The 69,866-nt window shown below is 34.6% G+C and overlaps 9 protein-coding genes and 1 pseudogene across 14 annotated transcripts in view; 6 read left to right on the forward strand and 4 right to left on the reverse strand.

Moving 5' to 3' along the window:
- Nucleotides 1-58: 58 nt before the first annotated feature.
- LOC140828859 (uncharacterized) lies at nt 59-4,360 on the forward strand. Of its 4 annotated transcripts, none has more exons than XM_073191721.1 (2): nt 59-2,788; nt 3,653-4,360. In XM_073191721.1, exons 1-2 carry the CDS (start codon nt 348-350, stop codon nt 3,660-3,662), a joined length of 2,451 nt encoding a protein of 816 aa, XP_073047822.1. In that variant the 5' UTR covers nt 59-347; the 3' UTR covers nt 3,663-4,360. The 4 variants fall into 4 exon arrangements, with proteins under 4 accessions (XP_073047822.1, XP_073047823.1, XP_073047825.1 ...); XM_073191722.1 differs by having other exon boundaries at nt 3,656-4,360; XM_073191724.1 differs by having other exon boundaries at nt 59-2,742; nt 3,656-4,360.
- Nucleotides 4,361-13,357: 8,997 nt separating this feature from the next.
- LOC140828860 (deoxyribodipyrimidine photo-lyase) lies at nt 13,358-17,298 on the forward strand. The gene is made up of 9 exons (XM_073191725.1): nt 13,358-13,764; nt 14,343-14,683; nt 14,761-15,001; nt 15,245-15,402; nt 15,494-15,530; nt 15,661-15,719; nt 16,293-16,374; nt 16,471-16,542; nt 16,993-17,298. Exons 1-9 carry the CDS (start codon nt 13,459-13,461, stop codon nt 17,164-17,166), a joined length of 1,470 nt encoding a protein of 489 aa, XP_073047826.1. The 5' UTR covers nt 13,358-13,458; the 3' UTR covers nt 17,167-17,298.
- A 779-nt stretch (nt 17,299-18,077) lies between these two features.
- On the reverse strand, nt 18,078-20,151 carry LOC140828861 (IRK-interacting protein-like; annotated as a pseudogene).
- Nucleotides 20,152-29,136: 8,985 nt separating this feature from the next.
- LOC140828862 (uncharacterized) lies at nt 29,137-32,975 on the forward strand. Its single transcript, XM_073191726.1, has 7 exons — nt 29,137-29,206; nt 30,426-30,889; nt 30,991-31,157; nt 31,233-31,313; nt 31,409-31,484; nt 31,556-31,648; nt 32,412-32,975. Exons 2-7 carry the CDS (start codon nt 30,445-30,447, stop codon nt 32,597-32,599), a joined length of 1,050 nt encoding a protein of 349 aa, XP_073047827.1. The 5' UTR covers nt 29,137-29,206; nt 30,426-30,444; the 3' UTR covers nt 32,600-32,975.
- A 3,378-nt stretch (nt 32,976-36,353) lies between these two features.
- LOC140830291 (uncharacterized) lies at nt 36,354-38,752 on the forward strand. Its single transcript, XM_073193576.1, has 5 exons — nt 36,354-36,507; nt 36,706-36,829; nt 37,024-37,352; nt 37,415-37,764; nt 37,925-38,752. The coding sequence occupies exons 1-5, from the start codon at nt 36,354-36,356 to the stop codon at nt 38,750-38,752; spliced, it is 1,785 nt and encodes a 594-aa protein (XP_073049677.1).
- A 169-nt stretch (nt 38,753-38,921) lies between these two features.
- Nucleotides 38,922-43,048, forward strand: LOC140828863 (uncharacterized). Of its 2 annotated transcripts, none has more exons than XM_073191727.1 (7): nt 38,922-39,315; nt 40,642-40,701; nt 40,797-40,879; nt 41,573-41,637; nt 41,721-41,784; nt 41,945-42,015; nt 42,619-43,048. In XM_073191727.1, exons 1-7 carry the CDS (start codon nt 39,015-39,017, stop codon nt 42,707-42,709), a joined length of 735 nt encoding a protein of 244 aa, XP_073047828.1. In that variant the 5' UTR covers nt 38,922-39,014; the 3' UTR covers nt 42,710-43,048. The 2 variants fall into 2 exon arrangements, with proteins under 2 accessions (XP_073047828.1, XP_073047829.1); XM_073191728.1 differs by having other exon boundaries at nt 41,721-41,754.
- A 649-nt stretch (nt 43,049-43,697) lies between these two features.
- On the reverse strand, nt 43,698-44,681 carry LOC140829870 (uncharacterized). Its single transcript, XM_073193150.1, has 2 exons — nt 44,535-44,681; nt 43,698-44,413 (listed from the first exon to the last, which is right to left on the reverse strand). The coding sequence occupies exons 1-2, from the start codon at nt 44,592-44,594 to the stop codon at nt 43,826-43,828; spliced, it is 648 nt and encodes a 215-aa protein (XP_073049251.1). The 5' UTR covers nt 44,595-44,681; the 3' UTR covers nt 43,698-43,825.
- A 12,988-nt stretch (nt 44,682-57,669) lies between these two features.
- Nucleotides 57,670-59,831, forward strand: LOC140828864 (chloroplast envelope quinone oxidoreductase homolog). Its single transcript, XM_073191729.1, has 3 exons — nt 57,670-58,095; nt 58,664-58,755; nt 59,093-59,831. The coding sequence occupies exons 1-3, from the start codon at nt 57,990-57,992 to the stop codon at nt 59,789-59,791; spliced, it is 897 nt and encodes a 298-aa protein (XP_073047830.1). The 5' UTR covers nt 57,670-57,989; the 3' UTR covers nt 59,792-59,831.
- A 5,832-nt stretch (nt 59,832-65,663) lies between these two features.
- On the reverse strand, nt 65,664-68,400 carry LOC140828865 (THO complex subunit 7A-like). Of its 2 annotated transcripts, none has more exons than XM_073191730.1 (3): nt 68,289-68,400; nt 67,040-67,672; nt 65,664-66,376 (listed from the first exon to the last, which is right to left on the reverse strand). In XM_073191730.1, the coding sequence occupies exons 2-3, from the start codon at nt 67,628-67,630 to the stop codon at nt 66,245-66,247; spliced, it is 723 nt and encodes a 240-aa protein (XP_073047831.1). In that variant the 5' UTR covers nt 67,631-67,672; nt 68,289-68,400; the 3' UTR covers nt 65,664-66,244. The 2 variants fall into 2 exon arrangements, with proteins under 2 accessions (XP_073047831.1, XP_073047832.1); XM_073191731.1 differs by lacking the exon at nt 68,289-68,400 and adding an exon at nt 68,105-68,270.
- Nucleotides 68,401-68,669: 269 nt separating this feature from the next.
- Nucleotides 68,670-69,866, reverse strand: part of LOC140828866 (LRR receptor kinase SERK2-like) — a 3,387-nt gene continuing 2,190 nt past the window's right edge. The window contains exons 3-4 of the mRNA XM_073191732.1: nt 69,819-69,866; nt 68,670-69,440 (exon numbers count right to left, since the gene is read on the reverse strand). The exon at nt 69,819-69,866 is cut by the window's right edge and continues 798 nt beyond it. Coding sequence (XP_073047833.1) covers nt 68,938-69,440; nt 69,819-69,866 — 551 coding nt within the window. The 3' untranslated portion in view covers nt 68,670-68,937. The remainder of the gene's footprint in view (nt 69,441-69,818) is intronic.

Consider the following 69,866-nt stretch of genomic DNA (forward strand, 5'->3'; position numbering starts at 1 on the left):
ACTTGTTCCACTCGTGAATTTCAAATGCTATGATGTCCAAAACTTCTTCTATTCATGAAGAGGACAAGCGCGTCTTCCATTCATATTCTTCGAAAAACTCCTCTCTCTCTCTCTCTCTCTCTCTCTCTCTCTACACTAACTCCATTCTCTCTCCTGGCGGCGCCACTTCACTCAAAGATTCGCCGCCGTTAAGTCCTCAACCGGAATGCACCCGAAACCACCCATGTCACTCCATTACCATCAACAACTTAAAAGCCATAAAATTCTTTCAACATCAAAAGTTTGACTTGTCAAGAATAATCAGAGGACATTGACTTGTTGCACAGTGCTGCAACGTACCTTTCACCATGGCAGCACCGAGCGCCGGAACCTCCGCCGCAGTGGAATCTACTTCCGTCTCGTCTGAAGAATTATCTGCGAAGGCGGTGCACAAGAGATATGATGGGTTGGTGACTGTACGGACGAAGGCGATTAAGGGCAAAGGCGCGTGGTACTGGGCACACCTTGAGCCGATTCTTGTGCATAATCCTGATACGGGTTTTCCCAAGGCCGTGAAGCTGAGGTGTTCGTTGTGCGACGCCGTGTTCTCCGCTTCTAACCCGTCGAGAACTGCCTCCGAGCACTTAAAAAGGGGCACGTGCCCGAATTTTGCTTCGTCGCCAAACCCCATTTCTTCAGTGCCTCCGTCTTCTTCTGTTTCTGTTGCTAGCTTGCCGCATACTCCTAATGTTCCGTCGTCATCCCAGCCGTCCCACAACCAAAAGAAGCGTAGTTCTTCCGGAGGTAGTCGTGGCGTCGGTCTCGGCGGCGGAGGGGGTAGTGGGAATTCCGGTGGTGTAGCAACGACCTTTTCCGCGCACCAAGTAACTATTCCACCATTGGCTGTTGTTGACCCATCAAGATTTACAGTGGATTTAGCTTACCCACCTGCTGTTCCAATTGCTAGCACTAGTGCTGTCATCGTCTCCGCTAGTGCAAGTCCCGGCGGCGGGTTGTACAGTCATCAACAGCAACAACAGTTGGTTTTGTCAGGTGGGAAAGAGGATTTGGGAGCTTTAGCTATGTTGGAAGACAGCGTGAAACGGCTCAAGAGCCCTAAAGCATCGCGTGCACCGACTCTGAGCAAGGAACAGGTTGATTCTGCATTTGATCTTCTTGTTGATTGGGTTTATGATTGTTGCGGGTCAGTTACATTTTCAAGCCTCGAGCATCCAAAATTCAAGGCATTCCTGAATCACGTAGGATTGCCTGCAGTTTCAAGGAAAGAACTAGCTGGGTCTAGATTAGATGCCAAGTATGAGGAGGCTAAGGCCGAGTCTGAGGCCAAGATCCGCGATGCCATGTTCTTTCAGATTGCATCTGATGGCTGGAAGTCAAAGGATTATTATAGTCACCCAAGGGAGGAGAGTTTGGTGAATTTAGTAAATTTGGCTGTGAATCTTCCTAATGGAACTAGTGTGTTTAGGAGGGCAGTTTTTACAAGTGGTTACACGGTGTCGAAATATGCAGAGGAGGTTTTGTGGGATATTATAACTGAAATTTGTGGGAACAACGTGCAGCATTGTGTAGGTGTAGTTTCAGACAAGTTTAAGGCATTGAGGAATTTAGAGAATCAGCATCAATGGATGGTGAACCTTTGTTGTCAATATCAAGGTTTGAACGCACTGATTAAGGATTTTGGTAATGGGCTTCCATTATTCAAGAATGTGACTGAAAATTGCTTGAAACTGGCAAATTTTGTTAACAACAAGTCTCAGATTCGGCATAGTTTTCAGAAGTATCAGCTGCAGGAATACAGACATGCCAGTTTGTTAAGAGTACCACTGCAAAGTTATGAAAGATCAGATTTTGGTCCTGTATTGGCAATGGTAGAGGACATATTGAGCTCGGCTCGGGCTCTTGAGTTAGTGTTGCTGGATGAATCATACAAGATGGTTTTAATGGAGGAGCCAATTGCCAGAGAGATTGAAGAAACGATGAGGAATCGACATTTCTGGAATGAATTAGAAGCTGTGCATTCTCTAGTGAAATTAGTTAAGAGCATGGCTCAAGATATCGAGACTGAAAAACCTCGGATTGGACAATGCCTGTCCCTCTGGCAAGAGCTTAGGTTAAAACTGAAGGATTGGTGCTCTAAATTTCACATTCTTGAAGGGCCTGTGGAAAAAATAATCGAGAGAAGATTCAAAAAAAATTATCATCCTGCTTGGGCTGCTGCCTTCATTCTTGATCCACTTTATCTGATCAGGGACACTAGTGGTAAATACTTACCACCCTTTAAATTCTTGACACCTGAACAAGAGAAGGATGTTGATAAACTCATAACTCGTCTTGTATCGAGGGACGAAGCTCACATTGCACTGATGGAGCTTATGAAGTGGAGAACAGAAGGGCTTGATCCTGTTTATGCTCAAGCAGTGCAATTAAAGCAAAAGGATCCCAATACTGGTAAGATGAAGATTGCCAACCCCCAAAGCAGCAGGCTTGTGTGGGAAACACACTTGACTGAGTTCAAGTCATTAGGAAAGGTAGCAGTTCGGTTAATTTTCCTTCACGCGACTTCGTGCGGTTTTAAATGCAACTTGCCTTTAATGAGATGGATTAGTGCTAATTCCCATTCGAGAGTTGGAATGGATAGGGCTCAAAAGCTGGTTTTTATATATGCTCATTCGAAGATGGAGAAACGGGAAAATTCAGATGATGATGATAAGGAAACTGGCAGCCTTTTTACCTTGGAAAATGGTGAGGACGATGTGCTCAATGAGGTTTTTGTTGATACATCCTCTGCGTAAGATTTCCTTTGTTTTCTTCCTTTTGCATTTCAATTGGTAGGTCAGTTTATATTTCTTCCCTTTTTGTCTATGGAATACTTTGGAATTTAGAATGATTGTGGATTTAGAGAGTGAGTGCTTGTTTGTAACGTATGATTGTTGCTGTGAGTGAGAGCATTTAACGTTATTGTTCCTTTAGAGAAATGAAATGATAAAGCTCATTGAGAAGACTTCTTTTATTTTCTTATTTTATTCCAAATCATTTTGAACTAGTTAGATAGTTTCTATCAGTTCATGAAATCAAGTGTTTACGCTTTGATCAACGTTAATCTCTTTATATTGTTGCGTGCACCCCTATAGTATTTTGAGCTCTTATTTGATGAACGTCGTCTCTCTTTAAATAGTTGTCATGTGTATCTCTAGTACTTTGAGCTCTTCTCCGACTGTTCTCTGCTCGGTCTTTGGGGTGCATAACATTTAACATTTACTAATTTACTTGTTTTCTGGTGGCTCGACTCGGTTAGGTAAATTTTTTTTATGAACATTAATCATTATACCTACTTGTTCACAAGAATGGTGCTTTAGATATTTGCCAATCCGCGGACTGTCAATTTATTCTTAAACCTTGCCCTCTAAAAGTTAGCTATTAACCATTTGATGTATGTAGGAACTCAAAATGAAATATTTTTTATCGGATCCCTTATATATCAGACTATAGAATCTTGAAAAAGTGAACGAAACCATGTCTTTGGTAGATTGATCGAATACTTGTTGCGAATGATTTATGTTTCTTAGATAATCTTGGTTCTCTCCATTTTGATTGGCATCCAGTTCTAAATGCAGAATGATCCATAACATTAGTTTTTATTTTTTGATGGTAGAAGCATATGACACGGGGATTGTTAAATTGGCAAGACCTCCATGAGAAGATCGGAGTCCATCATATCAGGAGATAATAATGGATCAAGAAAACATCTTTGAGCTGAGGTTGTTTGGATATTTCGAAAGGTGGACCGAGAAACCAGAGCTTTGTCACCTTAATCAACAAGCTGGGAACTCAGACAACCTATGTTTAGAGCTGGAGCAGCAATTCAAGCTGGTGGCTGTCTCGTCCCTACCCCCAGATCACATGTTCTTGAAAAGTCTAGCCCCACGACGAACAAAGTGGAAGTCTATTTCCAAATTTCGGTAGTTCAATATGGCCCTCAAATTCAAATTATACTATAATTTATCGGGTCGCTTCTCCTTTAAACATTCAAAAGTTGGTGATGATATTGTTCATGCAAAGTCAGAGGAGCATCATTTCTGTGAAAAGTTTGCGAGAGGACCCATTTGATTTTGGGCACGCAGGACGCGATACAAGAAATGGATGAATCGATGACAGTTATGAACCGATCTTTTTTGGCTCCCCGGTAGCCATGTACAACCCCCGGGGTGATATTGTTACTCTCGGGGCGTTTTCATTGTGTTTGTATGTTGATCCTATTTTTGTATCAGAAGTTTCTTGATTTATTCCCTGAAAATTTGTAGAGCCGTGGAATTTACCAGTTGCTATAATTTTTCAATGGGTAATTTGCATGAACTTCTCTTACTTTTATGTTTGACAAAAACTTGTGTGAGACAGTTTCACAGTCATAATTGGTGAGACGGATCTTTTATTTGGATCATCCATGAAAAAATATTACTTTTTATTGTGAATATTGGTAAGGTTGATCCGTCTCACAGATAAAGATTCGTGCAGTGTCTCACAAAAGATCAACTCTTTATGTTTTTGTCATTTACCTCAATTGCATATTATAACTTTTACACTCGATAATAGAGACGAGTGTCAAGTGCATAAAATGTAGGTGAGGTAAATGCAAATGACTCATTTTTAAATTGGTATCGGCGTAACGAGAATTTGTAATTTTCTTTATCTTCACATTCTACTTTTTCCTTTAAAATTGTATTGTCGATTGAATTGATATCAACTTTCGCTCCCGAAGTTTCCCATCATGTCGTGTATGAAAAAGTTATTATCACATTATAATGGCCGACCAAGTAGTTTAATGATTCTTAGATCCAAATACCATTTGTGTGTGTAGTGTGGGTGAAATTCTTTGAAATAAACTCACAAATGTTTAACTTTAATGTATCCATGCCTACAAGTATTCACTAAAATATGCACAAATTGATGGAATCATTAGAAATTGAGCGATCATCATTTGACTTAAAGTAAAAGTCTTTTCTTACATGGTAGATTGCCATAGATTCACTATATTTCACCATACTACCCTTCATAGAAAATATGACACTTTCAATTATTAGGGTTTTCATGTAAACTTAGTGAAAGTTGTGATCTAACAAGTAACCTTGTCGCAAATTTATCTTATAATATAATGAGTATATCTCTTGTGAGACGATCTCACGAATCTTTATCTGTGAAACAGGTCAAATCTACCGATATTCACAATAAAAAGTAATACTCTTAACATAAAAAAGCAATAGTTTTTCATGGATGACCCAAATAAGAAGCATGTCTCACAAAATACGACATGTGAGACCGTCTCACACAAGTTTTTGACTAATATAATACGCGTAAGGAATGGTCCAAAAATCCCACAAATTCGGATAATAATAAAATTCGATTTTTTTCTAGATAGAAAAAGACGATAGTCATCCTCTTGCCCCTATTAGATTCACACCTTATTTAAACTATACTATATTAGTAATTAAAAATACCGATAGTAGCTAACATTGTCTCTAAAATATATGCAATTTGGAAAAATATTACTCATATTTTACCAAAAATAAATAAATAAAATAAAATTCAAATGTCAAATTAGATGAAAAAAGAAAAATAGTGACCAACTTTTTGGAGTAAAGCGACATAAAAATAGTAGTAGAGAGTATTATGATACCTTTAAATTTGGCTTTATGTCATATTGTAATTACCTATTTTAGTGGAGAGACAAAATGGTTGTCGGCAGGAAGAGGTTTGTCAAAACATAAAAAGCGTTATTTAACATTGACCCCTCACCAACTACTTTTTTATTTTTTTTAATACCGAATTATAAATTATTTTTTCTGTCAAAAATATAACTTTTCAGTTTAGATATGTATCAGTTCGACCTGCCTCGACATATTCTTTAACAAAAAATTGATGTTTCTAAAATATTTTGCCAAGGCAAGATTCAGCAGTATATTGTCTCCCAAGTAAATCTTGTATGATATGTTTTCTCTATTTTAATCAACCACACACGCACAAAAATTAAATATATGGAACTCACTCACATCAAATACAATTGAATTATAAATAAAAATTGATAAGTATAAGTAAGATTCCTTTGATTTGAGTCCACGTCGCGTTTATCGTGGTGGCCAAATGTATACATCAAATTTTGAATTCTAAACTTATTACAATTTTTTAATAATAATATTCTTATATATTTCCTGAATTAATTAATTTGCGAATCATTACATTATAATAATACGTAAAAAAAAGGCATAGAGTGTATTTTATTATATATTTGTGTATGCTTTTAGTGAATTATTTAATTTGGGTGCAAGGCCGATGTTACAAACTGTAGTTTCACGTGTTTTATTGCTTTATTTATCATTTCATTTCATATCTCTGGTAGGTAGTGGAGTAATGATCTTTTCATGCATATTATTATTACAAAAAAGTCTTCTTTCTTTATGTCATCTTTACCAAATTCTTTGCTTCGTATTTGCCTCCTACTCGAGTTTGAATGTCAAAAAGGACATCCTTTTTATTTCTGTAATTTTTTTGAATTTAATGATACGAGATAATGTTAAGATTAGAACCTAGACCTAACTCAACCCCAAAAACTAGCTCAAGGGGGGAGGATTGTCCAAGCTCATATATACAACTCTCAGATTATTTATCCAATCGATGTGAGACAATTAACACACCGCTCTCATGCTCCAGATCACACCCAGGAATGAACATCTGGAGCGTGGAGTTTACAAATGACCCAATTATGGGCAGAACGGGTGACTTAATTATAGACAGTCCTACATATAACGGTAGAACTCGGGCTCTGATAACATGTTAAGATTGGAACTTGAACTTAACTTAACTTCAAAAACTAGCTCCAGAAGTGGTCTTATGCAACACCTCACTATCTACCCCAGCAACATTGTGAGCCATAGCCTTCCTCTTAGGTTTGTCAAACTCTCGACTAAATCTTGTAGAGACCTACTCAACCCTAAAAGCTAGTGTTTGGGGTTGAATTAAGTCCAAGTTCCAATCTTAACAAATAATATATATACACATTTAATGTAAAATTTAAAATATAATTAATAACCAAATAAATCAATAGACTAACACAGAATTCTTAATTCCTATCAATATTCTATACATTTGTGAATATGATAATTGGAGTGTAATAATTGTCTTTGCTAGCAGAACGATTGAAATGTGACTATTTAGATATTGTACGTTTTAAAATATTTGAGTTGCATCGTTACTACCAACTATAATTTTTAGTAAAACAATATGAGTTTGGTGATATAATCATATAAATTCACCGTTATATAATATTCATGTTATTTTTTTAGCACAAAAATCTCTGTGAGACATATATATTCTATTTGGGTCACTTATGAAAAATATATTATTTTTATTGTAAATATCGAAATGATTGACTTGACTCATGGATAAAGATCTGTCAGACCGTCTCACAATGAGAAACATCAATGGGATATTTTTATTTTAGAACATGTCAGTGTGTACCCATCAATGCACCAAACTTGTTGAAAAAAGAACGATGCATGAGACTTGTGTCCTTATCGGTAATGTCAAGAAGATTAAGAGATTGAATTAGTAATTAATTTTGTGCAATATTTATGTGATGCTGAAATAGCGAAAAGAAGGTATGGTTGAAATGATTTGGTTCGTTGTTGGTGAAAGCTAAGTCGTAACTAAGCATGACACACCAAGCTGAACCCACGTTAATTTCTGATAAGTGCGGTGGTTAAATTTGTGAAGGATTCGATTTTTCCTTTTTTTTTCCCTTCTTCTTTTAAAAATAATTTTTTTAAAAAAAAATTTATGGCTTATTTTAAAGAGAGTAAAATAATTTAATATTTTTAAGTATGCACATAAAACAAAATAAGTATTTTCAGTCATGTTAACCTCGAATTTACATTTTAAATCGTGTAACTTACATATTTTTCTCAATTTTTTGTCATGTTAATGTTAAATTAGTATTTTTAGTCTTGTAACTTGCATGTTTTTTGTTTTTGTTTTTTTACTCGAGTTGGTCGTGTTTGCCGGAATTGCTTATGGATGCTGAAAAACGGAGTTTTTTGTCTAAATAAATGCGTTGAGAAAGGACAGATGTATAGAACCTTTCAATGAGATAGTGCTTTTTCCAACTATCTCAAAATGGAATCTATTATCCCTTTCCTGCAACAGATCCGGGGGAAAAAGTGCTGCTAAATTTATACCGTCCGTTATTTCATATGTGACGACAAGCCGAACTAAAACAAAAGACTTCTCAAAACGAAAACGAAGAAAACAGATACTCAAAATTCGGGGGTCAAAGAGATTTTTGAAATGAAAATTGCAAATGTGTCCTATTTTTTTCCACTTATTTTGAAAGAATTACGATCTATTCTGTTAAAAAGACCAAAAAAATATATAAATAAACATAGCTGCTAAATTTATACCGTCCTATTTTTTCACTTATTTTGAAGGAAACACGATCGACTCATCGTTAATGATGACCAAAAATGAAAAGAAGAAAAACAAAATACAAATTAAGTGACTAAAAATGCAAATTTATCGTTAACATAACCAAAATCACATGATTAAAAATTCAAATTCATTATAGGACTGAAATTATAATTTTTCAATAAATAATTAAAAATAAAATATTTATTTAACGAAAAATTATGATAAAAACACGTGACAGTATATTATTTTAAACTATTTGTTTGTCCAATAAATCTCATGTGATTAATATCTAAATCATCCTCTTTCCCTATTACTTCTATGGTAAAAATCGATAAAAATATATTTTCAAATGAAAATAATTATATGCACGAAAGGCGTCCAACAAGTAGCTATTATTATTATTATTATTATTATTATTATTATTATTATTATTATTATTATTATTATTATTATTATTCTTATTGTTTTAGTTATTGTTATTCTTATTGTTATTATTCTTATTGTTATTGTTATTATTGTTATTTTTATTTTCCTTATTTTATTATTGTTATTATTCTATGACAGGCTAAAGCATTTGTGCTAAATTATTTATCTTACTATGACATGATCTATATTTATTTGTAACTTGGAATCAGATTGAGATAATAAAAAAATTATTTAAATTTTTGAAATTTAATGTAATATAAGAATCTTTGGTTAGAACATAAGGTAAGAAGATGAACCAGGAAACGGTAAACACAAGGTTCGAGTTTATCCGAGAAAAATAAATTCATGTTGTAGTCCTTCAGCCTGCTTAGCCGAGAAATGGCGTTTAAGGCGTTTTGGGTGATTTTTGTGAATTTATGATTCTTTGGCCCTCGGTAAATCCTTTGTTGTTTAATTTCTTTGGAATATTTTTCGTAAATCCTTTTATGTTTTGTAAAATTCCAAAAAAGAATCTTATATTCATTATTATTCTAGAATTTAAATTCTTCCTTTTCTTAGCTCAGTATGAGTTGAAAATGATATATAGGCTGGAAACCAATAATCTCCATGTAGTGCGAAAGCCACTAAGGAAAAATTTGGTAAAACAATGTCATGTATCAGATTCACTTTGATTCCAAGCCTCAGATGGTATATTATTATTATTGTTGTTGTTATTATTATTATTATTATTATTATTATATAATAAGAGATGAAGCATAATTACATAACTACGGGCATTAAATGATTATTAACACGTGATAAAGTAGTATGGTCCTTCCATAACTTTACTCAAAACTCAATTAGAGGTGTTACCTTTTGTTTTTACCCTCCTTTTTAGTTAAATTAATTAGATATAATAATTAATATAATGGGCCTAATTGTGGCATAATTATACCCCTTTCCCCCTCAATAGACAATATAAATTAGATTTAATATTTTTTATAATACCGAATAATTTCGAGGAAAGGCAAATTTGACGTATAAAAGTTAAAATTTGAATATTTTTTAAAGATTAATGAAAAATAAACTTTTATAATTTTTATAAATGGGCTATGGAAGAAAGCACACGATCATGTGGGGCTGGTCCATTGTAAAATGAGTTGAACAAAGCAGTCACGGGTCAAATAATCGGGCCTGGGCTTCCGATCAGGTCTCTCTAAATTTGGGCCAACAAATGATTTTTAAAACCTTTATAACTAAAAATGTCACATGTTTTCAATGGGTGTATATTTCTTATACGTAAGTAGCATGGCACGTTGTACGTAGATAACGAACTTAAGTACATTGTTAGTGTCGATCTTAAATTTGGAGTTGAATATATACATATAATTTTTTCACAAATTATTCAATAACAAATATTATTTTACAGCTTATCAATCATTTTAAACAACCATGATTTAGTTTTTTCAATCATTTTCTTATATGATTTTCAAATCTTTCAGTATTTTTTTCAAATTTTTATTTTATTTTTTCTGTTTTTTCCTTCGATTAAGTTCAGCAATTATATCATCGTATCTAATTTTCATGTTTTTTTTAGTTGTTGGCATTGATTTTGATTAGTCTCTTTAATGCTTGCGTGTTTTTTCATATGGTTTTTTTATTTTTATATTTGAGTATCGTTCACGCTTTGAGTTTAACTCCGTTTTATTTTTTTTGTTTACTTTAAAGTGTCACTCAATTTTTTCACTTATTATATTATATCTATTTTGCTTTAGGAACATAATTAAGTGTATGAATTAATTGTTAATAAGAAGTAATGAATAGAAAATTTTGAAAAAATGCAGTGATATAATATATATATATATATATATATATGAATATATTAATTTTAAAATTATTAATATAATTGCTTGATATAAAAATTATGAGAAAATTTATGAAAATTCAATAGCTGATAATATATTCGGAAAACAATTCTCTCGAGATAAGGGATGTAGATAGATATTTTATCAGTGAAACAAAAAAATTAAAAATAATTCATCATCGAAAAAGTCCAAAATATAATTGTATTTTCTTCTTTTATAAAAATGAATATGGCGTATCATAATTTTTAGGTACAAATAATAATATTTCAAAAGTTACTAAATGGTTGCCATAAAAAAAAATAGTTACTAAATGGTTTTTTAGATTTAAGTCATAACATCATAAAAATATAAAAAAAAATGTATATATTCACATAATTCAAAAACTAATTTAGAATACATATATATATACACACAAAATATATGTGATTATTATAAAAAATAATATATAGTAAAACAATATTTTCAATAATATCAAATATTACAACAACAATTAAGTTACTGTCACTATATTTTTAATTAATTTGCTTCGTTTATAAGTCCATAATAGTTAAAATTATCTGAAAAGATATAAAAACACTTTTAAAGTAGTGAACGATGTCAAATATTACAAAATAATTAAAAATGGATAGAGAAAAATGATGACATTTCGGATTTTCAATTATAATTTAAAATTTATGATTCATGATTTGAAAAAAATAAATTAAATAATTTATTTTTTTAATGAAATATTTTGACATTGAAATTTTATTGATTAATTTTCGTCAATTGTTTGACTTAATTTGTTTAAGAAAAATTTCAAATTCGAACTTTATTATTTAGTTAAATTGATATAATGTTAATTGAGTCATGATAGAAATAAATCTTGTAGGATAGAGCGTTTTTCGATTTAACAAAAATTATAATATGTGGTAACAATACTTACACGTTAACTCATAACTGTTAAAGCCATATAGTAGCTCACGTTTCGATTGCTCTATTCAGCAGAGACAATTATTGCACATCAACAATTGCATTCTTTCCAATAAATGAAAATCGAACTCATGACATTGGCTCTGATACCAATCGTAGAACAAACATTTATTGTTTTACCAAAGTTATAGCTGATGGTGATAGTACAACACAAATATTTTAAACGACATAGTAGCGTAGTCATCATGGCTCGATCGATGTATCCAACAAAGACAATTACTGCACTCCTACAATCTCACTCTAAAAAATTACATTCTTTGCAATATATTGGGTGCAATGATTGTCCTGCTTGGTAGAGTGATCGAACCATGGTGCTTGAGTTGCTGTGCGATTTAAAAGATTTGAGTTGCACCATTACCATTAGCTATTGTTTTTGGTAAAGCGGCAAGCACTCAGTCCTACAATTAGTATCAGAGCCAGTGTCACGAGTTCGATTCTCATTGATTGCAATGACTGCAATTATTTAGAGGGAGATTGTTGGGTGCAATAATTGTCCTTGCTTGGTAGAGCGATCGAAACGTTGTGCTTGAGCTGGTGTATATTTTAAAATATTTGAGTTGCATCATTACCACTAACTATAGCTTTTGGTAAAGCGACAAGCTACTCGGCCCTACACAATATACTAGAACCGATCCTCATGACTTTGGCAAATTATTTTATAATAATATAATGTATTTGTAATAGTCCAAAAAAGTTAGAAACATATAATAAAGTTGAAGAGTTGTATCTTAAATATTAAACATTTTATTAGAAATTTTCAACTTTTAGACTTTCTTATCACCTATAAAAAAAAAAAATAAGAGTGTCACAAATTTATATCTATTAATTAATAAAAAAAATTAAATTAAATATATAAAAATTATAAAAATCATAAAAAATTAATAATGTGTTTATAATAGTATGAAAAACTACAAAATAGAGTTGAAGAGCTCACAAATTTATTAGTTATATTTTAAAAATTAAAGCAATCATTAAATAAAAATATTATAGTTATTGTGAAATAAAATTGGTGGATCGTTAATATGTATTACCAATGATATGTTATGATTTAAATTTATCTTTGCATATATATTTCCAACCATTTTAAATAAAAAACAAATTCACTCATTTTAGCATCCAATTTTGGTAGCAACAAAGGGTAATCATTGATAAATTGATGCCTTATAGCAAATGTAATGTTGGAAAATAACAAAATAGTAGGTTTTTTTTTATTCGTGAGACAAGTTAATTTGTTCATATTTACAATAATAAGTAATACTTTTGATATAAAAAATAATATTTTTCATTGATAACTCAAATATGAGACACACCTCACAAAATTGACCAATAAAACCGTCACATAAATTTTTTTATGATAACAAAATATGATTGTGGAAAGAAGGAGGTTATCTCGTCTATTTATTTTTATTAAGAATATTAATGATGGGGATAAAATAATTTACTTCGTTTTTTTAAATTATAATTTAAATTTGGTCATTTATCAATTTTTATAATTATGATATGATTTTATTTTTTTAAAATTTAATTATTTCAAATTGTAATTTAGTCATTCATTACATTAAATGCCCTTCAATTACTGGTAATAAATTATTATTATTTTTCAAAAGTATTAAAGCAACGTCAGCAAAAGGGAGGAATGAGAAGCCTCTTACGTGTCTTCTTTCAGAACCACGACTGTTAAGCTTTCCATTTTAATTTCCCTCCACTTCTCGTAGTAGGAACTAGAAATCTACGTTCCCGGGTTCTCAATAGCTTTACGTCGGCGATGTCTTCCTCGATTCCCCCCGTCCATCCGGGCCGTTTTCGGGTCCTGAAGCAAGCTTCGGATCAAAAGGCCACTGGTCCTGTGGTGTACTGGATGTTCAGAGATCAACGGCTGAGGGACAACTGGGCTTTGATCCATGCCGTCATTCAGGCCAACCAACGAGATGTACCAGTGGCAATAGCCTTTAATTTGTTCAATCAGTTTAAGGGTGCCAAGGCTCGGCATTTCGGGTTTATGCTCAGGGGTCTCCGTGAATTGCACTCTCGTCTTCGAGAATATCTGAAAATACCTTTTTTCTTGTTTCAGGTAGGTCGAATTTGATGCTTTTGTTCATGTAAAACTTTGTTCTGCCTCTGATTCCTAGCGATAATTTATCTGCGGGATGACATTATAATTTGTCTGGGGCGATGTGGGGATTGACTGGTCGTTCAGCGTGAAACTTAAACTTTAGGAAAAATTGTTCTAAAAATTTAATTTTTCTCATTTTTCCGTCGAGAACTCGGCATTATTGGTTTAGTAAATGATCTTCTAATTAATTCGTGACCTGACAACATAGATAGGATCGAATCGTAGTGTGAAGCAGTAGCTTGTAATTATTTTGCATCCTAAAAGGCTTAGAGTGGTTATGTGTTTTCAATCTTATGTTGCGCATACTTTGACTTCCCCCAGTCACTGGTTGTGTGCTCATCTCATGGGTTCATCTGTTATATTAATGATTTTGGCATCATTTACCTTTCTATTTGCATGTCAACTATGTATTTGGATATCTTTCAGAATTTTATGATGATTGATTTGTTTGTCGTCTTGGACTGGAGGAGTGAGGAGTACTGAAGATGAATTGTTTTTCTAAGTTGATACACTGTTTTGGTTAACTTGATTTATAGGGTGAAGCTGTGGACACCATTCCAAATTTCCTAGAGGAATGTGGTGCGTCACTCTTGGTAACAGACTTTTCACCTCTGCGAGAGGTTCAGCATTGGAAAGATGAAATATGCAAGAGGGTGAATGAATCAGTATCAGTTCATGAAGTTGATGCACACAATATAGTGCCTGTTTGGGTGGCATCGGATAAACTGGAATATGGTGCTAGGACCCTAAGGGGCAAAATAAACAAAAAGCTTCCTGAATATCTGATCGAGTTTCCCGAACTCATGTCTCCTAAAAGGAAATGGGCTTCCTCGAGTAAAGATGTGGATTGGGAAAACCTCATTGCAGACTCTCTAAGGTGAGATACTAAACTCCTTTTCTGTTATCTGATCTATTCAGGTTCTGTAGCTGGTGTTTATCTTTCTGTACGCCCAGGCGAGGAGCAGAAGTTCCAGAACTGGAATGGTGTGATCCAGGTGAAGAAGCTGCACTAGAAGTACTAATGGGGAAGAAAAATGGGTTTTTGACTACAAGATTGAAGAATTATAACTCAGACAGAAATAATCCACTCAAACCAAAAGGGCTGTCTGGCCTTTCCCCGTATTTGCACTTTGGAAAGATATCAGCACAGCGTTGTGCGTTGGAGGCACGCAGAGTTCGGAAGCTTTGTCCTGAGGTTTGTGGTCAAATTTGTCCGTTCAAATATTAGCGTTCAATGTTAGTAGCTTAAATATTCACTATGCTTTGTAAAATTTCTTCTGGTAGTCTGAGTTATTTTAATGTCTTCGTTAATCAAATAATAGTGACTCATACTAAATTTAGTGCAGTGATATAGATCGAGATGCTACCTGACGTGCTCTGTGTTTGATCTTCGAATGTTTTAATTGATATAAAACTTGTGATGATTACTATTTTGAAGGCAGTTGACGCATTCTTGGAGGAATTGATCGTTCGGAGAGAACTTGCTGATAATTTCTGCTTCTACCAGCCACATTATGATTCGTTACAGGGTGCATGGGAGTGGGCTCGCAAGACTTTGATGGACCATGCCTCTGATAAACGGGAGCATTTATACACGTGAGTGATTTTCACCGATTTGTTCCATGGGACTCGATAGATTCATTTGTTATGGTTCGACTGATGATGCACAATTTTGTTTCGCTTATAGGAGAGAGCAATTGGAGAAGGCACAGACCGCTGATCCGGTGAGTGATAGCTACTGTTGTTGAGATTTGGTTTAATCATAATGTTTTGTGCCTGGATTTCTGGTATTTAATGATAAGTTTAGCTTATGTCACATATTTTCTCACTTTTCCTTCCACCATATGCTTTTAGCTTTGGAATGCCGCTCAGTTAGAAATGGTTCATTTTGGAAAGATGCATGGTTTCATGAGGCAAGTCATTTTCGAGGACTATTTCTCGTTTTCTTTATCTTTTATGGTTTAAAAGGTGGTTCGATGTATCTTTATTTTATGGCATCATGTCATGCCTATCATTTTTCTTGTTATTTCTCTTATCATACCATCTGATTTTTCTTACTATGACACTGCTATTTCTTGAATCCTTTGACGTTCGGATTCTTGTTCTGCTGTTTTGATCATGTCTGTACCTGTATTGGAGCAAGTATACAGTCTTAACTTAAGGTGACAGCGAAAATTGTTGGTTCTCAAATTGTAACATAAAATGGCTTATGGCCAGAGTATATTGAGTAAATTGAACTTCTGAAAGCCCTGAGCATGTGTTGGACAAATTATGGTCATGGCAATGACCAAATCTTTGCTATTAAAATCCCTTTGCTATTATCCGTAGACGATCAATGGCAAGCCTTTAGCTTTCTGCTTCACAATATTATGATCTTAGTTAATTAGCAAATTGAGCTCCTATTAAGTATAGTATATAATGAAGGGTCCACAACTACTTCTTCTAAATTTTGGTTTGGGAAGTTGATTGTTTAGGAATAAATGCAGGATGTATTGGGCGAAAAAGATTCTTGAATGGACTATTGGGCCAGAGGAAGCTCTTGCAATATCAATATATTTAAATGATAAGGTCTTATTCATTTTTTTGGTGAATTACTGGTTTGTATAACAACCAAATACCTATCAGGAGATCATCATCCTTTTTTATCGTCTGTTTCTGTTGCAGTATGAAATAGACGGAAGGGACCCAAATGGTTATGTTGGATGCATGTGGTCAATATGCGGAGTACACGACCAGGTATATTTGGTTTTTTTTCATTCTTTATAGATTACCAATTTAAGCATCGTAATTTTTTCATTCTGTTTGAAGCTATGATCACACTTATCTGTCATTGTACACGAAGTTGTCACTCGTTGTATTAGTAGTATTACCGGTAAAATCCACATTGGTTTATAAAGTCATTGCTAGTGCAACTGCAACTCATCATGTAGATTAGTATTGCTTTGCATGGACTTGGGGCTTTACGATATATCTGGTGTATGGTGCTGAATTTTATTGAATTGCACTCTTTTGCTGTGAGATTTTTTTCTCGTCATTCTTGGTACTTGGGATTACTTCCCGTTTTGGATGCCAAATGGGGATGCAATTTGAGAGAGACGCTATTAAATGAGTAAAGACTATCCTAAATTCTAATTTCCAAACGTGTTATTCCAATTTAACGACTTGGGTTGTTTGATGGTCATATAGGGGTGGAGAGAGCGACCAGTTTTCGGGAAAGTACGATACATGAACTATGCTGGGTGCAAGAGGAAATTTGATGTGGATGGCTATATTGCTTATGTTAAGAGGATAACAGGTGAATGCAAGAAAAGGAAAGTAGAAGCCTGTCTTGAAAACAACGGAAAACAACTGAAAAGTTGAGGATTGGCAGCCTACTTGTGTGGTAAACACAGATCAGGATGCTACATTTCCGAGAATGTTTGTATTAATGTTGAGATGATTCGTTTGAGCATCCGATTTATATGTTGTAATTTGTTGCGGCTTTAGTTCATCTTTAATCTCGTCCATTTTCTTGTCGTCCACCCTTAATTTTTCTCTGGAAATGAATTTTCCACTCAAATTATGCGTGAATGTTGAGAACTAAACAAGTTCAAATCATCTTGTATTGAGCTACGCCGCAGGAGCAGTTGCTCTTGTTTTACAAGAAAAATGTCCGGGTTCGTGCGTTTGACCAATCTGACGATGCTTTCACTACCCCCACCAGTAATTTGTGCCCTCCCAAAACTGCCTCAGCTACATGACTGTAATGTGTAGTCCACATTCCACAAATATGGACAATAAAAGTCACTGTGCCACTAGCATGCCTTCACCCACCAGGCAAGCATTACTAACATATAGACAAATAAAGGAACAACTACAAATCCATACGTGGATTCACACCCATCTTAAACCAAAAGGTGTAACTTTAAGCGCAATGGTATTGCCTTACCAAAATTTTCAGCTATTAATAATTTTTGTATTGTTATCTTGCTCAAACATCAAATCTCAATGTTTTGATACACACAGTAACTCATGGGGCGGTGTGGCCGATCGTTTATCCCAAGAATTCAACAACCCTCTTCTCACTAACTGCTCCATTTTGACCGGCTAACGAGAATCAAATAAATGATCTTGATTTCGAAACAATTTGTAGATGCATGCCACTGTTTGACGTTAACACGTTGCCAAGCAATTTGACCATCAATCCAACAACGTGAAAAGCTGCTAAAACTAGAATGCTGACCACCATATGAGTGGAGCCAAACGATCAAAGGACAAAGAACAATGGTCAATGGCCAAAACAAACCCTTTTTCATTTGACACAATCCTGAGTATAAAATCAAATAATATACATCAAATCAAAACATACAAAAGTCTCATTAATCAAGATTCTAATCGAAGTTGCATGTTCTAGGTAGGAGAAGGGGTTGAACCTTTGTCTGTCGAGCCACCACTGCTGTTATAATACCTGCAAAGAACCTTGCACTTTATCACATTGTCATACACATAGAATCCGGGAGTCACCATGATTCGAACAATTGTAGGTATTAGCCTTTTAACCTTGTCTACATTCATGTCCTCCATGTAAATTGGATCGAAACTGACTTCTTTATCAACTCTGAAAATGGGTAGACCCGGGTGTACCGAGTTAGCCAAAAGGTGCACCAGCCATACAGCTTTAGAAGCTCCGAAAAATGCTTGCAAAAGCGGTTCGGGCCATGCCCGGTTCCAACCCAACATAGCTACAATCTCACTCATTTTCCTGTCACAGAACTTGCTGAAATCTTCACTAAAATGCCTGGTTCCATTGTTCAACACCTCCTCCCATGTCAACCCATGCAACCGAGCAAACATGGCAAAATTAGCTACACAACGATCTATCGGATTCAGAATCTGATTTGAAGCACTCTTTTGAAACTCGATGGATTCGAAATCTTCGAAAAGTGCCCTGTTTAACAAAGCTTCCATGTAGAAAAGCAAGGCCCTTGGATTTCTTGAAAATGAAATCTTTATATCATAAGGTTGGAGAAGCAACAAAATCTTATCAAACACTTTTACCCCCATTTGCCTTATCTGATGTGACAAAGCCCGGCTCAGAATCCGAACGGACGATCTTGACTCAGAGACTAAAACCAAGAAATGTTGAATAACTTTTTCTTGATCGCCAACTTTAACACATTGATAATTCACACTAAGAGACTTCTGATGCTTTTGATACTGATAATTTTTATCATTGCTACAAACTTTCAAGCCCAGATTTCAAGCTATGGCAGTAAATTTCCAACTTATTAAGCTTCTTCTCAAGCTCAGCCATCGAAGACTTCAACTTTGAAGATTCAAGAATGGCCTCATCCCTGTTCCTAGTGGCCTGAATCAGCTTATTTGAGAGCTCAGCCAGCCGCATTCTTCAAATGCTCCTCCCTTGACACGGCAGAGCCACCGCCTCCGCTAGCTTCCGACAGCCGTGGGCTTTTCTTTCCTAGAGAACCCAAAACAGACCTCAAAATCGCGTTTGGACTAACCATAGACTGCTTAAAAACTCCATTATTTTCCAAATTAGCTACCGAAAAAATTTTCTCCCGACTGCTTGGCCTGCACTTGTTGCACAAAACCCCTGCCGAATCATCACCTTCTTGCCTCTTTCTCGAAGACCCCTTGCCTCTAGCTTTCTCAGAATGCAATGGCGTCGCCTTGTGCTTATAGTCGCTCTTTCTTTTATCCAGATGTTCACTTGGCGTAGTAGCTCTGAAACTGCTTAGCCCTTGCTGAAATTCCTCATCTTCATTTCCCTCTTCAATCTTCATAACCCCAATAAAAAAGTAAAGACAAAACCCAGACCAGAATTCAAGTCATGAGCCAAAAAGCATAGAAACGAAAAGATTTTACTCATTCTTATCCCGTAAAAACATAAAACTAGATGTGGGATTTCTCTGTAACAAGTTTTTCGCTCTTTTATTCAAGAAAATTAAAACACTCGCACAAAAATGTTCTAGTGTAGAAGATGATACTTACAGGGGTGAAGTGAAGCGGGTTGTGAGGAGAAACGGAAGGTTTAGCGGCCGAAGCAGTGGCCATTGATTTCATTATCCAAAACTTTATCGGAATTAAACTTTACTGCTAAACATAAACTGCAAACTTCGAAAAAATATGTTGATTTTGCATGGGCACTTTTATCCCCTTTTCACAGTACAATAATTTTGTTTAAGGTTTTCGCTTCCCCTCGATGGTAATCTTTAAAAAACTCGATTTTTGAATATTTCAATTTGTGACGAACGAAGCCATATACCGACAATTATTTCATCTTCATCCACCAAAAATGCAGTGCAGAACATTTACTAAATACAGCGGGCCACAGTTCAGCGCTTTTTGGAAGGAATTTTTTTTTTTAAGAATCTGATTCATTTTATTTATGACTAAATTACTCAATATATTTATATATATATATATATATATATATAATGTATTTATATTTGATTTTTTAACAATTATTTATATTTGAATTAATATTGATGGATGGGAGGATCCAATTTTATATTATATACAATAAGAAATGTTAAAGATTATGACTAGAGTTTAACTCTAAAATAAGACAAAGAGTGAAATCAAAAGTTACCACAATGAGAGAGAATTGTTCAAATACATATATACAACTCATAAAAAAAAATTAAATCGATACGACGAAATGTTGAATAGATTTCATGAGGGGGGAAATAACGTTTTTGCTTAAAAACTAGACAAAAGTGCAAATAACATTTTTATTTTAATTTCGAAATTACTTATTTGAATATTTTATAAGAGGTGCTAACCTCTTTTTTATTTTTAAAACACGTTTTATTGATATAAATATTACTTTTAAATTTTTAATATTCTATCAACATATATTTTCACATAATTTTATGGTTGAAGTAACTAGCCAGGATATCTCCTCGATTAAAAGAGACCTTCACATACAAACAAAATATTCAATTTATTTATAAATCTACTTCTACTTAAAAAAATAATTAAAAAAAACAATTTCATATGACGTGTCCCATTAATTGAAGTGAGGTGTCAATTCGGTTTCGTGCGACCCGGCCCATTCATGCATGCAGTCGTTAAATTTCAAAATTATATATATATATATATACCAGTTTTGATGTTATATAAGGCATAGTTTGGTACACATGATAGGATAAAATGTGATATATAATATAAGGATAAGTTAAGGATAAATAAGAGGTATGATATTATATTTAATGTTTGGTATGATTTTAATAAGAGTGATTAAATTTATATATTAGATTGTAATGACAAAATTAACCTTATCATAATAAATTTTATAATTTCAAAGTTGTTGCTTGAGTTCATATTTTTTATATGTTCATGCGTCGATAGTGCTTGCACGATTTATTTATTTTTACCTAATTTTATATATTATATAATATGATAATCGAGCTCTTGATTTTGTGAGTCAAGTCAAATATCAATTTTTAAGGTTAATCGAGTGATACTAATAATTTTATAGAGATTTATAAAAATTATTTATATAATTATCTCAAATTCATTTATATAATTATCATATTATATAATATATAAAAATAAATAAAATATTTATTTGATTTTAATTTATACATACTAGCAAGATTTATAAAAATCATTTATAAATTGAGGGTAATTAAGTCATTTGTAATATATTTTATCATTAGACTAAAATTATCACACCTAATAGAAGGGATATGTTATCCTTCTAAAAAATTATTTATCAAGGGCCCATGATATTATCATGGGCTTTTTAAAAATGTACCAAACATAGGATAAGGAGGATTATTTATCAATCCCTCCCTTATCCCATGTACCAAACTATGCATAAATATATAATTACTATGATATTGAAACTTGAGTAAAAAGAATCAAGAAATTGCCAGATTTAGGCTGTGGTTTGGATTCTAAAAAAATTGATAAATTAATTCGAAATGACTCAATCTTGTAAGAATTTGAAATCCGTTCAGATAATAAGGAAGGAAATTAAAATACATAGAATTCAAACGCATTATATCCCGACAAATATAGTGAATTAGGTTGTTGATTTCAATTTATTCCATTCCAAATACTTCCATAAAAATCCAACTAATTTGTATAAATTATTATTATAATAAAAAATATTAATGATTTTAGAACTAAAATGAAACAATATGCAATATTCATGAATTCTAGTACTAGTGTGAACCAAATCCGGCTTTGATTTCTTCACACGTTTATGTCTTTATTAGTCAGATGTCGATGAAAATTGAATAGTAGTAAAAGTGTAATTAATGTTCGACTCCAATACGATAATTTCTACCAACATTTTCAACATAAGTGGTAATGACATCAAAATTTGAAAAGAACACGATGTTGAATATGTTTGCCATGATTTCAAATAATTTCGGGGGTTTCCATATATTTTGTAGAATTCTTTTTTTTTTTTAAAAAAATATTGCAGTCGAAATTCTTTTAAGAGTAGGTCTTTCTTGTGAGACGGTATCACGAATATTTATCTGTGAGACATGTCAACCTTACCGATATTCAAAATAAAAAGTAATACTCTTAGCATAAAAAGTAATGTGTTTTTTTATGGATGACTCAAATAAGATATATGTCTCACAAAATACTACCAGTGATACCGTCTCGTACGAGTTTTCACTTTCTTTTAAAAATCATCAATCGACGTGACTTGAAATTATTTTAAAAATGGTATAAAAAAGACAATAATAAGTATCATCAATGGCGAAAGCCTGCTCGTCAAACATTCAACACATTTCACAAACTTATCAAAGAAGAGAACACTCCGCCAAAAATACGCCGCAGCCGGTCTTGTACCTTGTGCATGGTAGGTAGGTCCATCCCATATTTATTCCCATGGTCCTAAAATAATTATTAAATGCAGCCCATCTTCCACGGCACATCCGTGCAAGGAATACGAGGCTCCTTCGTATTCACCTCTTAAACTAATACATAATACATTAACACGTCCGTTTTTCTATTAATTCATATTCACAGAAGTAAATTATATCCATTTTTCCTCAAATTTTTATTCAATCATTCACTGTTTTTCAAAAGCATTATATTACATTTTACCATTCTCATCATATGATTAATCAAAATAATTGATGCTCGAATAGTTGTCGATCCCACTAAGACCTATACCGAGTTCTTTAAACTAAGAAAGTAAACGAGGTAATCAGTACTGTTCGAGGAAGAGGATACCAGACGGCCGATAGCTTAATATAAAAGGACAGACTCGATGATTCAACGAGTTCATGGAATTTAGTAGTTTTAGTGTAAGTTGGGCTCACAGTATGAATTAGCATGCTCATTAATTAATTATTAACATGTCTTGTGATTTCCCGGGATATCCCCGAGTTCCTTAAACAAACCAAGGTGAGAGATGGTATGACGAGGTGGTTGTCGGCTGAAGTAGTTAAAAGTAAACTTCTAGGCAGGGAGCCCGAGTCCGAAGTGTAGACAAACTCAAGCACGAGCTAAGAGGTCTGTTTGTTACGGCGGTTTCTAGACTGAACATGAAAGGCGAGAAATAGACCCAAGTAGGGGTTCTTGTCTCGATTCGACTTAGTTTGAAATCATGAGCATGTCAGGTGGCACACGAGTGGGCTAAAGTTGCCCGACGAAGCTAGTGATAGGGTAGGTCTCTTAGGCAATTCACGAGTTGAGTCGAGCTCGAATATGATACTACTCGTGTTCAACTCGAAAAAAATAGTATACTCGAATTCGAACTCAATTCGATCAAGATTTCAAACTCGAGCTCAACTCGAGAACGTTTAAAGTTACTTGAGCTCAATCTCGAAATATTCGATTTAAGCCATATTTTAATTATAAATAAATATTATATATATATATATATACAAACGAGTAAATTGCTAGCTACTCGGATAGACACATGTAAAACTTGAGTTCGACTCGATTAAAGAACCTACTTGAACTCGGTCAAACCGACATGTAAAACTTGAGTTCGACTCGATTAAAGAACCTACTTGTAGTAGCCCGAATGCCGAATTGGGTAATTAACGGATTAATGGTGATTAATCATGATCGGAAGGTCCGAAGATGGTTCGGAAGCACCGAAGAGTTCGGAAGGTCCGAAGTGAGTTCGGTGGATCCGATCATTAGGTGTCAAGAGTTGATCGACACGTGGGAGTTCGGACGTTCCGAAGTGTAGGTTCGGTGGATCCGATCATGAGGTGTCAAGAGCAGCTGGACACGTGCATGTTCGGACGGTCCGAAGTGTATGATCGGAGGATCCGATCATGAGCTGTCAAGAGCCAATGGACACGTAGCGTTCGGACGTTCCGAAGTGGTGTTCGGAGGATCCGAACATGGCCTATAAATAGTGGTCGGATTTCCTCATTTTGACTCGCCAATTCAGAGAATTCCATAGCATTTCAGTCGTTTCTGACAGGTTCTAGTCGTGTTCCGAGATTTGGGCACTAGCGGGGAGCTGCTGGTCTTGTAGCAGAACTGTGCTCTAGTTGGGAGCTAGCGGCATCAGCGGGCTAGCGACGGACGAAGGTTTGGAATTTTATCAGTATTTATCTCAGGATTATCTAGTTAAGTCTGGTAGATAAGTTTAGTGATGGTTTTCACTTGATGAATAGGCTTGGATTAGACCTGTTGTCTGGTTGTTCCAGTGGATTAGGATTGCTGTGATAGAGGTACGAAAGTACTATCCGAGATATCCTGGTTGAGTATACATTCATATATGTGTTGCATGAGTATGTGGTGCATTGATATATGTCATATGATGCATGCTATTATGTCACGTTTATTACTGCACGTTGCATTTCATGTTGAGCCGTATCTTCTTCGAGATAGCCTTTACTGTTGAGCTGTATCTCTTTCGAGATAAGCTATATCTTGGGGCCGCTCAGCCCTGTCTTGTGGACGCATGGACACCGAGAGTACACAGTGGCCGACGGGTCGGGAGGGCTTCGGTGGTCCGGGACATTTTAGGTCCACGTCTGTCTTGTAGTGGATGTAGTGACCCAGAGGTTGGACCGCGCGGCACTATCCACTTGGCGCCTCTAGACTGAGCATTGTTGAGATCCTTTTGTGATTCCTGTTTCTTGACTACCCCGGTATCATGATCATAGCATGTGCATTTCATATAGGTCTGTATACTCATACTTTTGTACTGGGCGTTCTTATCGCTCACGTCCTCGGTTTTGTTTATCTTGGACACCCCATTCCCACGGGGCAGGTCTCAGGTTGGATGGTTCCGGAGGAGCAGGAGGAGGACGTTGAGTAGCCGGTTGGTTTAGTTTCGGTATCATTTGATTCGCTATGGTTGTACCAGATATTCTTTACCTTATTTTGAGTTGTTCTAGAGTTCGTTTGGGTTGTATAACTATCATTTGTTAGTTGTTTCCGCTATTATCTCTGATTAGTAATTATTAAGTTAATTGCATGCTTAGTTTTCAATTAGTAGGTGATTCTGGAACGGGTCACTACACTACTCGAACTCGGTCAAACCGAGCTCGAGCTACTCGAATAGACACATGTAAAATTTGAGTTCGACTCGATTAAAGAACCTACTGGAACTCGGTCAAACCGACATGTAAAACTGGAGTTCGACTCGATTAAAGAACCTACTCGAACTCGGTCAAACCGAGCTCGAGTCAAATTTTGACCGAACCGCTCACGAGTTACTTATAAGTAGTTTGACTCGTTTGCACTCGTAAGACATAGTATGAAATATAGCATTCAGACATTTAGCAAATTTAACGAGACATTTAATGAATAATTTAATACAAACATGATCATATGTCAGGTCGTACTATGAATTCAAATTCCGCAACCGAGATTATAATTATTTTTCTCCAATGAATACCTATATATATTTATGTACTTATTCATTCATTCAGTCGATATCGCATTTTTGTGTGTACTTGTATTGTGAGTTTTTTCTACTTTATTATGCATATTGTGACTTGAGTGTCATAATAACCATGTCGAAAAACTCTTTCTATGCACCATTCATGAAGTTGTTGTTCGAATCTGTGTAGGAATCCAACTTTGAGAGCTCGGGCCTTATAGCTTGGTTCATGTTTTTATTTGACTCTCTCACAAAAGAATTATACAATTTGATAATATTTTCAGTGAAATTATTATTTCTCCAAAAGTATAAATGATTAGCGTGTATGTAAGGCTCGTTTCAAGATACTAAACCAAAATCAATTTGCGTCTTGATGTATATTTCAAAATTGATTACATTTTAAATTTTAAGTAAATTTCTAATTAACCTCGGCACTAATTTCGTCAAAAATTAATAAAATAAACGGAGAATAAATTTTCTCAAATAAAATAATCCACTCAATTTTAAGACAAACTTGTATGAGACGGTCTCACGGGTCGTATTTTGTGAGACAGATGTCTATTTGGGTCATTTATGATAAAATATTACATTTTATGCTACAAGTATTACTTTTTATTGTGAATATGAGTATATTTGACCGATCTCACAGATAAAGATCCATGAGATCGTCTCACAAAAGACCTACTCCACCTTTAAAACCTTAGCGTCTTAGATATATATATTCTGAAACATGATACAAATTTCTCTCTTATTTATTTTTTAAGACCAAATTAGCCTGCTTAAAATTTTAAGGGGAAAAATTATAATGAATCATTCTGACAGTTAACCTCAGTTTCATACCAAAATCAGTCTGGTGTTTGGAAGGACAATACAAACCAAAACATCAAATCAGACACACTATTTTAAAACTAAAACGAAAGAAAAAAAATACAGAAATATGTTTTGTCTTTCCAAAGTATTTTACTGTAATACTATTTAATTTGAATATAATCAAAGAATTTGGTCCATCAACAATAAATTCTTCTGATTCGTACAATCACACAAAAGTCCATGCATGTATATAATTAATCTTGCACAAAAAAGAAATATTTCTAAAAATCATTTAATTTTTTTGTTTTAAAAAATATAGTACCAAGTCTTAAATGACAAGGACAATAAACCACCAATCATATCTAACTTTAATCAAAATAATATGCTAGCTCTTAGTTAATATCTCCCACGTTTATTTATACGGTTATAGGTAACATAAACCGGAGTTCGGGCACTCATTCTCACCACACAAACAAAAATTAAATACATATTGTTCATTGTTGGTAGTTGAGCTATTAATACATATGCACCAATTAATTTCGCATTTACTCCTATATCATAGACGTGAAACACAAAAACTCTTGCGAGACGTGTTTTTATGGATCAATTTTGTGTAATAAATCTTCTATTTGAGTATTCCGTGAAAAATAATTTTTTTTATCGAAAATTTGAACTTAGTTGACTAATCTCACGAATAAATTAGAACCGGGAGACTCTTTTGACTATCTATTGAGAAATGACCAAACCCCCCAACTTTCTAATCTCCAAGCGAAATTAGGAAAATGAAGTAACACATATTGGCGTGTAAATATAGTAAAAAGTGAGTGGAGATTGGGAAGCTTCGAGGAAAAAAATGTTTGGCATAATTTAGACTCTGTTCTAATAATTTTCAAAAATCGAACATAACATAACATTTTTCATTTGAAATTCAAACACACATCATGGTTGCAATTTTACGTCCTATTTTGTTTGTCGGATGAGATTTTATTGTTTTTATAATCTGCACATTTGGTTGCAATTTTATGTATTCATTATGCTATTTTTTTACCTGTTCATATTATATTAAATTATTTAAAAAGAATTTTTAATATCATTTATCATCCAAGTACTCAAATATTTTTATCGACCCAATTAATGAGCGTCACAGTCAAAGTGGTGCGGAGTCTTCGTTCCGAATTGATTGATCTTCATTCGAGTTCCGATAAACATTCTTTCTTTGAATCCGTGAATGAATGCATGGTGTTTCTGAGAGAGACGTAGAATTAACATCTAACCATACATTTTGAGGCTTCTCCGTTTGACCATAAGTTAATAGAGTAGGTTTTTTTTGAAACGGTCTCATGAATCTTTATCTGTGAGATGAGTCCACTCTACCGACATTCACAATAAAAAGTAATACTCTTAGCATAAAAATAATATTTTTTCATGGATGATCTAAATAAGATACATGTCTCATAAAATACAACCCTATATTGATACCGTCTCACACAAATTTTTATCAAACTAATATGACCCTAGGCCCTATCCATACCTTTGCATAAACAAAATAAATAAAATTTCAAAAAAAATTAGGACGGAAATTTGGTATGTTTTGAGTGTTAATGTAATACTACAAACGTTAGTGTTATATGTAAGTGCCAAATCAACACCATAATATACAATTGTAAAAAAAAAAACTAACTAAGATTGAAATTTAATAATATAAATATATAAAAACACAAAAAACAAATGTATCGCATCGTCGTCTTATTTTTTTCCTTTACAAAATTGTTCAATTTTGTTGTCTTAAAACTTTGCATGTGAACATCATAAATGAAACGCTACGGAGGGAGGCTTGTTTGGCTTCCTCGTGTCTCAAACTTTGCCAGCTTCGAGTCAATAAATGTGACAGAGCTACATGCATAATCATTAATGGCTCTTCCATTCAATTTCTACCGGATCATAAAAATAAATACTTCATGCTCAATTTCATATTAATGTTTCCTGCATATATAATAATGTTTTTTCCCCTTAAAAAAACATTTTTCTAAAAATTAGACATATAAAAAAATTAACGTTTAAATTCCACCCTATACTACAACGTCGATGGGAAGATTTATAATTTACAGTGACAAAACACATCAAATATAAAATAATTACTAAAATATAAATTCCTCATGTAGACTTTCACAACATGCGATATATTAGGTATATTTTTACCTTTTACATTACATAACATATATTATTACTTGAATTAAATATAGATAGACATAATCCGGGTATTTTTTTTATTTTAATCAATAATTTTTTTTAAGAAAATGACATCCTCAAATGCATTTGAAATATACTTATGAAGATTTTTTTATTTTAAAAATATTTGATTAAGGTTATTTTACAAATCTCTCCGATATAATCCACCGACTATTTTTTTTATCATAAATTTGTAAGAAACGTATCAACCACAAAAACCTTGAACAGATGATTGAAATCTTTATTTAGTTTATTTATGCGATTATTATTATTTACCTGAATTCAACAAATATAAAAGGTTTGATTAAAAAAAAATAAGAAGAAGAAGCTATGCTCCATTATCTGGGCTAAAAGCCCAATTTATGGTGACGGGCTGCTATTGCTACTGGCCCAAAGAGAGCCCAGATAGTTCCACCTCATGAGTCACGGACGTCGTAAACGGGCCATTTCAATTCATAATTTCATATTGGGTTCCTTCGATTCTCTTTCACCCTCCACATTCTCTGCAAAATCCGGAATCCTACAGAGTTTTAGGTTCGTCCTTTCCTTAAAATTTCGTCGATCATTCAATTGTTTTTAAATTTTGTGGCTTTTTGAGATCTGTAATTGAGTTGTCTAATTTGGGGTTTCAACGAATGTTTTTCATTTGAGATTTACGTTTTTATCTTTTCTATAAAGAATCAACGGAATCGCGATGCTTAACTTGCACTTTTAAGGTCCTTGAATTTAAACCATATTCCAGACGAGTATGCCTCGAGGAGAGGCTCTTTTTCTCTCTCTCTCTCTCTCAGTTTCAACGATGGCTGTTTTCTAGGATTGAACAAGGGTTGCAATTTGTCGTTTATTCAGGATACAGAAGAGTCAAATAGAGTGATATTATTTTAATTTTAAATAAAGATTTCCAGTTGCTTGAATAATCTGCTAGCATTTTGCGTGTGACTGTTATGTGCTATTGACGTATGGACAATGAATCATGCCATTGTTAGGCATATTGTATTGGATTGTAGTTTTTGTTTGATTAAATTGTAGATTTTGTTCGTTATCCATTTTGTAATTTGTAATTCATTGAACATTTAATGTTTTTTGCTGTGACAGAAACGTTTTTTTTCTACGAACTTTTGGTTTGTTGTCTTTTCTTTAATGAAAAACTAGCGCCTATCGCACTCTGTTCCCGTGTGCTGAAACAATTTAACTATATTAAGCCCATTTGTTTTTTTCTAAAACTATGTAAAATTTGCAAAATTACCAATATATTTCCCACATTTTTAGATTTCTACAAAATTTATTAGATTTCTGGAATTAAAAATCAAAATTGAGTGTGGACTTTGGAATCTTACCTGTTTGATTAGAAGTGGGCAGATTGGAGAAGATGGCGGCGGTTGAAATTAGCGGGCTAAAGATGAAAATGCCGCAAAAAACTGTAGTGGAAGAATGGGAGGGGAAAATGGTTAAATTTTAAAATAGCTAGAAAGAAATTACATTATAACATATCAGTTTTTTCTTTTCTTTTATTAAGTTGAAGATTTTGGGACTTTCACATGAGCATACCAGAAGTAGTTTTTATCAACCCCTATTACTTTAGTAAATAGTAAGAGATAGTGAGAGATAGTAAGAGATTAAATTAGTAAGAGATTGCTGCATCTTTTTTGGTGAATTTTGTGCTACAATACGACATACGTTCCTCGTGTTGAGCTCGACTCAATTTTCAGTTATTTTGCCTCACCGGTGTTTTTTGTTTTAACCACTTCTTCAGAGAAGCACAAAATTCAAAAATGCAGGGTGGCAGAGACCCATTCTTTGGTTTTGGTGATCCTTTTGGTAGTTTCAATGGTTTTGGTGGCTTTGGAGGCCAAAGGAGTATGCTATCTGGCTTCTTTGGGGGAAGGGATCCATTTGATGACCCCTTCTTCACACGCCCTGGAAGTATATTTGGGTCTAGTTTCTTTGGGTCTAATGGAGTTCCATCCATGAATTTACCTATTGGAGGTCCATTCATGAATGTTCCTAGTGGCGGTCCATTTATGAATGAAAATTCTTCTGGGTTTCTTGATCAGCAGCCTTCCATGGTCAACAAATCCAAGGGACCAGTGATCGAGGAGCTGACTTCTGATGATGAGAAAGATGAAAATGAAAACGAGGAGAAAAAAGTGAATCTTAGGAAGCATGGTAGATCGACCAAAGAGCCTATCGTGGAGGACCCAGATGATGTAGCTGCTGGTATGTTGTATTTTGTGCTACTTTGGCAATAAATTTGGTTCATCATTGTGGTTCATGAGGCAGATAAAACTTACTGTTAATTTACTTTTTTGTGCTTGCAGAGAAAAAGAGCAAGTTTACGCCTCTTAAAAACAATATACACCTATTGAACCATGGAAGGCCACAACCCCAGACACAAAGTTTCACGTTTCAGAGCTCTACTGTTACTTATGGTGGGGCTAATGGTGCACACTACTCTTCTAGTACGAGGAGGGCTGGGAGTGATGGAGTAAGTGGAGCTACTAGCCATGTTAATTTCATTCCTGTTCTTGTTGAGGGGTTGACCTGACTTCTATTTATCTAGTTGACTTTGGAAGAATTTAAAGAGGCTAATTCCTTTACTGGTCAAGCGACTCATAGGGTCTCTAGGGGCATTCATAAAAAGGTGTCATTTCTACATCCTTGGAAGTCCAGTGCACTTCTTGAATTCAATTGATTTTGGTATCTGAAATGTCTGCTGAAATTTGCATTGTGCCTTAGGGTCATTCTGTGACTCGAAATTTGAAGTCTGATGGTCATGTGGACACAATGCAGACTTTGCACAATCTTAATGAAGGTAGCTTAATTCTTTTTGGCTGAATGTGTTACCATTAAGGCTCGTTACCATTGATTTATTGTTTTCCTCAGATGAACTTGGTGGTTTTGAAGAAGTATGGTTAGGAAATGGTAAAAAGCATCTCCCTGGGTGGAGCGAAGAACTTGCTTTACAAGATGTTATGGGTAAACTCATTTCACATTTGTGATCAGACATTTTTAGCTTATTTTGCAATGTGTTCTTTGATGAAGTGAAAATGCCGTGAAGATTATATGTGCAAAATGATTTTTTCTGTTTGTTTAATTTTCTATGACAAGTTTTTTTTCTTTTCCATGTGCAACATTTTTCGTGTGTACGTGTGAGATCAAATTTGTTAGTCGGTAAAGTGCTCTGTTTGAATCATAGTAGTCCCATTTTGTACGCTTATCTTTGTTGTGGGAACTGCTGATTAATTGGCTCGTAATTCTGTTTAACACTTATGGTTTTGATTTTCCCACGAAGTTATGGTATTGTATGACTATTTGTTTCAAATACTTATTGTCCAATCTAGCTATCGTGCTCAAGTGACCAGTGCCTCTCAACATTCTTTGTACCTTTGGACATGGGTTTCCTTCAACGATATTTTTATTGCCCCACGGAGTTGTTAGAGATAGCCGAAATGACTTATGTACAGTTACACAACAGTAAAGTACAATAATGATACCACACATACATGTTCAAACACCTCGTTTGGTTTACTTCATTTTCTTATGCCTTCTCATATGGTGGTCAGAAGGCTTTCGATGCTGTGATGATGTACTAGCATTTTGTATGTTCTACATACCTACCAATTTGTGCTATTTGAACACTAACTTCATTAGCTGAACTGCTGTCGTCGTCGTTTTTGATTATCATAAAATGACCTAGAAGTTTGTTACTTATAGCTTGTTCGCTTTTATGAAACTTCAGCATCTGGAAGCACTCAATGGCCTCGGAATCGTGGAGGTTGGGCTCTTCCTCCAGTTGAAAGATCAAGTAATGTCCGAATCTCAAAACGAGACAACGGACGTGAAGCAGGCCTGCCTCATAAAAGAAAACACTTTAATGATGGAACTAGCTCATCTCGTCTTAGATCAAATGGAGCTAATAGGCATTAGGACTTTCAAAAAGGTTCACTTCAAGTCCATAAAGGGGATCCTTTCGACATCTGAACTCCCACTTCTCATGAGAGTACGGCTACTATTAGTGTCCTGTTTATGTTTGTTGATGGTTTCCTTTTTTTTTATTGCTTCCCCTTAAAACGGTTTCACGGTTCTTTATTTTGTTGATGGTTTTCGTTGGTATTTGTTCAGTCTTTATCTGAATACTTTTGGTGGTCCGTGACTGCGTTGGATTTATACACGATCGTTACGGATAATTAGTCTTTTACTATTGCTGATAAAACAGAGCGACTCCTGTAAAGATTCAAGCTTTGCATTTTGATGTGCATCTTGGTCAAATGAACAAATAAAAGGGCGTAATATTTGAGCTTCATGTCTTGAAATTTTTTTTAATAGTAATTCATGTCTTGAATTTTTTTCTAGTATTTTTTGAGAAACGAGAAAAGTTCACTTGATGCGATGCACAAAAAAATCTATTATTTCCGGGTTGATTATTAAAAAATTAAGTATGTGAACTCGTATGGATTAATAATATTGTGATTATTAAAAATATTGAGTAAGATACGAAATAAAATGGAATAAATATAATTTGTGGTATCGATTAAATATGATATGAGTTGTAAATTTGTTATTTTTTTAATAATTAATAAATATAAATAAAAGAAAGGTATAAGAAACAATATTGTCATTTAATTTTAATAATTAAATTGATTTGAGATAAATATGAATTATTTAATTGACGTAACATAAATAATCAATTTTACAACAAAATATGTGTTTGAATTGAAATATTATTCATATCAAGCCAACAAAACACGAACTTAAATTGTACTTCACCTTCCACTTGAAATATAATGCCGTGAAATAATCAAGGGCAGCCATTACCAACAGCTGATAAGGGCAAAGCACCACTGGAAATAGTAGTACAAGAAGGCATTAGCAACGGTGTTGAGACACCAGCAGATGCAGATGCTGAGGGGTATGAAGATGTTTCTAACAGGAAAAACAATAAAAAAAACAAGAAAATCAAAAAGCAAGTTACGAAGATGAGTAAGAATTCGAGCAATCAACATCATGAATTAGCGAAGAAAAATGTTGTCTTCTTTGAAGGTAGGGAGGAAATGAGTTCATGTGACACAGAATATGTTGCGGTGAATAACACAAATAAGGAAACGAGATTATTTGGTAATAAAAGCAAAGGGCGGCAACCCGAAATTGCCTCTAATTCTCAATGAAGCTTGCATGTTGGAACGTTAGGAGTTTTCACAAACCTCTAAAACAAAGGAGTGTGCAAACTATGGTGGCCACTCACAATATTGACATTTTTGGGATAATTGAGTCAAAGTTTAGTGAGCAAGATCTTCTGAATTTTTTAAAAATCCGGTGCCAAGGTATGAATTTTGTGCATAACTTCACGCTCAACAATAAGGGTAGAATTTTTGTGTTGTGGAACCCTCTGAAAGTTAAAGTTAACATTTTTGGAATCACAGAGCAATCAATCTATATCTATATACTTATAAAAGTGTGGATGAAAGACATTGTTTTCCAATTGTGCAATGACATAATTAACCTTCTATTCACACTTCAAGATTAGAATGTAACTCCTACATTAATTTTATCAAATAACTCATATTTATACCCCATTTAAATGTTTTATCCTTTTAATTCTCTCTACATGTTTTTCCAATTATTTTATTGTAATCACGGTGATTTTAAATTTATAATTGGAAAATTTTTCTATCATCCACACATTTATATAGCTATATAATGAAATAATTTTTTTTAAATGAAATATGACATAATTAAATATTATATGAAAAATTGATAAGGGAAAAAAGTCATCTTTACATATATTGATTTATTTATTATTTTAAAATTTATTTAACAAAAATTAACAGCCATCAATGTTAGTCTACGAAAGATCGATATATAAAATTTATCATCCATGATATAGAATTGTAAAAATAAAAAGTAAAAAAAAATTAAGAGGTTAAATTAAATATTATGAGTTATATTTTATTGTCAATATTACTATTTCATTTGTATTAATATTGTTTTTATGAGTTAGTCATAGTGATTTTAAATTGATAATTATTTGTCTTTAGTACGCTTCGCTTTTGTAGATTATGATTTATACATTGGTAAAATACATAATTTGGTTGATTTTTAGGTTATTATGATTTATACGTTGTGTTTGAATATATAATTTTTTTAAAAAATTTTGTTTCAGTTCATTTTGTTCTATATTATGTTCATTACAATTTATTATATAACATAAAATCAACTGTTTGAATTTTAATTTGGGAAACAATTTTGAAAGTAAGTTATATAAGTTCTTATAAATCGTCTAATATGATAAGAAATTAAGCTCAAATAAATAACAAAATGATTCAAATTATTTTTTAGAAAATCATATTTTTTTAATTTTTATAATATAATTGAAATTACGTGCAACACACATGCATCATGCTAGTTCATGTAAATGTTGAATGCTTGGTCACTAAAAAAGTGTTTTGTGCATCTTTTGTCTATGGTTTTAATACTATTCTATGTAGCACGGATACCTTAATTATTTTTTTTAGAAGTATCGGATACGGATACGGATACGACAAGTGGATACACGTGTCGTATACCTCAAAATCCGTATCGTTGACTTTATTTAGGGTTGACCTGCCGAATACGTTTTAGACACGACGAAGACACGCCACGGATACAGCGTGGATACGTTTTTCGGATACGTTTGGGCAAAATTGCAAATATTTAAAAGTTTTTGGGGTTAATTAAAAAAATTAAAATTTCTAGGGAATAAAAGGTAAATAATTTAAAATAAATTGTGTTGGGCTTTTAAATCCCTAAATACATTTGTCCATCTCTTTCATTCCATTTCTGCTCAAGCAGCTCTCAATTCAACCGATATGGATGTTTGATTTATTTTTATTTGTTTAAGATGGATTTTACATTTAATATTTTGTACTTAAGAGATTATGGTTAATGAAATATTACATCTATCTCTATAATTTTTGCTTTTCAATACTAAATTTATATAAATATATATAATATTTATATATATTTTAATGATTGTCGTATCCTAGCCGTATCGTGTCTTATATTTTCAAAATTTAATGTGTCGCCGTATCCGAATCGTATTCGATACGATACTCGTACCCGTATCCATGCAACTTAGATACTATTGTACAAAGAAGAGCTCTTTGGGAAGACTTGATAACTAGGGGCTCCAATTCTGGTTTACCTTGGATTTTATTGGGAGATTTTAATAATGTTTTATCGGCTTGTGAGAAGAAAGGGGGTCTGTCTGTTAAAAACTACGAAACAAAAGACTTTGTGGATTGTGTTGCTTCCTTAGACTTGTTGGATCTACGGTATACGAGATGCTACTTTACATGGTTCAGCCCATCACTAAGTAGTAAATTGATCGTGTACTGGTTAACCAGAACTGTAATGCGTCTACATTTGAGGGGTTCGCGGAATTTATCACCCCGGGATGTGTATCGAACCACATTCTTTTGTTGTTTCATTTCTTGAAAGCCATAAAAAGTGGATAAAGCCATTCAAGTTCTTCAACATGTGGGTAATTTGTGAATAGTTTCAGAAACTAATTGAGGACAACTGGAAATGGCATGGTTATGGTGCAGCTCAATACAGACTTAAACAATTGTGTGTTGGCCTCAAGAAACCTCTTGAAACATTAAACAGAGTGCATTTCAGCAACATCTCGACCCGTGCAATTGCAATGAAAAGCGAACTTGAGAGTATGCAGTTGAATTTGTTGAATGGTGGAGCTCATCACATGGACCATGATGAGGTACGTAGGAAAGCACAGCTTCTACTTGAGGCGGAAAGAATGTACATTGCACAAAAAACAAAGATAACATACTTGCAACAGGGTGATCGTTGCACAAAATTCTTTTATGATTTGATAAAACGTAACAACAAGTGGCATGCAATCACGACAGTGCAGTGATTGGATGGCAGTACGTGCTCTGACCACGAGGAGATGGCAACTTGTTTCGTGGATTATTATAAGGGGCTTCTAGGCTCTCAAACTACCATAACTTGTATTGACTGAGACATCATTGGTGAAGGTAAATGCATACAAGATCAGAATTGGAATGAATTGATCGCTACTGTAACGGTGCAAGAGATTGAAAATGCTTTGAATGATATAGATGATGATAAAGCACCAGACACGGATGGATTCGGGCCAAAGTTTTTCAAGAAAAGTTGGAATGTCATTAAAGATGATGTGTGCCATGCTCAAATGAGCGCATCTTAAAACAATGGAACCACTTTCTTATTGCTCTAGTACCGAAATCTGATTCACCTTCATCGGTTAAGGACTATAGACCGATTTCTTGTTGCACAGTATTTTACAAACTAATTTCTAAGATTCTTGTAAACAGATTGAGTACATGCATAGGAGAGCTTATTGATGGTGCACAGGCGGCATCCGTTCAGAGGAGATCTATTGTTGATAACATCCATTTGGCACAAGAGTTGTTGAGAAAGTATGCTCGTAAAAGAAGTACACCAAGATGCTTGCTGAAAGTGGATTTGGAAAAAGCATATGACACGGTCGATTGGACATTCTTGAAAGAAGCTCTAGTGCTATTCAATTTCCATGCCAGATTTGTCGATTGGATTATGGAGTGTGTGACTACTACATCGTACTCTGTGGTTATTAATGGTGCTTATCATGGTCACTTCGAGGGGAAACGAGGCTTGAGACAAGGTGACCCTCTATCCCACTTACTGTTTACATTATGCATTGAGATACTATCACGGATGCTTAAGCGCATGTCGAGAGAACCACATTTCAAATTCCATCCAAAATGTGGCAACCTCAAAATTATGCATTTAGCATAGCTGATGACTTGCTTCTGCTCTCACATGGGGATAGATGTAGTGTTGGGATGATTATGCAATGCCTTAACAACTTCGGAGATATGGCTGGATTGAGAATTAATGCATTGAAATCTAATACTTACATGGCTAGTGTTGAATACTACACGCAACAGGACATTATTGCATTAACTGGGTTCAGCTTTGGAACACTACCATTCAGATATCTAGGAGTCCCCTTTGTGGCTAGACAGCTTCGAGCAGCGGATTACAGTACCCTCATTGATAATGTTTCGAAAAAGGTGAGTTCTTGGCCTAGACACGTATTATCTTATGCGGGAAAAATTGAGTTGATCTGTTGTACAAGGTATGGAATGTTTTTGGCTGTCCATAGTACCAGTTCTTTTTTGTGTAATTGATTCGGTCTATGCAATCTGCTGCAAATTTGTGTGGCCTACTAAGCACCCTCCTATTGCTTGGTCTACGGTATGCAAACCATTGGCGGATGGAGGTCTGGGATTGAAAAACATGAAAGCCTGGAATCGAGCGTTGTTGGCTAAAACTTTATGGAATATACATTGCAAAAAAGACCGTATCTGGATTAAATGGGTTAACCATGTGTATGGTTGCTTTGGAGACATATGGAATTGGAGATGGCATAAGGATGAATCACCATTGATTAAGAACATTCTTAGCACTCGTGATGAAATGGTGAGCACGTTGGGCTCGGTGGAAGTGGCTGTTGCTCGACTGCAATTCTGGTTTGGGGGAAATACCGGATTAGCTCGAGCTTATGATTTCTTTGTCCATACCACAGGTCTTTGGCCATGGAAGCCTCTGCTAGCTAAGAATTGCATACTACCTGAACACAAGTTCGTGCTATGGTTGTTTGCACATTCTAAGCTCTTGACACGTGATCACTTGGCATACATTAGTGATCACAGATGTGTTCTCTGTCACGAAGCAGATGAATCGGTAGCACATTTGTTCTTCAAGTGCAGATTCTCCAAGAGTATTTGGGATCGTGTGCGATGTTGGATTGATATGAAGAAGATGATGAGTTCTACAACGAGCATTCTGAGAGCTTTCAGGACAGTTTATAGGGGTAATTCGGTGCTATCAAGAATGAGACTCACGGCTTTAGCGACTACGGTGTACCTAGTGTGGAATGTGCGCAACAAGGTCTTGTTCGAAAATGAAAAGGTAGAAATTGACGATGTCTTCATGAAGATTAAAATCCACACTTACCGATGTGTTCCCGAGGCAACAAATATTATGACAGTGATGTAGTTCGTATTTTATTTTAATTAGATAGATTCTTATACGAATTTGTTTCTCTGCTGGGATGCCCAGAATATTTGTATTCCAAACTTTTTACATATTTAATGAATTATGTTCATTAAATAAATAAATATATATCTATATATAGATATAATATAAAATAACCAAACTATGAAATATCATTAAATCAATCAGAGTGGTGATAATCAGATTCTCAGTTCACCTTCTACTTGTTGAATTTGGGGTTAGCAGCGACCTATAACCTAGTCAAATGGCATCAATCAGATCCACCGCCAGTACGATGTTTGCTCGAACGATACTCCACCCAACTCCTCGTTCTCAAATCTCCTTTCCTGTGTTCCGCTTGACGTTTCCGATCACTGGATTCAGTTCGGCCCACTGTCGTATCCCATATGACTTCTGTGCCGTCCGGTGCGCCGCCACGAAGTCTGGAGGGGATGATAAGAAGGCTCCGGCTCGATTGGCGGAGGTGCAGCGGCTTCTGTACCAAGCTGAGGAAAGGTATAAAGCTGCTGGAGGCGGTGTAGAGCCAATCCCCAAGATCACCCTTGGTACCGTTTTATATATCGTTCTTGTTTTTTTAGGGATTTGTTATTTTTAGCGTAATTGGCTAGTTAAGGAAAACAATTTTGTTTTTTGTGTAGCAACGGTTAGCGATTTATGGAAGTGATTTATATTCATTCGGCACTGAATGGCTGAAGATGAATGTGTGTTATGGCCCTTTAGTGTTGCACTTAAAATCTTTTTTTTATGCTCGGTCATTTTCTCTCAGGAAATTTAAAAGGACTGGCTTACATTGTGGTTGTTTAGAATGGCATGAGAGCTTTTACAATCACTCGTACTTTATCCCATTTGTTGTATCCAGAGCATGTACATTGCTTGACCCTTAAACATCTACAAAGATCCCAGATTGTAATAAATGTTTTGTCCCCAGGTCTGCCGATGTTCACGTTTCATTGAGATTTATTATACATCTGATTGTTATGCTGAATTGCCTACGTGAAGCAACAGAAGTTCAATAACAGAGGAGAAAAAACTTTTCCAAAAAGATGCCAAATGTTATAAAAAAAACAGTTACTAGAAGCACTAGGCGCATAGGTATGGTAGAGTTTAGGCACAAGGTTCGAGTAAGCGCTCACTTTGTTAAAATGAAGCGCCAAAAAGAAGTATGAGCAAGAATATAAATTTCTTAATTATTTGTGATCAAATATATGCTTTAAAACGTCTTAAAAGACAATAAAACATTCATATAGATTTTAGTCTATTATTGAGAATGAATTACTATTGTTTTCAATTTCATTTTGCATGTGCCATTTTATGTTTCCTTTGCCTAAGTTCTGATGATTTTTTTATCCTTAACTTGTACTTTCAAATTGTATTGTTTCTTCTCTCTCTATGAAATCTCAATATTCATCTTTTTGCCTTCTCTTTTATCTCTATTTAATTTGTGCCTATGTTGCGACTGGAGTTGCTTCTTTCCTTTCACACGAGTCGCAACAATATTTGTAAACCTTTATTTGCTTTACTACAGTATGCTAACATATAGCATTTTCAGTATGGTTCTTTGTCATTTCGGCTGCAAATTACATGTATTTGTCCCCTATGAACATTATGTTTCACGATTTTCGTTTCGTAGTACCTTTCTAAATTTTTCATTGTGTTTTTTTTGTTCCTTAGATTGCTCTACATGAAAAGGCCTTTTATTTTGTTCCTACTTTCTCCCACCTCTTGAGTTATATCCTTTCAGGATGTGATTTACTTATGAGAATATAATTAAAAACAATGGCTTGTTATTTTTTGACAATTGAGAAATTAGTATAGATATTATCTTAGAAAATGAGGACACATGGATTACTCAACTTGTCTAGCTAATTCAGATCGCGTTACCATAAGCTATGCAAGGAGTGGTGGGCCTGGTGGACAAAATGTCAACAAGGGTACGTGATGCCTTTTTCCCCTTGTTTGCTGTGTTAATCGGCCAATCTTTTTTGCGTTGGAGTGACTAATTTCTTTACCCTTTCTTCACTTGCAGTGAACACCAAGGTTGATATGCGTTTTAATGTTAAAAATGCAGATTGGTTAAATGAAAGGGTAAGGGAGAGGATTATGCAAATGGTGAGTTCTGGTTTTTTATTTATATGTTTATCATGCTTGTTGTTAGCTTAGATTACTTTATTCTTTGCAATTTTTGGAACGGAAGATGTGTTATCCTGCATTATGTTTTTTCTTGCACTCTTCACAGTGACACGGAATTTATGGTTGCTCATGTTTTGCCTATGTCCAATTAGTATCTTCACCAAATTTAAAGCTTTCTAGTTATACTTAGTGACCTAGCCTTTTCCCAGTGTACATTAATATCACCTACTCTGTGTTCCATCTCAATTTTCTTTTCTTTCCTCTTCCTGGCACACTATACTTCTTCATAGATAATATAATATTATTTTGCATTAAAACACCATCTTAACACATTTCTGAACCTTTTTCAGAAACTCCAAGAGTCTCTGATTTGTTTATATCTAATTCATAACGATTAAAGAACCTCAAATTTTTGAGTTCTCTTTAACATTTTTAGGTTTAAGACATTTGTTGTAGATGTGCATTTTTTTTTTGTATTTCACGAGGCAACTTCACGTGAAACTTCCTAGGACCATCTTGACCTTTGCTAACTACTGGTTGAAAACTAGCATAAAACTTTGGACCATATATGCTTTCATAGTTGGACGATCCTTTATTCAGTGTAAATGATTTCCATGAATTATTTTAAAATCAAGTTTTCTTTTAACCTCGAATTTTTTGCATTATTTACAGGAGAAAAACCGAATCAATAAAGAAGGGGAGATTGTGATTTCTTCAACGAAGACGAGAACTCAAAAGTTATAATTTACCCACTAGTTGATTTTTTGGCCTTTTCTTTTGTTTCTGAAGGCAATTCTTTGACACGTCTTTTGTGTTGTAGGGGTAATACTGAAGATGCTTTGGCAAAATTACAGGTATTCACTTACCAAAAAAAGAAACTACAGGTACATGTAGTAAATTAAAGGTGTTATTTTAGTTTCTTATGGCTATAATAGTTCCGGCCCTAAAATCTCATGAAACGTATGGGTATCATCTGGTATTGAATGATGTTTTAGAGCGCAAATTATATGATGTATTTTAATGATTTCCGAATGAATGAGGCAGGAAATCATCGATGCTGCTTCCTATGTCCCCCCACCACCTACTGAAGAAACAGTTAAGAAGATTGCCAAGTTGTAAGGATTTTTCTGTCAAAATACCATTCCCTTCGTCTTCAGTCTGTCAGATCAACATCTTTTACAATATTGTTAAAAATCTCTATAACAAAGACAAAAAATGGTTTCTTGGTCTTGTTTTTTGTTTTTTCCTTTTTTTTTAAATTTTTTGTCTCGTCAGTTTATATTGCAGTTGGCACTTCGTTACTTTTTATAATTATGGTATGACCCCTATTTAAATATAATAATTTCAAATTTCAGTAGGACTCTTCATTACTTTTTACAATTATGATATCATAAATCAAATTAATTATAGAAAAAACACTGTACAAGCACACAACACATGCGTCAGTGTACCGATACACATTATGTTTATCATCCAGTATGTGGTAGTTTGATATGGGCAGGGGGGTGGTCAATAAAATCATTCAGCTGGCAGTGGATCAAAAATGGTACTCCAAAATTTCATATTTTCCCTTGAAAAGATACAAGTCTTCCGTACATCCTCTCAAGTATTGTCCATTTTTTGACTGCCAAGATCTTCCGTATCATTCTCATAAAACAATCATCTTACTGTAATCTAGATTCATGTGAAAGTGATTGAACTTAATTTGTCATTGAAAGGTCTGCAATTGCGGAGCATAAACGACTGGACAATAAGAAGGCACAATCGCAAAAGAAAGCAATTAGAAGAAGTCGAGATAGCTGGGACTGAGCAGATGAAGCATAAAGAATCAGATGTTGATACATTTACTTGCCCAAAGTTAAATTATTCGTAGATTTCAACAGTTTAGGTCCCTGCACTTTCTTGCACCAAATATCACCACATAAATTATAGTAGGTCCAGATCTGATGTAAAGCATAGTTGTTTCTTCTTTGCCGAAGATCGAACAAGAAATGTTATTGATCGACTGAACAAAAGCATGCATCAGATGTGAAGTTGTTACACCTGATAAGTGTGTTCTGTGGGAGGAGATTATTCAAGAATCGAACTAAATTTTAGCTTACCAGAAAACAGATTTTACTTTTTTTAATGGATTTTGAAGGTTGTGACGGTGTTTCCGTCGTTTTTTTCCCTTTATTGTTTTCCCTATCATGTTCATTTACATGATTTTAGATTTAGATAATTTATATTTCAGAGAATTAGAGAAACCAATTCAAATCTTATATGCTTGTTATGTCTGGTCTCGTTTTCTATCTTGAACATCTAACCAACAATGAAGCTTTTATCAAATTCACTCTTTCTCAGCGAATGGTTTGCAGGATGAATATGTATTATGAGTAGATTAAATATACTTAGAAATGAATTTAGTTGGGAATGAGTGCAGACATATTTAGCACTGATTCTTGGAAGTAATTGAAAAGTAGGGAATAGAGTTGAAGTAGTAGATCAAAGATGATAAGATGGTAAATTTGATTTCATACTGTGCAAAACATTGAGTAGATCTTTTGTGAGACGGTCTCACGAATCTTTATCTGTGAGATACGTCAACCCTACCCATATTCACAGTAAAAAGTAATACTCTTAGCATAAAAAGTAATATTTTTTCATGGATGACTCAAATAAGAGACTCATCTCACAAAATACGACTCGTGAAATCGTATCACATAAGTTTTTGTCTAAAACATTTTAGTGTTACAAAGATGGTAGATATTTAAATTTCAAACAAAGCTGAAATTAGATTAGATTCATGCAAACTATATATACCAATTTGGAATTGAGATTCATTCCATGAGTCTACATACTATTTCCCATTCCTCAAATCTATATACATTATACAGAAGACTAAAGGAATAAACAAATGTGGCATCGATCCACCTATGGAACCATTCATTTCCTGAATACAAACTCCTCCCCAGACTTCCGATCAACATATTTAATCCAGCGGCTTTCTCCATACCGTCTGGCTGACCCTCCGTCCCTTGCTCCCACGTGGGCCATATCCAACCCTTCCCCCACAGGCAAAAACACCGACCGCACGATTCTCAACTCTCGGTCGAGCACGCAACGCCACCTGAAATCTGATGCAACTCTAGAACTAGCATTCTTGCATATTAAAACAGCCCCTCTATGCCCTAACTTAGCCACCCTCAATATTCTTGCAAATTCTTTGACCCTACTATCCACTACCAAGAAATCAATTCCTTGTAAACCTTCCATGGCTTTTTCTGTCTCCCCTACTGTTATTTCCGCTGAATGACCAAATCTGGTCATTGATTCCACGTATTCGGACTTGGAATCCTCGTCGGGAACTATACAAACATGTCTTCCTTTTGTGTGTTTTCTCGCTATTGAGAGGCCTATGCTTGTGGAGATTGCACCACCTCTCGACCATGTTTCGACTATTAATTTGGCATCCCACCCGGCCGCCATGGCCGATACAAGCTCTGCCACGCTTGATTGTTTGAAAATTTTACACTACAATCAAATAACGAACAATTAACCCAAGATCCATAACAAGAAAACTACGCGCGCTTTTGTTTCATATCAAAACATAGAACAGATTTGAGATTTGAGACCTTAACATGTTTATACTTACGGATTTTACGGTCTCGATATAAGCATTCGATGCTGTTTCTGGAGACCAGACTAGCTTCATATCTTCTTCTTCTTTCTTCTGGTCGCTGCCTTTCTTTGTTTGTCTTGATTAAAACAGAAGATGCTCAAAGATACAATGAAGTTAATTTGAGTACAAATTGGCTTTTTAAATTAAAGAGAAGGGCAACTTGCAAAAACAAAATTTATGTCAATGTCCAAAGGGTTGACATTAATCCAGGCAAATCCAACGTGTAGATTTATATTGCAGTTTTTCTATTGTTTCGGTGTAGCTGACCAAACTGAATTATAAAATTCTGTAAACCGTTATATTATCCTCATGAATGCTGAATAATCAATTTTTATCTTTTTTTTTTAAAAAAAATTAATTATCAATCTAATCTGATTATACATTTAAGCAAGTAAATCGTTGGGAATTTTTAACTAATTAACGAATCATTCGTCGTTAAGATTGGTATGTGTGGTTGGTAAACAAGTATCGGTTTTTAGAAAGGTACGGAATGTATCGTCAAATATTCAATATGATTCCACAAGATCTAGTTTCGTTCAAGTAACGGATTCTAGCCAACCGAAGGGATCTTCTGATCAATCCAGAGATCATTTGGATTCCATTAGTAATGAGGATTCGGAATATCATACATTGATCAATCAAAGAGAGATTCAATAACTAAAAGAAAGATCGATTCGGACGACGACCTTAGACATTGTAGGTGATTATATATCTAATTCATAATTTTTGTTAAAATATAAATTTATTGTTCTTGGATGATTCTTTGTAGCATTTGTTACCGAATATTTTACTAATCGACTATTTTTAGTTCGAACTATCGTAATTTTGGTGGCATTATTCAAATAAAATGGATATTACATTGGGTTCATGCATCTATATTTATCTACTCAATTTGCACTTTAGAGCATTAATTATCTTAATTCTAATTCGATGCATGCAGGTTTGTTAATTTTGCTTTTTTAGCATGCAGAATTTCTTCCCCAAAAGTTGAATAAATGCGGTTCTAGCTAATTCTAAATAATTGATGGCATGATAATGATCCTATAATTATATATTATAAACTACACGACACAAAACTTAAATGATAATTTTAATAAAATGAACTCATATTTATAAGCTTATTTTAATTCAAAAATTAAAAGGTAATTGCATATTTGTGGTTATTTTAATACCCTGATAACTAATTAATTAACTCTTAAGTATCTGATTACTTTAAATATGATAAATCAATCGTGATGACGAGGTCATAATACAAGTTGAATGCAAGCAAGACAAATTTGAAAACAAGAGAAGGAATCGAATAATAAATATTGTTTGTCAAATAATTTTTAATTTTTTTTTAAAAAAATACAAATAATTCAACTAATGGCACAGATAAGCTCTCGATACGTTTGAATGGAAAGATTTTTAGTCAAATCTATTTTGGAAATATAATATAAATCGTAAATTGGTCATTGAAAAGTAGAATTTTATAATAAGTACGGGAAAATAAACGTAAAACATTATTCGTGGTAATAAGTTGACTTTTAACCTTATCAAGTTATCACGTCAGCGTGATGTGATCTGTATTCTGACAAATGTACGGTAAAGCCTGCCCGATTATATAATATTATGACGAGAGATTCTTTGTTTTTTACTAGTAGTGACATATATATATAATATATATGTATATATATATTAATTAACAAAAATAAAACAAAAATTTATGTGAAATGGTCTAACGATTCATATTTTGTGACACAGATATCTTATTTAGGTAATCCATGAAAAAATATTACTTTTTATGATACGTGTATTACTTTTTATTGTGAATATCGGTATGGTTGACCTGTCTTAAAAATAAAGATTTATGAGACCGTTTCATAAGAGACATATTTAATAAACAAAGTTAAATTACCAAAAAGGTTAGGTTATACAAATGGTCATATATATATTTATTTATTTAATAATAATTATTATTATTATTATTATTATTATTATTATTATTGATATTATCATTATTATTATGCATCATTTTCGATAAATAATATTAAATAAGCATTGTAACTCCCCAAAAACAGCTAATTTAGTTTGGCACGAGTTCTGACCACGAAAGAATAAAACGTATAGGCTGTTAATTAAGTTGCAATGAAGAAGTTGGAGTGACAACTTGCTTCAAAGATTCAAATGTATCTTTTTTCCAAATGACAACTTGCTAACTCATATTGTTAAATATTAAATTAATTACTTCCTTATTTTACTTATATTGCGCTTGGACCATTAATTGATTCGAGGAAAAAATTTGAATGTGGATTTGAAATTGTACACATCTCCGGTGTATTTAAATACATCATAATTAACATTGCATTTACATAAATGAACAAAAGACGAAATTGAAATCCACTGAACATAAATTCATCCAAAAAATGTAGAAATCTATTGTCTCTAGAAAATGAACGTGAATTTGAATAATAAAAAAATTTAAATTTTGATAGGTATAAATTATTTTGAGGACAATGCATAGAAGGAATAAAATTTATGAAATGGGCTGTAGCGATTTTCTAGAAACTAAAACATTAAATAAAATATTCGTTCGGCCCTATCAAGTTTGTCAGGCCCACATTCACAATTGATGACAAAGTGCATTGCATGGAAGGTACTTTTGGACATATATATTACATAGAAATACTGTACACATTCTTAATTTGTTTTGTTGGCTCACGTACCGTGATGGTAAAACTTAGTTTGAAACGAATCGAATCACTGTTCACGACCCAGGATTCTATTATTTTTCTTGGCATCTATTATTTTGGCACAAGATTCTATACATATGTCGTTGAGAACGTATCGACACGTGCAGTACTGTAGCTAACGCGTTATATATATATATATATATATATATATATATATATATATATAAAAGTTTTATGTTTGTTTAAATGTTAATTCTTGTGAAAACAAATTAAAGAACACGATGGGGAAATTGCCTCGTCCAACTTACACTCCAAGTCTCCCATGACGCATACTAATGTGTGGACAGAGGACACCGCTGTGCCAAATCAATACGTACGAAAACGAAAATAGAAAACGAAAGTTGAATTTTCATTCTTTCTTTTCTATAACAAAAAATGCTCGCGACCTAAAAAAAAATGATTCATAAATCTGCTTGTAATTAAGCCACTCGTTCTGCTCATAATTGAATCATTTGTAAATTTCATGTTCCAGATGTTCATTCCTGGATATGAATGTGTTAATTGTCCCACATAAGTTGGATAAATAACATCCTTAAAATTGTATATATAGATTTGGATAATTCTCTCTTCTTGAACTAACTTTTGAGATTGAGTTAGTTTGAAATTATAATCTTAACGTACTGTCATATGTCGCCATCAATTTTTTGCAGCATGTTTCTTTTAAAGCTGTTGACCTGGGAATAATCGGTTAAGGATTGGCCACGAATTCATTCTTATGATATTCTAATTTAGTTTCCAGGAAGACACGTTATTCTGCTTCCATTCTTGACCCACCGCCATTGAAGCTTCTCCACCATTCACATAAAGGTGGATCATCTTCCTGTATAAAATGAACTATAGACGCACACACAAACACAAACATATATATCAAAGTAGTTGGTGAATTAGGTAAATGGCGGCGGGCAAGCTCATGCGAGCACTTCAATATCACAGTAGTGGCGGTGGCAAAGTTGGTGTTGTTAGAGTAGATGCCCTGCAAGTCAACTGTTGACTAGGGATTTTATTGACTCGGTTGTAAAGAACAATCTTTATTTTAATATAATTCATTATTTCATGGTTCGTTATACTTTATCTGTATACCCATGCAAGCAGCATAGATAAAGTCCTTGATTATGCTTTAATACAAATGAATCGTAATTCGATATTGAAACTCATTTGTAAACACTGCATATTCTAAATTCGTTCCTAGTCGATTCAGCCGCCTAAAACAGGGATAAAGGTCGCTTGAGCTCGAGACTAGCGTCTGTGATGTTGTGTACTGCGTTTCTTGGTAAGGGCATAGAGATGTCCAAACATACAGATGGGTAGTCATATGATGATTATACCGAACAACCCTCCCTCGGACTTTCCAAGTGGTTATCATTCATCGAGAGGATAAGTCCGTGGTTATGATTGTACACCATTAGTCCTTATGACCCGAGACAACTCTGAGGCTCTATATGCTAGGGCTGTGCTTTGACTCGTTTACCGGCTCCAGGAGAGTCATCAGGTGGCGAGGTTGGGTACAGTCGCGACACATATAGGAGCCAGTGCATTGTAGTCGGGGATTCACCGCTCACCTACGGGTGTGGATATCCTATGTGATCTGATGTAATAATAGTGCATGGAATCTCTGGCCAGAGTATGAGATGTACGTTGGAGAAGGAGTTCTCCAATAGTACACGCGATGCCACTATTATATGTAACACATAGTTATCGAATTAATATGCAACCCTCGATGAACCAATGGTTGCAGATTCGATCGGGATATATGAGATGAAGGGACCGTACTGTACGTTAATCATAATCGACTGGTTCTTGCAGGCACTATCAGTGATACCTAGGGGATCATGGGGCGATGCTACTAGACGCTCTTACCATGATCCGATGGGTGCAATCAGAAATGAGTTCTGACATTCTTGATCAAGGTGTTGATGAATAGAATGAGGCTAACTAGGGTAAGCCCGAATAAGAATAAATGTTATTCTGAATCACAAGGAGTTGTGAACCCACGGCTAGCTGTATCCCTGAACCATTGAGGGTCACACAAGTACTGGATTGTTTGTTCCCGTTGAGAGAATAAATTCAAAAGTTGAATTTATATTATATAGTAAATTCAAGGAGTTGAATTTATGATAATTAAATTTTGAGAGAATAAATTCAAGGAGTTGAATTTATAAAATTTGAGAATTTAATTTATTAAACTCAAATGTTGGGTTTATTAAATATTAAATTTTGGAGGTGATGTAAATTCAAGTAGTTGAATTTATAATTTAAATAATAAATTCAAATGTTGAATTCATAATGTATTTAATTTATTAAGCTCAAAATTTGAGTTGATTAATTAATAAATTAAATATGGTGGGTATTATGTTTAATGGGCTTGTAGGAGTACAAGTCCAACATAATAAATAATTAAAGTTTTAATAGGCTTTGATTAAATTAATTAAACTAGTTGGACTAGTTCAATTAATTAAATCAAGCCCATTAATGTTAATTATGTAATTAGGGTTTAATTTAATTATAAATAACAAATGCAAACAAAAAAAAACCCTAGCCACCAACCACAATTCTTATTTGTGATTCTCGACAATCACAATAAAATTCTCCAAAATTCTTTTGCCAACTTTTCAAGAAAAGGGTTTGAGCCGTCTCTCAATTATTTCTCTCCTACGTAAAATCTCTTCTACTTTTCTAGTGCAAATTAGAAGAGGATCAAGCAATCTAGTCGTGGACTTGATAGGAGGATTTCTTGAAGAAAGTTCGTAGGGATTCATCAAGAGCCAGATCTATTATACCGGATCGGTTGGTGTCCAGTGATTTATTCACCAAAGGTATAACGATTCTAACGCCCTATGAATGTTTTGATTTAAATCATACGAGCGCCCAAATATATTTTGATTGTCAAAATAAAAATAAAATTTTAAACTTCCGCTGCGTTTGGGCGCGTAGAAAACCGAGATCCAACAGTGGTATCAGAGCCAAGGTTTTTCTAGATCGTATGGTTTTGATATTGAATAATTTATTTCTAACCACACAAGAAAATTTTCAGAAAATTGTAGCACCATAAAATTTATTTTTTTTTCAGATTTTCGAAACAAAAAAAAAAAAAAAAAATATTTTTCGGATCTGCCCGGAACTGTTCCGGGCAGACCGCGCGCAGGGCGGCGTGCGCAGCGCCCTGCGCGCACAGACGCGCAGCATGCGCGCGCAGCGTGCGGAGCGTCCGCACGCTGAGCGCAGCGGCCGCGCGCGAGCGCTGTGCGGAGCGTCCGCACAGCGCGCGGCGACTGCGCGCGCGCGGCGTGCGGAACGTCCGCACGCTGCGCGCGACGCGTGCGCACCTGTGCGCGCCCTGCGCGCACAGGACCCTGCTGCTGCCCGAAACGTTCATGCAGCGAGGGCGGCTGCCCGGGATCGTCTCGGGAAGCGTGCTGAATGTTGGGCCTGAATTTTTTGGGCCTAGGGTGCAATTTTCTGAATTTTAAAATTTTTGGGTAAAATTGTTATTTTGGAAAATTGGTTCAATTTTTATTTTGGAAAATTGATTTTTAGAAAATTAATAATTTTCTTGTGAAATAAATAATTAGAATATGATTTTAATTATTTATGGTAAAATGAGTTTTACAAGAAATCAATTATTATTGATTTAATTGGAAATTAAATAAAGGAGTTTATTTAATTTATTAAATTCTTTAATAATTGTGGTGGTTTGTGATAAATTATTAGATATATGATTTATCAATTAATTAAATTGTTTAATTAATTGATGTTAATATTTGATATTAAATTCATGGAGGATGATCGAGAGCCTTGACCAATGTGTTAGGTGTATGTTAGGATATTTTACTGTTTTTATTCTTTTTATAATATTTGATATTATTAAAGTGGGCCTGGTTTATGGCCCGTTCCCACCCCCATGAGATGTATCCCTTATGTGCCATGGCTATTCAAATGTAATAATTAGAAATAGTGGGAGATCAAGACTGGAAGATGGTGGGCCCGATGATCAAGATGAAGACATGTAAAATATTGGAAGCTTTTGTAATAAGTTGCATTTGCATCCCTGCATTCACCTAGGTTTGGACCTGGATCCATGTATGGCTCACATGGATCTATTAGTGTTGGCAATCGATCATCCTTATTTATTGTTGAATGTCATATTATGATATATGTGATATATAGTAGTATGCATGTATGTATATTATTATATAATATAGTTGCATGAATCCGGCAAACATACAAACTCGTGGCATGCGATTTTCAAATAAAATGATGAGACAAATTTTTTAATTAAAATCCCTCATTTTGAATATGATTCAAAATTTATATCAAACCGAATAAGTAAAAATTAAAAGAGTTTAATTTTTCCTTGCCTTCCATCAACCGTGGTTGCATGTTGATCGCTACCCGCGGACAGTGTCTGGCTCATATTATTGGGGAGGCCTGTACGCCGGAAAGCTGTGACTTCCACCGGACATATGATGTGAATTGAGTGGAACTCCCATGACTTCGGCTCATATTATTGGGGGAACTCATGGCGACCGTCCACTACAATTCAATATTGATGGGTTGGTTTGACACGTGAAAATAAACGGCGTCATATTATTGGGTCCTTATTAAACGTGAGGCAAAACACGCGGAGGTTGCATAGGGATGCAATTGGACTCTACCTTTTAGAAATTATAATTGGCTGATATTATTCGGGATTATAATTGGCTAATTGGACTCTACGTGCCTACTAAGGAAATACGATTTCTCTTTTTCATCAGAGGGTGGTGGAAATGTCAAAATAGTGGGAGGGTAATTTATAAAATGAAATCCATATTTTATATCTTAAAATTATTTTAAAATAATCAGCAACTATTATTCTGTTTTCATGTCAGTATATTTTTCGATTTCGTCACATAATCCAATTTTGTTATTAACAAGCTAACCGAATCTAATTTTCAAGACTGGTTGGAAAATTGTTCTGAATTCAGAGAAAATAGCATACACACTAATGTCAGTCTTGTTGAACTGACAAAGCATGCAAGATGGTAGGACCATAGTATGCAAGCTAAAGTGTAACATGATCCCTTTTACGTCAAATGAACTGTAGGGACAGTTTGAGGAAATCTTGAATGCTGCTGACATTCGAATGCGCATGCAAGAGTTGCATGGTGCATGAAACTATGCACACCATTTTAAAAGCTCATGACTACATGCATGCATGATGGGGCTTTGGCCCATGAGCATGGTGTACGTATGACTGGGCTTGCTAAGAATGTGGTGGGCCTGGAATATGTGATTCCTAATGAGTTACAAGATAACATCAATTTGTTGTCTTTATCTTCCTATTTGACGGGGTTATGGTGAACTTTAATTTGAATAAGATAGTTGATAGCCTTGAAGAGCTAGTCAATACGCTTATAACTTATGAGATCACCATAAAACATAGAATTGTTGTTTTTCTAATGGGCCTCTCGTCAGACGAAAAATGACCCACAAGATAAGGGAAAGAAATGTTCTGACCCTCACAAGAAAAAACAATCCCAATAAGAGGCAAACTCTGAAAGACACTTAAAAGGCTTACGAAGCCCGATAAGTTAGAACATATTTATTTTACTGCAAGAAGTCCGGACATAAGAAATTATATGTGCCAGAAATGTTCTGGAAATGATAAGTGAATGTCCAAGTAAACATGATTTCAACAAAAACCAAAATAAAGTTAGATGATCCAAATCTCACACAAATATGGCACGCTAGACTAGGTCATATTTCCCAAAGAAGGATGCACAAGCTAGTGGGAGAATGCATGTTTGACTTGTCGGACATAAATTCTCTACGTGCTTGTAAATCCTGTCTAAAAGAAAAATGACCAAGACTCCATTCGATGGAAACGTGGAACGTGCACATGGTCTATTGGATTTGATCCATACAGACGTTTGTGGCCCGCTAAGTGTTAGCACAAAATTTGGGCATTCCTACTTCATTACCTTTACTGATGACCATTCGAGGTATGGGTATGTTTATTTGATGAAACATAAATCTGAAGCATTTGAAAGGTTCAAAGAGTTCAGATCTGAAGTAGAAAATCAGCTAGAAAGAAGTATTAAGGCACTTCGATCTGATCGAGGTGGAGAATACTTGAGTGCTGAATTTTTGGGTTATCTAAAAGAGAATGAGATTCTCTCACAGTGGACTCCACCAGCAACACCACAATTGAATGGTGTTTCTGAACGTCGTAATCGAACATTGATGGACATGGTTCGATCTATGATGGGATTCACTGAATTGCCTACAATGTTTTGGGGTTTTGCGCTTGAAACTGCGGCAATGTTGTTGAATAATGTCCATACTAAAGCAGTGGATAAAACACCATATGAGATATGGATGGGGAAACCTCCCAAGTATTCTTACTTGAGAATATGGGGATGTCCTGCTTATGTGAAGCAGACAGTGGGAGACAAATTGGATAGTAGATCCACTTTGTGCTACTTTGTAGGATATCCAAAGAATTCTATTGGATATTATTTTTATCATCCTAATGAAGCAAAAGTGTTTGTTTCAAGAAATGCCACCTTTTTGGAAAGAGAGTTTCTATTAGATAGAAAAGGCAAGATGATAGAACTTGAAGAAATTCAAGATACTCCCTCAACTTTAGAAGTTGAACCTAATCCCCTTGAACCAGTAGTTGAAGTACAAGCTCCTAGAAAGTCTGATAGAGTTATTAGACCACCTGCCAGATATACACTTCTTCATGAACAAGGCCATGATGAGCCTTGTGTTGGATGCGATCCAATGAATTTCAAAGAAGCAATATCTGATACTGATTCAACTAAATGGCTTGAAGCCATGCAGTCAGAAATGGACTCTATGTATTCAAACCAAGTCTGGACATTAGTGGATCCACCTGAGGGAATCGTTCCCATAGGATGCAAATGGATCTACAAAAGAAAGCTTGGGGCGGATGGGAAGGTACTGACCTTCAAAGCAAGACTGGTTGCAAAAGGTTATACTCAAAGGCAAGGAATTGACTATGAGGAAACTTTTTCACCAGTAGCTATGTTTAAGTCCATTAGAATACTACTAGCCATAGCAGCATGGTATGACTATGAGATATGGCAAATGGATGTAAAGACTGCATTCCTCAATGGAGACAACAAAGAAGAAATTTATATGTCTCAACCTGAGGATACACATCAGTAGGAAGTGAGCATAAGGTATGCAAACTTCAGAGATCAATATATGATCTCAAGCAGGCATCGAGGAGTTGGAACCTCAGATTTGACAGCACTATCAAAGAGTTTGGTTTTGCAAAGAATCCTGAGGAACCATGTGTGTACAAGAAAGTTAGTGGGAGTGCAGTGACATTCCTAGTACTTTATGTTGATGATATCCTGCTCATTGGGAATGATGTAGGATTACTGCAATCAACTAAAGTATGGTTAGCCAGTAAATTCTCCATGAAAGACATGGGTGAAGCATCCTACGTATTGAGAATACAAATCTATAGAGATAGATCAAAGAGGATGCTAGGACTCACCCAAGTCACTTATATCGATACCATTTGTGAAACGATTCTCTATGGAAGAGTCCAAGAGAGGATACTTACCAATGTGTCATGGTGTTACTCTATCTAAAGCTATGTGTCCCAAAATTGATGAGGAGATAGAGATGATGACACGTATTCCATATGCGTCAACTATTGGTAGTATCATGTATGGTATGATATCGACACGTCCTAATGTTGCTTACGCTTTGAGTGTTACTAGCAGATATCAGGCAAACCCTGGTCCAATGCGTTGGAAAGCCGTGAAAGATATTCTTAAGTACTTGAGAAGGACTAAGAATTTGTTCATGGTCTATGGGGGTGGAGAATTAAAATTGGAAGGCTACACTGAATCTAGCTTCCAATGTGACGTAGATGATTCGAAATCGACCTTTGGTTTTGTATTCATGCTAAATGGTGCGGCTGTCTCTTGAAAATGTTCCAAGCAAGACACCGTTGCGGATTCCACCACTGAAGCTGAATACATTGTTGCATCTGATGCATCCAAAGAGGCAGTTTGGATGAGGAATTTTGTCTAAGAGTTGGGCGTTATTCCTAATGGAGTTGATCCAGTCCCGTTGTACTGCGACAACACTGGTGCCATTGCGCAAGCAAAGGAACCAAGGTCTCATCAGCGATCCAAACATGTACTGAGGAAGTTCCACATCATACGGGAGATTGTGGGAAGAGGAGACATATCAGTTGAAAGAGTCCCCTCTGCAGATAACGTTGCTGATCCACTTACGAAGCCCTTACCAGGACCATTGTTTGAGAAGCATCGCGAAGCAATGGGATTAAAGTTTATGGGTAGTTGGCTTTAGGGCAAGTGGGAGATTGTTAGAGTAGATGCCCTGCAAGTCAACTGTTGACTAGGGATTTTATTGACTCGGTTGTAAAGAACAATCTTTATTTTAATATAATTCATTATTTCATGGTTCGTTATACTTTATCTGTATACCCATGCAAGCAGCATAGATAAAGTCCTTGATTATGCTTTAATACAAATGAATCGTAATTCGATATTGAAACTCATTTGTAAACACTGCATATTCTAAATTCGTTCCTAGTCGATTCAGCCGCCTAAAACAGGGATAAAGGTCGCTTGAGCTCGAGACTAGCGTCTGTGATGTTGTGTACTGCGTTTCTTGGTAAGGGCATAGAGATGTCCAAACATACAGATGGGTAGTCATATGATGATTATACCGAACAACCCTCCCTCGGACTTTCCAAGTGGTTATCATTCATCGAGAGGATAAGTCCGTGGTTATGATTGTACACCATTAGTCCTTATGACCCGAGACAACTCTGAGGCTCTATATGCTAGGGCTGTGCTTTGACTCGTTTACCGGCTCCAGGAGAGTCATCAGGTGGCGAGGTTGGGTACAGTCGCGACACATATAGGAGCCAGTGCATTGTAGTCGGGGATTCACCGCTCACCTACGGGTGTGGATATCCTATGTGATCTGATGTAATAATAGTGCATGGAATCTCTGGCCAGAGTATGAGATGTACGTTGGAGAAGGAGTTCTCCAATAGTACACGCGATGCCACTATTATATGTAACACATAGTTATCGAATTAATATGCAACCCTCGATGAACCAATGGTTGCAGATTCGATCGGGATATATGAGATGAAGGGACCGTACTGTACGTTAATCATAATCGACTGGTTCTTGCAGGCACTATCAGTGATACCTAGGGGATCATGGGGCGATGCTACTAGACGCTCTTACCATGATCCGATGGGTGCAATCAGAAATGAGTTCTGACATTCTTGATCAAGGTGTTGATGAATAGAATGGGGCTAACTAGGGTAAGCCCGAATAAGAATAAATGTTATTCTGAATCACAAGGAGTTGTGAACCCACGGCTAGCTGTATCCCTGAACCATTGAGGGTCACACAAGTACTGGATTGTTTGTTCCCGTTGAGAGAATAAATTCAAAAGTTGAATTTATATTATATAGTAAATTCAAGGAGTTGAATTTATGATAATTAAATTTTGAGAGAATAAATTCAAGGAGTTGAATTTATAAAATTTGAGAATTTAATTTATTAAACTCAAATGTTGGGTTTATTAAATATTAAATTTTGGAGGTGATGTAAATTCAAGTAGTTGAATTTATAATTTAAATAATAAATTCAAATGTTGAATTCATAATGTATTTAATTTATTAAGCTCAAAATTTGAGTTGATTAATTAATAAATTAAATATGGTGGGTATTATGTTTAATGGGCTTGTAGGAGTACAAGTCCAACATAATAAATAATTAAAGTTTTAATAGGCTTTGATTAAATTAATTAAACTAGTTGGACTAGTTCAATTAATTAAATCAAGCCCATTAATGTTAATTATGTAATTAGGGTTTAATTTAATTATAAATAACAAATGCAAACAAAAAAAAAACCCTAGCCACCAACCACAATTCTTATTTGTGATTCTCGACAATCACAATAAAATTCTCCAAAATTCTTTTGCCAACTTTTCAAGAAAAGGGTTTGAGCCGTCTCTCAATTATTTCTCTCCTACGTAAAATCTCTTCTACTTTTCTAGTGCAAATTAGAAGAGGATCAAGCAATCTAGTCGTGGACTTGATAGGAGGATTTCTTGAAGAAAGTTCGTAGGGATTCATCAAGAGCCAGATCTATTATACCGGATCGGTTGGTGTCCAGTGATTTATTCACCAAAGGTATAACGATTCTAACGCCCTATGAATGTTTTGATTTAAATCATACGAGCGCCCAAATATATTTTGATTGTCAAAATAAAAATAAAATTTTAAACTTCCGCTGCGTTTGGGCGCGTAGAAAACCGAGATCCAACAGGTGTGAAGGTGGTGAACTTAAATTTCTTATCACCAAACTTTTAGTTACATGCCAGCCTCAGGCTCAGGCTGAGAGTCATTATCTGTATGAAAAACTTAGTCTGAGTTTATTCTACCATGCTATTTGCTTTGGCGAGTTACATTTAAATTCAATCGTTCTTACTTAAAACTACATGATAATTACTTGCTCCTACATTTTTATAATCTTTTGTCGATCCATGATTAAATATTCCGAGTGTCTCTCGCTCGTGATGTGAGTGACCATGAAAAAATTTATAATAATTAATTAGAGATTTTTTGTTTTTAATTTTCTTCAGCATGTTGAAGTTCCGGTTCCTTGTCCTGGTAAAGGTGAAATGCTCCTAAAAGTGGAGGCCACAAGCTTGAATCCAGTCGACGCCAACACTCATAAGCTTAAACTCTTGCTTCGTCCCTTTTTTTCTAGGAATACTTTAATCCCTGGTAATAATTTGTTAATTCTATTTATTCACAATCTGCATATATTTAATATTTTTCTTCACCTTCAATGTTTGTATGAAAAAATTGCAATTTTTGTTTGTAAATTTACTTAATCTGGCCACTTTATCAAATTTCAATTTTAGGTTTATATCTTTTAATTTTTTTTAATTTTAATCTTTTTAACTAAATACGGTTATGACATTGCACATATCAATGTCACGTATACGGTTGCTTTGGAGTCATGTCAGTGCATTTCAAAGAAGTATTAAATAGCGAAAAAATAAAATAAAATTTAAATTTGATAAAATAGAATACTTTATTTACGAAGAGGTCTTTTCTATTGAAAAAAAAAGAAGAGCCGGTCTGCTTGCGTTAATTAGATAGTGCGGCTGACCCAAAATGCTAGTTTTAGAAAAATTAAGGATCACTGAAAAAAATATAGGTAGTCTCGAGTAATTTGCAGTGCAAAATTCAATAAATGTGAGGGATGAAGTTAGGATGTTTGGAAAGATTCTACAAAAAAGTTGATTAATTTTGAATAATTTAAAACGATGGTATTTTATGATTGTAGCCACGGATGTCGCTGGCGAGGTGGTGGAGGTTGGACCAGACGTAAGAAATTTCAAAGCTGGTGACAAGGTTGTGTCGGTGCTTGGTTTCTTTGTAAGTCTCCAACTTCTTTCTCTCTTCATTTTTCAGTAATTAGACCCTCAATTAATCACGTCCACTTAAAATGATGATTTCAAGTGATCCTTCTTCGTTTTCTTCCTTGACCGAAATGTATGAAAATTTGATTAAATTTCTTGAATAGAGATTTTGATGGATTTATGACAAATTAAACAGGAAAAATCACGGGTTGGAAATTTGAAATGATATGATCATAGATAATTAGGCACTTTCTGCGTCGGATAATTTATACAGTCGATATATATGAATGGTTCTTTTCATTAGACGATGGAATCAAAGTTATTCTGTCCTTCCCTGAATCTTTCCAAAACAGACAGGAGGTGGCTTGGCAGAATATTGCATAGCTACGGAAATTTCAACAGTCCACAGGCCTCCTCAACTCTCCCCTGCCGAAGCCGCCGCACTTCCTGTAGCCGGCCTCACGGCCCTACTTACCCTCACAGATAAATTCGCAGGCATCAAGCTCGACGGAACTGGCCCGAAAAAGAACATTCTAATCACCGCTGCCTCAGGTGGAGTCGGCCACTACGCCGTTCAGCTAGCAAAGCTCGGAAATACACACGTAACAGCAACATGTGGTGCTCGAAATCTCGAGTTTGTGGAAAATCTCGGGGCCGACGAAGTTCTTGACTACAAGACGCCAGAAGGGAGAGCCCTTAAAAGTCCATCGGGGAAGAAATACGACGTGGTGATACATTGCGCTCGGGTGGCTTTTCCTTGGTCGGTTTTTGAGCCGAATCTGAGTGAAAATGGAAAGGTGATTGATATTACTGCAGGGAATATTCGTGCTGTGTGGACTATTATTGTGTTGAAAGTTACATTTTCCAAGAAGAAATTGGTGCCTTTGCTGCTGATTCCTAAGGGTGATGATTTGAAAAGACTGGTTCAACTGTCGGAAGAAGGGAAGTTTAAGAGTACGCTGGATTCGGTTCATCCCCTCAGCAAAGGTGAGGTTGCTTGGAGTAAGTTGTTGGATGGGCATGCTACTGGGAAGGTAGTTGTGGAGCAGTAAACTATCTATAAGGCTGCGTTTGGTTAGAAGGATAGGATAAACTAATGATTAGTACGTAAATGATAAAGAAAATGATTGTGATAAAATTGTAAAATATGATATAAAATAATATTATGTTTGGTAAGATTTTTAAGTGTAGGATAATTTTGAATTTTTTGATGAAAAGACGAAATTGCCCTTCCCCTTCGCGACGGCGACAGTGGCGGCAGTGGCCGGCGGAAATCGTCGACCGGAAACTTACCGACGGATTCTCAAAATCCGTCGCTCACAGCGACGGTTTTTGAGAAAACTATCCGTCGCTATTAGCGACGGTGTTTTATAAACCGTCGCCGATCTTGTTTTTAATTATTTTAATTACTAAAAATTAGACATTTAGCGACGTTTTTTAAACACACCGTCGCTAATTGCGACGTTTGATAAACAAACCGTCGCTAATAGTGACGGTATTTTGACAAACCTTTCTACACAAACCGTCGCTAATAGCGACGGTTTGTTTACAAACCGTCGCTAACTGCGTCGGCATCTGTGGTTGGCCGGCGGCGGTCGGTGGCGAGAAATGGTGGTGAGTTTGAATTTAGGAGAAGGGTAAAATCGGAAAAATAGGATGTATTAAGATTGGGATAAATAATCCTAGGGGGTGAGGAGGTATTATTTTAACCTACCCAATATAACCTAATCATACCTAGGAGGGATAAGGTAGGTTTATTTAAAATTGAACCAAACACTTGATTGGGCCGGATAAATTAATCAATCACCCCTAATCCCTTGAACCAAACGCAGCGTAAAAGTATATGTCCTTCCTCATTTCACAAAGCTTTTGAACAAATTCAAAGATGAGATTATTCTCAATAGATTCACCGTGTGTCCTATGTATTGAAATATGAGCAAAATATCACTGATTTTTTAGCACCTTCAACGAGGTTTTTGTTAGAATTTCATAGAAATTTGTCACAAGTACTCTACAATTTCTGGCAAAGACAAAAAAAAAAAAAAATCAAAATATATATAAACGATAAACATTTAAGGCTAAAAAATGTATAAATATATATAACCGATAAAAAAATATTTAAATAAGACCAATCAGTACTCGGTTAAATTTTTTAAAAATAAATAAATTTATCATAATAAAATAGAAAAAAATATTGTAACAACAACAATAGTAAGCCCCAAAATAATATTAATGACAAATACTTAATTAACTGATAGAACTGGCTATCGTTGATCTACTCAAAATTATTTATCTATCTATATATCTGCCTAATTTCGAAATTTCCTGCCTCAACTCATTTTCTATAAACTATCGGATAGAAAAAGACAGCACAACGTTAAGAGTAAGTCTTTTGTGAGACGATCTCAGAGACTTACTCACGAATTTTTATCTGTGAGACGAGTCAATCCTACCGATATTCATAATAAAAAGTAATATTCTTAGCATAAAAAAATAATATTTTTTTATGGATGACCCAAATAAGATATCTTTCTCACAAAATACAACCTGCGAGATCGTCTCACATAAGTTTTTATCCAACTTTAAATAGTTAATAATAAATATTTAATCAATACCTATTTAACCATTTCCCGGACTGAACTTAATCACAGGATGGTATTATGGTAACGTGCATACACAGCTTTAAACATTTGATTATTAATAATAAAATTAATTAGTACTTATTTAGCCATTTCCAAGGCTGATCAGGTTCATTTTCAAATTTCTGTCAACAAAGTAAATACTTATTTGTTACTTCGATTAAGAACAAACTTTGGAACATTTTTATATTTAAACTTCTCGCATTCCTCTTCAAATTTCAATTTTAAATCTCAATAGCTTGAAAATAAAATTGCACTCAAATATTCACCTCGATTCCATCACATGATTTATTACCACTGAGGGGAAAAAAATTAGCATCACTACAAGAATAAATGCTTATGGTGACATTCATAGATGTCATCATATTCAATATTTAGTGACATTTAAGTTTTAGTGACACCTCCAACAAATGTCATCTATTCCAATGTCGTCTTAAATTTACTGACATTTTTTAATGTTATTATAAGATGTTAATGACAACTTCATACGTGTTACTAATTATTCATATAATGACAATTTTAAATGTCAGGAAAACTCATGTTTAAATACATTTATAGATGTCTTGTTATTATAGTAATAATGACAAATTTATATATCAGCTAAAGTCATTTATAATGACAACTAAAAGTGTCGTGTATGTTATTTATAGTGACAATAACAAATGTGAGAATATTTGGGTTGGATAAATATAGGAGGAGGGAAAATTAGATAAAATAAATGTGAGAATAAAAAACATATTAGATTAGTTATCCTGACATTTTTAATTGATGTCATTTTTTATATGGAGGGAGACAATTATTTTCCCTCCTCCAATATTTATCTAACCCAAATATCCTCACACTTATTTATAGTGAAATTTTTTAGTTTTTAATGATTTTTTACGATGTAGGAAAAGTAATTGCTTCCCTCCGTATAAAAGATGACATCAATTAAAAATGTCATGATAACTAATCTAATATGTTTTTTTATTTTACACATTATTAATTTTTTACAAGTGTCATTATTAAGTATTTGTAACAACATTTAATTAAAAGTGTCTACAAAAAAGTGTCACAATAGCCATTTATTGTTGTAGTGCATCCACTCTCTTCAATCACTCTCTTTTAAGCATAATAAAAATAAAAAACTCATTTGTTCAGTGTCATCAGAGGTTAACCTTTCAAAAATACAGTGGGCATTTCTCATTTGTTTGTTGTTACGATTGTTAGAGTAGATATCATGTGACGAGGTTTGATGTAACTTCGAAATACGTAGGAGTCAATACATTATACTCAAGGATTCACCGCTCACCTATGGCTAAAGATATCTATGTGATCTGATGAGTTAATAGTCCAAAAATATTTTGCCAGAGTAAGACATATATATATTTTGAAAGATATTTCTTCTATTGCACATACCGTGTCACTATTTTTACTCAAAAATACATTATATCATTATCGAATTCATTTGCAACTCTCGATATGCCAATAGTTGTAGAATCGATAGAAGTATATGAGTTAAAAAGACCGTATTATACGATAACCATAACTTAAGGCTCTTGCATTTACTATCAGTTATACATAAGGTGATGCTTCTAGATACTCTTACTATAATCCGGTGATGCAATCAGACTTGAGTTCTGACATTCATGATCAAGGGTTGATGAAATGAATGAGATTAATTAGGCTGAGCCCGAATAAAAACAAATGTTGTTCTAAATCACGTGAAGTTGTCAAATTTATTCAAGATATATTTTTTGCTATGAAGTCGCTATGATTTCATTTATTCGCAACCCTTTTGCGAGGATCTTGTTCTTCTTTGTCAATAGTGTTAATTGTCTCACATCGGTTAGATAAATAACCTTTGAGTAGTATATATGGGATTGGACAATCATCTCCCCTTGAGCTAGCTTTTGGGGTTGAGTTAGGTCCAAGTTCCAATCTTAACATGGTATCAGAGTTAGCTTTTGGGGTTGAGTTAGGTCCAAATTCCAATCTTAAAGCTAGCTCAAGGGGAGAGGATTGTCCAATCCCATATATACCACTCAAAGGTTATTTATCTAACCGATGTGAGACAATTAACAAATAGTAAATGGATCTTCCTTTAAAAACCTTATCGAAATGATGATAGCCAAATAGAAAAATATCTTTTGTTGACATTTTTTGAAATTGGACCCATTTGATTTAAGGTATTTCTCTATGATGAACAGTAGGCGTGCTAGTCCTCATAAATGCCATTTTGGTTCAAATAACATTTTAAGATTGTGGGAGAAAATATCAGTAGTCTTGGGAATAAACAGGCTATATGTGGGTCAACAAAAATGACTATGGAAAAAAATATTTGAGACAATATTTGACTTTTTTGCTTAAAATGTTATCGCTCTACCCGGTGTTTAGGTTATTAACAATATGTTTTGCACGATACGATGACTTCAAATTTTAAATAATAACACTATAAATTTTTAAATCACACGATCTTTAACATGTTTAGAACAATATTAATTCAAATTTTAAGTGTTACCTTACAAATCCTAATTCAAATTTTTTTTCTTGCGAACTTGGATTTAAAACCAATCGCTTAAAAAAACCATGATTTTCTCAAGTTTGAACTTTAAACATTTTAATATACAATATGTATTATGAGATCGGTCTCTCAACGTAAGATCATGAAACTCATTAAGAAACATAATATATATTCAAAACTTGTTTTTAGTCGATTCAACATCCTAAAATAATAATAAAGGTCGCTCAAGCTTGAGTCTAGTATCTGTGATGTAAACGACATGTTCATTGGTAAGGGTATGTAGATGTTTATTCACAAAGATGAGTGATAATTTGATGATGAGCTGGACAATCTTCCTTCGGAATTTTCAAGTTTTCATCACTTATCGAGTTAAATAGTAGAGTGGATCTCATGTGGGACCGTCTCACGAATCCTAATATATGAGACGAGTCAACCCTACCGATATTCACAATAAAAAGTAATACTCTTAGCATAAAAAGTAATACTTTTTCATGGATGACCCAAATAAGAGATCCGTCTCACAAATACGACCCGTGAGACCGTCTCACACAAGTTTTTGCCTAAATAGTATGTGATTATGATTGTACATCTTTGTACTTTGACCCTGGACAATGTGGAGACTCTTATACTAGCATGCACTTTGATCTGTATACCGACTCTATTAAGGGTCATCAAGTGACAAGGTTTGGTATAACTTCGAAATACGTAGGAGTTAGTACATTGTAGTCGAGGATTCACCGCTCACCTATGTCTAAAAATATCTATGTGATCTGATGAGTTAATAGTGCAAAAAATCATTGGCAAAAGTAAGACATATACATTTTGAAAGGTATTTCATCAGTTGAACATACCGTGTACTATTATTACTCAAAGATACATCATCTCATTATCGAATTCATTTTCAACTCTCGATATACCAATAGTTGCAGATTCGATAGAGATATATGAGTTGAAGAGATCGTATTGTACGCTAACCATAACTTAAGGCTCTTGTATGTACTATCAGTTATACATAGAGTGATGCTTCTAGACACTCTTACTATAATCCAATGGTGCAATCAGACTTGAGTTCTGACGTTCATGATCAATTGTTGATGAAATGAATGAGATCAATTAGGCTGAGCCCGAATAAGAACAAATGTTGTTCTGAATCACATGAAGTTGTCAAATTTATTCCAGATATATTTTTTGCTATGAAGTCGCTATGATTTCATTTATTCGCAACCTTTTTTCGAGAATCTTGTTTTCTTTATCAATAGTAAATGGATCTTCCTTTGAAAACCTTATCGAAAAGATGATAGCCAAATAGAAAAATATCTTTTGTTGACACTTTTTGAAACTGGACCCATTTGATTTAAGGTATTTCTCTATGATGAACAGTAGGCGTGCTAGTACTCATAAATGCCATTTTGGTTCAAATAACATTTTAAGATTGTGGGAGAAAATATCAGTAGTCTTGGGAATAAACAGGCTATATGTGGGTCAACAAAAATGACTTATGGAAAAAAATATTTGAGACAATATTTGACTTTTTTCCTTAAAATTTTATCGCTCTACCCGGTGTTTAGTTTATTAGCATTTAGCAATATGTTTTGCACGATACGATGACTTCAAATTTTAAATAATAACGTTATAAATTTTTAAATCACACTATCTTTAACATGTTTAGAACACTATTCATTCAAATTTTAAGTGTCAACTTACAAATCCTAATTCAAAATTTTTTTCTTGCGAACTTGGATTTAAACCCAATCGCTTAAAAAAAACCATGATTTTCTCAACTTAGAAATCCAAATTCAAGAGTTGGTATCTTGTAAATTCAGATTTTAAACGCAAAAGAAAAAATTAGTGTGCAAAATGCAAATGAAAGGGATCTTATTTATAGCACATGAAAGGAAGTGACACTTTTATTAATGAAATGGAGATGGAGCATAAACGGAAATAGAAGAAAACTGCTCTTTAACAGGCCTTAATCTTTAAGTTTTTGTTCCTGTTCCTGGCACAATACTTCCATTACAGTTCTTGTAAAAGTTCATGGATAACCATATGAACAAGGGCCAGTCACTAAATGCGTTCCCCCAATATTTGCCCCTCTCTCTGTAACAAACTGACTCCCATTTTGTTGCAAATTCAGGGAAGGAGATGACCAGTAGAGCGTCACATGTAACTTTTAGATAAAATTATATTTTTCGACCCCGTTAGGAAATAGAAAACTTGCTGGAGATCAATAAGGAGAACGACAGTCTCACTTAGGGACAACGTGCAACTGCCTTCCTAATTTTATAAGTGTACACCTGTTCGAACTGTACTGAAAATAGTAAACCAAAAAGGGCTATGTCAAATATTTATGATGCTGTTCACAGCTAATCAAGAACCATGTCTTCGGTGCCACCAGTGGCGTCCTCCATGCCAGCCCTATGCTCATCCATTGCTGTTCTCATTTCCTCCATCAAGCTTCTCTGCTCTTCCTCTATGGTGTTCTGCAGTTCATCCACCTGCAATCAAGTGGTACAGGGAACAACAATATTCAGAAAACCAAGTTCTGCATCACAAGAGTACGATAATTATCAAAGTTTTCTTGTGATTTCTGTTCAAGTAAGATCAGTTATGAACTAAGATGTCATGAACTAGAGCAATGCGGATGTTATATTAGTACAGCGGAAGCATAATAGCAAGAGGAACGAAAAAGAACACTAGAGCAATATCCTGAGGAATGTTTTATAATCCGATGGACCATATAATTTAATTTGTGACAACTAAAAATCTTCAGCCAGGATGGCTATCACATATCACAATTTATCAGGATATAAAACATAAGATTGAAACATATAAGATGTAGTTATAAAAATAAGAACTGAAGTTAATGTTACTTCCTGATCAAAGAAAATTATTTCGGTCACTACTTTCTATTTAGTTTTACCCAACGAAGAAGATATATACAGTCCAGCCAAAACTAAAAGTACTAAATAATAGCCATAAATAATAAAACTAACACAGGTTCGACTGATTTCCAGGTATTCATTTTATTTGGTAAACATAACTAGAATGCTGTGAAACTCACAGATAACCATTTTGTTCTGGATGCAAACACTCCACATTATTCACATCATAAAATACACAGCAACCAAGGAAAAAAATTGCAGAAAAAAGTTACTAACCACATGCAACAGAAGCGCAAATTGCTTTCTACGAAGGTCAAGTGTCCTTGAACCAGCAGTATTCTCAGCTTCCAACATCGCTATCTCTTTCTCAAGTTCTGTTATAATTTTTTGCGTCTGCGATCTGGGCGGATGCATAACAATCAATTTCCTAATTGCCTCACACTCCTCTTTGTGCTGCCTCTCAATCTTGCTCTCTTCAAATTGTCTCTTCAGGTCTTCTATATCATCTCGCGCCTGTAAAATCTGTTTATTTATCTCGTCTTTTAACTCATTGAAGTTCTCCTTCTCTCTGATGTTTGCATTAATCACTGCTTTACTTTTAAGCAATGGAATTTCAAAAGTATTGAGCTCTTGCAAGAAAGCTTTGGCAAGCCTTTCACAGTCACCATAGTTATCAGCTTCTTTTTCTACCTCCAGCACAAATGAGGTGAACTTCTTCTGCAGTTTCTTCAAAGGAGGCTCACCTCTTGTTGTTGTTGTACGGGTCAAAAGCCTATGCTTTATAATTATATCATCTTCAAGTGGGCCGAAGGCGTAATGAGCGGCCACAGTTTCTCCCCTCCCAGGAGCCTTCCTCCCTTTCAACATTTAAATAGTCCGATTTCTTGGTTCTGCAGTGAAAGAAGCCTCCTACACGCCACATTTGATTACAGAAATACACAATACAAGAGAACATCGAGTCAGATAATTAAAAAATTGATGTATTTTGCAATTATGGGAATTCACAAAGAGATTTCATCACTCAAAAAGCTTTTTGCTTTGATAGAATTTAAAACACCGAGACTGACAAGCTTAATTTACATATGAACATTCTTCTTCTATCATCTTACTGCTTCGTTCAATGTTTCTTTTCTTAATTCACGAGCAGCAGGATATTTTTTTTCCTCTAATTCATGAACATATCTCACAGACTAAATGGGGTTTCTGAATTCAACTTTCCATCACAAGTCAAACTAAAACAAAGGCCAAGAAAATAACATATGGATACTAAATCTGATAAATATATATCTGAACCATCTATTAATACTTGAATCAGCAGCTAGATGATAAAATCCCTCATACCTACGAGCAAACGAGAAAGGAAAAAATCGACGTGTGACAAAAGAAAATCACTGCTTAGTCGTCAAGAACGCAAATTTAACATTCACCCTGGGTTCTAAGATCGAAGAGAAATAAGATGGCAGAAGATACAGGAAAAGAAATTTGAGGCGGAGAGAATCGGAGGAAGAAGAGAGAAAATGCATACCTTTCCTTTTTATAGAATCAAAGCGATGAGAGGAAAGCAGAGAGGCAGAATGTGTATTATTTTAGTCTTTGGGTTCAGGGTTTTCTAAATATTAATGACTTCGGCCTCCTGAAAATATTATTTTTCTCGCGCATTCTTGAAAAAAATCGTAATTATTTAGGCAAAAAATTTATTTCATTTTTCATTTTCTTATCTCTCAAATGTTGTGCAAACAACGTCGTACAACGATATTTATCATAATTATATCGTAGAATTTTGCTATTATATCATACGATTTTGTTATTATATCATAATATTTTGTATTCAATATATAATAAAATTTGATAAATAAAATTTTTATATTGATTTTTTTACAATGTAAGAATTGATTGTACAATTTTCGTTGTGCTTGTAGCATTATCTCCAAATTTAAACCAATAGAAGTTCCAGTTGATGCGGTGAAGGAGTTTCGGTCCTTTCATCAAGTCTCGGATCTAAACTGTAGCAAAGCACTAGACCATAATCTTGCCCTTTTATTTTTATGCTACAAGTATTTTCAAAGAGAAAAGTCAATGTTACGTCTCGAGTGTTTCTCGTCGTTTGATGTAAACAAGAAACGGTATTGCTCGTACACATCGCTGCGGAGTTACAAGGCGTTTCAGAAGTCAAATCAATAGGGGTGGTTGGGGGTCATTTTGTTGAATATTTGAGCACTTAATTCTTGAGTTACAGATTCCATGCTCGGTCTATCCTCAGGAAGCTCATTGGTGCAGTGCAATGCAATATTCGTCAACTGAGCAGCGTCATGTTCTGAGAACTCTCCCTTGAGATTGGAGTCGACAAAATCCTCAAATTTGCCAGATTCAGCTGCCATTCTGGTGGAACTCGACAGCTTCCGTTTACCACTGAGTACTTGAAAGATGATAACCCCAAACGCATAAACGTCGCTTTTCTCTGTGAATCGCCCAGTGGTGATGTATTCGGGCGCCATGTAACCCAATGCAGCACTGACTTTGATGGCCGAGTAAACCACATCATCAGCGAGAAGCTTTAGAAGACCGGAATCAAGAATCAATGGATTCATCTCTTGGTCTATGATAACTTTTTCGACCGATATATTTTGATGAACGATAGGAGGTTTGTTAGTTTCGTTTCTGTGCAGATACTCGATACCTGTGAGAAAAATTAATAATTTGTGAGAGATGTTACAAACTACATCAACCAAATAAATGTCTTAAATTTGTATATACGTCTGAATTTGAGAGATTAAATTGGGTCCAAGGTTAGACTTTTAGAGAGTGGTGCTAAATACTAATCTTCATTGTGGACCAAGGAATTGCTGGACCATAAATGAGCCATTTGTGGCAACTACTTAAGATACAGTCAAGAGATACAAACGTTCAATAAATGCTCCTTACCAGTGTAATCAGATCTCTTATTTTAAATAATGATATACTGTTTTATTTATGTAGATAAATGAAAAACGTACTCATGCTAAGGTACTAAGTTTAACCAAGAAGCATGATCAATATAGTAAAAAAGTGGACAAACCTTTAGCAATTCCATTGATGATCTGAACCCTTGTAGGCCAATCAAGAA

This window comes from Primulina eburnea, chromosome 4, assembly GCF_022965805.1.
Source record: "Primulina eburnea isolate SZY01 chromosome 4, ASM2296580v1, whole genome shotgun sequence".
Lineage (NCBI taxonomy): Eukaryota > Viridiplantae > Streptophyta > Magnoliopsida > Lamiales > Gesneriaceae > Primulina > Primulina eburnea.

What these genes read in the sequence shown, in the direction of transcription:
- LOC140828859 (XM_073191721.1), top strand. Translation starts at nt 348, where the DNA reads ATGGCAGCACCGAGCGCCGGAACCTCCGCCGCAGTGGAATCTACTTCC.
- LOC140828860 (XM_073191725.1), top strand. Translation starts at nt 13,459, where the DNA reads ATGTCTTCCTCGATTCCCCCCGTCCATCCGGGCCGTTTTCGGGTCCTG. An exon ending in TTCGGAAGCTTTGTCCTGAG is followed by an intron (nt 15,002 to 15,244) that starts GTTTGTGGTCAA and finishes ACTATTTTGAAG; the next exon opens with GCAGTTGACGCATTCTTGGA. An exon ending in AGGCACAGACCGCTGATCCG is followed by an intron (nt 15,531 to 15,660) that starts GTGAGTGATAGC and finishes ATATGCTTTTAG; the next exon opens with CTTTGGAATGCCGCTCAGTT.
- LOC140828862 (XM_073191726.1), top strand. Translation starts at nt 30,445, where the DNA reads ATGCAGGGTGGCAGAGACCCATTCTTTGGTTTTGGTGATCCTTTTGGT. An exon ending in CTAGGGGCATTCATAAAAAG is followed by an intron (nt 31,314 to 31,408) that starts GTGTCATTTCTA and finishes ATTGTGCCTTAG; the next exon opens with GGTCATTCTGTGACTCGAAA. An exon ending in TTTGCACAATCTTAATGAAG is followed by an intron (nt 31,485 to 31,555) that starts GTAGCTTAATTC and finishes TGTTTTCCTCAG; the next exon opens with ATGAACTTGGTGGTTTTGAA.
- LOC140830291 (XM_073193576.1), top strand. Translation starts at nt 36,354, where the DNA reads ATGAAAAGCGAACTTGAGAGTATGCAGTTGAATTTGTTGAATGGTGGA. An exon ending in GATAACATACTTGCAACAGG is followed by an intron (nt 36,508 to 36,705) that starts GTGATCGTTGCA and finishes TCATTGGTGAAG; the next exon opens with GTAAATGCATACAAGATCAG. An exon ending in GAAACGAGGCTTGAGACAAG is followed by an intron (nt 37,353 to 37,414) that starts GTGACCCTCTAT and finishes CGGATGCTTAAG; the next exon opens with CGCATGTCGAGAGAACCACA.
- LOC140828863 (XM_073191727.1), top strand. Translation starts at nt 39,015, where the DNA reads ATGGCATCAATCAGATCCACCGCCAGTACGATGTTTGCTCGAACGATA. An exon ending in TGGACAAAATGTCAACAAGG is followed by an intron (nt 40,702 to 40,796) that starts GTACGTGATGCC and finishes CTTCACTTGCAG; the next exon opens with TGAACACCAAGGTTGATATG. An exon ending in ACCAAAAAAAGAAACTACAG is followed by an intron (nt 41,785 to 41,944) that starts GTACATGTAGTA and finishes TGAATGAGGCAG; the next exon opens with GAAATCATCGATGCTGCTTC.
- LOC140829870 (XM_073193150.1), bottom strand. Translation starts at nt 44,594, where the DNA reads ATGAAGCTAGTCTGGTCTCCAGAAACAGCATCGAATGCTTATATCGAG. An exon ending in ATATCGAGACCGTAAAATCC is followed by an intron (nt 44,414 to 44,534) that starts GTAAGTATAAAC and finishes ATTTGATTGTAG; the next exon opens with TGTAAAATTTTCAAACAATC.
- LOC140828864 (XM_073191729.1), top strand. Translation starts at nt 57,990, where the DNA reads ATGCTCCTAAAAGTGGAGGCCACAAGCTTGAATCCAGTCGACGCCAAC. An exon ending in TAGGAATACTTTAATCCCTG is followed by an intron (nt 58,096 to 58,663) that starts GTAATAATTTGT and finishes TTATGATTGTAG; the next exon opens with CCACGGATGTCGCTGGCGAG. An exon ending in TGTCGGTGCTTGGTTTCTTT is followed by an intron (nt 58,756 to 59,092) that starts GTAAGTCTCCAA and finishes TTTCCAAAACAG; the next exon opens with ACAGGAGGTGGCTTGGCAGA.
- LOC140828865 (XM_073191730.1), bottom strand. Translation starts at nt 67,630, where the DNA reads ATGTTGAAAGGGAGGAAGGCTCCTGGGAGGGGAGAAACTGTGGCCGCT. An exon ending in TTGCGCTTCTGTTGCATGTG is followed by an intron (nt 66,377 to 67,039) that starts GTTAGTAACTTT and finishes ACTTGATTGCAG; the next exon opens with GTGGATGAACTGCAGAACAC.